The following is a 72,089-nucleotide window of genomic DNA, read 5'->3' on the forward strand; positions in this document are numbered from 1 at the left end:
CATAACGATAAGTAACGCGGAAAGGTAAACAAGTATGGATGGATCGAATGGGCTGGTCGATCGAACGGCAGGTTCGATCGGATGGCCTGTTCGATCGGCTGGTATACCCGATCGGACAGTCCTGTTCGATCGGCCGGTTGGCTCGATCGGCTGAACCATTCAAGTGGATTGTTTCTTCCTCTAGTGTGTTTGTGTTAGGGGATTTGAACTTTTGAAGTTTTTGTTGCGGTATTTGAGAACAGTGAAGTGTTCCTACCTTTTCAAGTCGTTCGATCGAACGGTTCGTTCGATTGGCTAGCTCACTTGATCGACTAGCTCACTCGATCGGCTAGGAGCTTCAAAGTTAGTCCCCAACTGATTGTCACTCGATCGAACAGTCTGTTCGATCGGCTGGCATTCTCTACTACGAACAAGTAGTGAAAATGGCTAAGTGTTGAAGCATAGTATCTCATGATCCGAACAGTAATGTTTACCAATCGAGCGACCCATTTGGTTGAACATTACTTCGTCAACACTATACTTCGAAGGTTTGGAAGTGTGGGGCCATGTGCTAGCCGATCGGCTGGCGTATCCGATCGGCTGGGCTGTTTGACAGCCTAGCCGTTCAGCCAGCATTTCTGACCTGGTCGGCCTTTCGCCTAACACCTGGTTGTCTGTTTATTTGTTATTCTTTCAAGGTATCTTGACTACGTGTTGAACTATGATAACCTTCGTTCCCACCTGTTCCCTTGGCTCGAACAGGAACCACCCAAGTCCGGCCGGTTGACGGTTTGGAATGCCGGTTTAGAGTTTAACCGTTATCGGTGAACCTTGTTTATAGACCCGAATCTCGAACCCTCCCAACCATTTGAATGATTGGTTAGCCGGTTCAAGCTCCGTTTCTACCGGTTTTGAAGGCATTGAGTGTAAAAGAGTTGAAAGAAAGTTGGAAATCCTTCTTTCAATCCTATACATTATGAAATGTTTAGATCTATGATGGATCTTAACTTGTTTATGTGGAAATCGGTTAGATCTAAGCTAATCATAGTGGAATGAGGCCAAAACATGATGTTCTTCAAGAACACCATGATGACATCACCCAAGAACACTTAGGTCTTGATGATTTCACGGTTAGAATCCAAGTTTTGAAAGATAGAAAGGTGTAGAATCAAGTAATGATTAAGAACGTACAAGAATTAGAGTGAAAACTTACCGGGATTGAGAGAAATCTGAGAAAAAGATGAAGAAGATGGCTGGTTCGGTCAGAGCTTTCCAAATGTGGAAAGTATGACAATGACAGCCCTATTTATAGGCTTCCAAAAGAGGAAAGTGGCAGCCGATCGGCTGGGAACTCCGATCGAGTGGGCTGCTTGATCGGCTGGCAAAGGGCTAGCCGATCGGCTGGCCTATTCGATCAGGATGCTTCCTGTTCGATCCGCCACGCACTTCGGGTATTTTGCGACGATTTTCGACATTTCGATTTTGATGGACGATGATACGGATACGATAGAGTTCCTAGTCAAATTACTTTTAATCCCAACCACTATATCTAACATACAATCTTCTATAAGTCACATTTCGATGTAGGTTTCGATCGAGTTTGATTGCTTTTCGAGTTTCGATTCGATTTTCGATTGATTTGCTTGAATACCACACCAAACATAAAGTAGCACGCACAAGTAACACGTAAGGCACACACACACGTTTAATAATACCAAATTCGCATAATTCGAGCCTCGAGTTCGATTGATTGTTAGATCGGTTTGATTTCTGATTAGATTAACTTTATCGCGTTGTTACTTCCTATCATTTACAGTCGTAGATCGGTTCGCATTATAACACATTCGATTACTTCGATTCTTGCTGATTACAACACTTACTCCACATAATACAACTAAGACACGAAATCGACTATCTACAGTCAAAGAAAGTCAAAGTTGACTTGGACTTTGACTTTGACTTTGACATTCGAAAACACGGGTTGTTACACTCACACACTCTATGATGGATGATGGTGGTGGATGATGGTGTTGTGGTGGTGGTGGAGTGTGGGTGAAGTGTGAGAGAGGTGGTTTGCCATGGGATGATTTGCAAGTGAGCCAAGCACCCCTATTTATAGCATGCACAGAAGCCCGGACACGGCCTCGTGTCCATTCGGCACGACCCCGTGTCCACCCATCTTCTCTTTCTTCATTAATTGCAGTTTGTCTACATTAGTTGGCCACGCCCCCGTGTCCGCTGGGCACGACCCCGTGTGCAGAAGCATATCTGTACTATCAAGATTTCCTCATATTCTGCGAATCTTAGAGTTGACCACGGCCCCGTGTCTGCTGGGCACGCCCCCGTGGTGGGTGATAAAAGCTTCTACAGCTTTGTCTTTTCTGCAGACACTTGGGCACGCCCCGTGCTCATTTAGCACGGGGCGTGTTCAGCCTTCTGTTTTCTTGTTCTTGTTTGGGAGGATGCTGTCGAGGGGTCGGGCATGCCATGTTTATTCCTTTTCTCGTATTTATGTTAGATTTAGCTGCCTTTTTGCTTCTTTTGTTCATTTGAGCTCATTTAATCCTGAAAATACAAAAGGAGGATAAAAGCACACTTTTCCAACATTAGTACTAAAAAAGGGTTAGTTTTATGCCACAATTGATGTAATTTATATGTTGCATTTTGCACACATCAAATACCCCCACACTTGAATCTTTGCTTGTCCTCAAGCAAAACTCTTTATAATGTGGCTTTACACTCCCAAATGGAATGGGTAGAAAAGAAGGTTTTTGGGCTTGTCATAGAGTATTGGGATTCCAAGATTTTTATTAGGTTTTATTTTTACTTTATTTACAATCATATTCGTCATGATTTATTTAAAACATTACATAAGATAAATTACTTATTAGGGCATAACATGCCTTTTTAAAATTCCATTTATATACAAGTTAACATACCTCACGGGGGATCACTCAACACTCGGCCGAAAATGTGTTTTAGTGAATCACTCGAGAGCGGCATGGAACTTACTCCTACCATAAGCTTGCCAAGCAATCAATCCTCCTCCTTTTTAACTATATACCTTTGTAAATATCAAGAGGACTTTTGGGGTGAAGGTTTAGGCTTGGGTTAAAGGTAGGTGGTTGGGTTAGTGGTTAGTAGAAAAGGGTGAAAAGCGTAAAAAGCATCGGTTTTGTAAGACTTTTTATTTTTGTAACTTTTTATTTTGATGAAGCAATTCTTCATACAAATTTCTTTTTGATAAACTTGTTTATTTATTTCTTTTGGCTTCATCATCATCATTAAATTTTTTTTTTGTTAAGGAAGTCACAAGGAAAACCGAGCTTTATTACTAAAATAAAGGGTTTAAAATGAAAAAAAGGTTTTGGTGGGTAAAAGGGTGTTTGTTTTTTGTTAAGAAATGAAAAGGTTTAGGCTCAAAGGGGTTAACTATGGGGATTTTGGGTAGGTGGTAAAAAAAAGAAAAATAATGGTGTAGAAATAAAAAGGGTTAGTCCTAATGTCTCCATCATTTACTTACTCGGGTTTAAGTTGATAAGGACCGGGAACGTATCGTCGTGGCAAGTTCTAGAGTTGTAAGAAACCAAGCGGCTATTCACACAAGAAACGAAAAATGAGCATTTAGTTTAAAGATGTGTATTTGTATGCTCAATAAAGGCTCAAAACTCACTTTTGTGGGAATGGGTTTTTATGTGATCAGGTATATATAATGAAATTTTAACTAGATTTGTCATGTCGTTTCATAATTTTCTTATGTTGGTTCTTTTTATCACGACGCTATCGGTTGTAAATTTGTAAAAACATAACCTTTGTAAAACTTGTAATTCCCAACTTAAATCAAGACAAGTAAAAAAATGAAAATTTTTTGAAAAAAAATGAAAATTTTTTGAAAAAAAAATGAAAATTTTTTGAAAAAAAAAATTGGGGTGATTAGCGGTTCCAATAGAGTTTTGTGTAAGGCTTGTGATTAGGACTTGCAAAAATCCAATGTTTAGCATCCCCCCCCCCCCACACTTAAATTACACATTGTCCTCAATGTGTCCCAAAAATAAGTTTTAGGTTGATTGAATGTATAAAAGTGTGTTTAAAAACAATAATTTATGTTACTGGACGTCTGGGCATGACCCCGTGTCCAGAGTGCCAGTAACGAAAATGTTGGTGCATAATGTCTAAAGCCTGCGTCTTAGTCTGGCTAGTTTAATGTATAGGGTCTAGATGGGTTGTTTATGTATTGTACAGGGGTGAAATATGTAATTTTGTGATGTTAATGGATGAGGTCCGCTTATATGGACACATGACATAAAAGTTGATCTACATGTTAAAGGTCCGCTCATATGGACATGTCCATATAAGCGAACCTGTCACTCCTATAAATACCCCAAGTCTGTTTTCACATTTAGAACTTTGATGTCATCGGGAGCCGAACTGTTAATCGTGTGTTTTCTGAAGAATTAATGTGAAAGCAAGTTAAAAGTGAATTCTATCTGTTTCTACTCATTTCTTCTACAGTTTTGCTTTGTTTCATGCCAAATATGTATTTCCGCTACGTATTCGGTAGGTACTAGCTCATATTGACTCATTTGACTGTCATACTCGGTCCTACAATTGGTATCAGAGCCAGTTGTGAGCTAGTTTCCATGAATCAAAGCTTTTTACCTACACAATTTGAGTTTCTGACATTTCCGACAGGCAGAATGGACTGAAAACTTGTCACATAGTGTAAAACTACTAAATATCAAACCCTTGAGAAGTTCAGGCTTAAAATCGGCTTAAAAGTGACCCAAATTTGCTCGTGAATAGGTTCCGCTTTTCTGTCATTTTTGGAGGTTCGCTTTTTAGGTCCGCTTATTAGGTCATGGTTGTTGTAGATCAGCTCTAGAGGTCCGCTCATAGGGACATAATTGTAGTAGGTTCGCTCTAGAGATCCGCTTCTAGTTTCACATTTGTTGGAGTTCCGCTCAAGAGGTCCGCTCGTAGTTACAGTTATTTGAGGTCCGCTTTTGGGGTTCGCTCATTGTGACTTTATAGTGGTTCGTTTGTGGTGACATAGTCTGGTTCGCTCTTGTGGTTCGCTTATACAGACAACACTTAGGTCCGCTTATTTGACCTTAGGCAGTTCCCCTTATACGTACACTTAGTGTATAGGTCCGCTTATTTGACCTGTTAGTGTGTGAAATTCATATTTTGAGCATTCAAGTCCGTTTTGTACGTGATCAAGTGTTAGAAGTTCAATTTGTGTTAAAAGTTTTTGATAAAAACAGCCTGTTTTGTGAAAAAGTTAAACATTTTCAAAACTTGTCATTAAAAATGGAACACCAAGATTTTTTCAACATGTTTGCGGGAAGTGGTGCGGCTATCCAAAGTCCAGCTAGTATCGTACAGAATGTCAACATGGAAAATGAATTGGGAACAATGCAAAAGCCACCCAAACTGATGAGCTTAGATGAATATGCTGGATGGTCCGGAAGGTTTAAAAATTGGGTTCAGGCCAACCATTTCGAGTGTTGGATGAAGATCGAAAAGAAATACGTACCTCCAGTTGATGGGCTCGGGATGGTTAAACATATTGGAAGTCTTACAGATACTGAACAAACAGAGTTTAAAGCTGAAAAGAAAATGGTGAGCATCTTGCAGCAAGCCATTAAAGAAGACATCCTCGTATTGCTACAAGTTCTCAGTCAATCTGGCAAGCGCTACAACTGAAGTTTAAAGGAAGTGTTTCTATGATCAAGAGCAAAAGGCGCTTATCAAGAAAGAATTCGATATTTTTACTGGGATCAAAGGAGAGTCAATAAAACAGTTAATCGAAAGATATTGCCACCTTGTAGTTGAAATGAAAAGATTAGAAATTAAAAAACAGATGAAGAATGGATTGATAAACTCTGTGATGCACTTCCATATGATGAGTGGGGAACGTATCTTATGATGTTAAAAAACAGTTCTGATTTTGTGAATCTCAATATGAGTTCATTTATTGAAAAGATCGAAGCCCACGAGCTTGAGTTGTTGAAGATAAAGAAGATGAATTCTGCTAGCATGCAACAAGACGTATCTTTATACTACAAAGGCAGCCCTTCAGTTGCGAATCTTCAAAGTCCAAAGATACAAACAGGATTCAGTGCTGATAACACTTCAAATGCTACATCAAGTTCTCATCAATCAAGCAGTTCTACACCTTTCGCGATTTTTGAGCCGAATGTCAAAGTTCAGGAACAGTCTTCGCCTCTAAGCTCTACCGGATCTAATCATCAAGCGTATGTTTCTGGAGTACAGTGTAATATCGCAGTGAACATCAAAAACGGAAATGAGATAACGGAAACTACTGCGAAGCAACACATTGCACTACTCGCTTCCGTTCTCGAGGCATATGAAGGTCTAGTTGCGGGGAGAATTGGAAATCCGGACATGACAAAGGAGGACTATGACCAAATAGACCCCGAGGAGCTTGAACTGATTGACATTAAATGGTGTATGGCAAGCTTAGTTCGTCGTGCTCAAAGGTTTATGGAAATCACAGGAAGAAACAGTTTATCAGGTCCAGATCAGAAGTTGGGATTTGATAAGTCGAAAGTAACGTGTTTCAAGTGTAAAGAACACGGTCACTTTAAACGAGAGTGTCCAAACCGTGAAATCAACAATCACCAAAACCCATTCACCAATGATTAATATCGACAGGCAATCTACCATCGACCGAACCAACAGCAAACTGTTCAAAGGCCACAGATAGAAAACAAACCTGAAAAGGCATTGATTGTGAACCAAGATGATGAACAGGTAGCTGCAGGTTTTAGTTGGGATAAATATATCCCTGGTAGAGATGATCAGGCTATGATGGGAGAGGTGGTTGAGATTTCTGAGGTAGTGTCTGAACCGGAGATTGTTGATGAAGTTGTTTCTGAAGTTGTTGAAGAGATTCCTACGGAAAATGTTATAGATGTTGAGGAAATAGCCGCTGAAGTATACTATTATCAATCACAACAGGAGGAGTTAGTTTATACTATGAAATCAATTATGCCTCCTAATGTGTTTGATTCTTTTGCAGGTTATTTCGAGGAACCAAGAACCGGATCTTGTCCTAGATTTGAGGAGAAGAAAGAAGCCGTCGAAGAAGTAATTGACGTGTCTAAAGAGATGACCGGAGAAGTTCTGAAAGACATTGCGGACAAAGCTCTAATGGGAAAGCTTAAAGAGGTAGATTCAGAACCCAAGGAGTCACAGTCTGTCGATAATGTGTCGGTTAACAGAGAGGAATCTGGAGTTCAGGAGGTCAAATCTGTCAAACAGTCTATGTCTGAGTCAAAGCATGTCGGTAAAACTGATTGTGATGAAAAGGTTGATGAAAAAGTTGTTCCAATCTCCGAAACGCCATGTCAACGTTGTTTACAACCATGCGTGGAGTGTCTTGAAAAAGACACTAAGTATCGGGAATTGAAACATCATTCAGATATGATTAAGTTTGATCTTGAACAATTGAAAGAAGCTTATGATACCTTAGCCAGATCAATTAAGATGATTCAAAAAGAAAGTGTCGAAAATGATAAAGCTACTAAATTGGCTAAAGCTACACTGTTTGATAAACAAAAGGAAGTCAATTATCATCTTGACACAATTGCGTCACTAAGAAAAGAACTTGAGTTGGCTAAGATAGAGAATGACAGGATTGACAAAAAGTTAATGAGCCATGTGGCTTCGTCTTATGTTTTGGAATAAATCGTCCCTCAACAGCCACATGCTACACCTGTTTTCAAGAGCGTTCCACCCCCAATGTGGAATCACTACACTCAGAAATATCCAGATGGGGTGGAAGCCGCTTTAAATCTTAAGCTGAAAACGATTGAGAGTGATTTACCTGACAGCATTGATATCACTTTCACTGCATCTGACACTGATAACGAAACTCAAGTTATCAAAAATGTTATCGATCAGGTGTTGGATGAGGAAAGTGAGAAATCTGAAAAGGCTCATTCTGAGAAGGCTGTCAGTGATTCTGAAGACGAAGGAAAGTTCTTAGATCGATATGTACCGAAATCGGAAAAGAGTACGAATGATGATCCGATCATGGTGGTATACACTATGGTTGGAACTGACAAACTTTATTCCGACTTCGAGTACCCGCTTCAGAATGTCAAGATCGAAAATGTCGAGAAAGTGTTTAAACTGGTTGAATTGAACATTAACGAAATTAATAACAATGAATTCTTTTCGAAACTGAAAAAAATCGTTTGTTACTTCACGTCCCACAAGTTCGGAAAAGAAAGATGGGGTTGGTAAAGGTCAAAACAAGAAAAATCATCTTAAAAACAAAGGAATTGGGTTTGAAAAGAAAACGGCTAAACAAGTGTTTAAGCCAAAAGAAAAGATAAATGATGTTTTTGTTGCTGGTCCTAGCACTGATGTTGAAAAGGAATATATTTTTAGTCAAAAAGCTGTGGATGATTTCAATGCAGCACAGAAGCTTAAAGAAGAAACGGTCAATACTACTTTTGTCGAGTATGATAAAAGGGTGTGCTATCGCTGCAATGAGATTGGACACATGGCAAAACAGTGTCAAAAAGTGTTTAAGAAACATGTTGTTGAAAAACCAGTTCAAAAACAAATGGTTGAGAAACCAAAGGTTGAAAAACCAAATGTTCAAAAACAAAATATTCAAAAACAAATGGTTCAAAAATCTTGTAGGATCAGTTTTGACCTCTCGAGTGAGTGAATCAGAGCTAGTGCGTGCTGGAAATGTGGCGGAAACACATTTCTGACATGATACAAAGCAAACGGTAAAAGAATGGAGTAGAAACAGATGAATAACACTTTAAACACTTTTCTTCACTTGTATATCACTTGCTGTACGGACAGCACTTCGACATGAATTCACAGACAAAGTTACAAATGAAGATCAACACAGGGGTATTTATAGGCATCCTGGTTCGCTCATGTGACATGTCACAAAAGCGAACCTGACTTCTAATTGGGTTCGCTTTTGTGTCACATGTACACATAAGCGAACCTGCAACATTAAAACCATAACTTTACAAATTAACCCCCTGAACTATACAAAAACAACCTATCTGGACCCTATACATGAAACTAGTACAACAAAGACGCAGGCTTTAGACATTGTGTACCAACAAACTCCCCCTTGGATGAAGCCGCAGTCTTTGTCTTGAATGTAGGTCTTCAGATAGCTTTGTATTTCTCTTCACGCCCTTTAGGCTTCTTGCTCAGCGTAACTCTGATCTTTTCATTCTTTTTCTTCCTCGCATTTTCTTCTTCACGTTGTTGTTTCATAAACATTCCCCTCTTTTCTTCCATCCTTTGATTCTCATGTTCACGCTCACGCTTCGCTTTCTTCTTCATCTTTTCATCTAATGACCACCATGAAGATTTCCACTTGCTTTCGGAGTTGATACTTTTCTGAAAGCACAGCGAAACTACATGTTGAAATTGTAGTGCTTGCTCTATGTCTGCTGCTTTATAACGGATCTTGTGAATAAACAAGCATTCTATGTCTTTTGCCGAGCAGTTCACCAACCACATAGGATCATAGACGTGAATATTTCTAAGTTCACCACCAGCTCTGTAAGTTATTATAGCTTCAGTTGTTATGCAGCTGTAAACCCAATCAATAAACCCTTTATAGATCTCCTGCTCCATTTCAGGCATAGGAATTGTCTTCATAGTTCTTGGAGGCTTTACATTCAGAATTGTTTCAATAACACCAGTCACTGGATCTACCCTTTGAACACGTCTAGGACGATGAGGCTTCCACTTGTTAAAACCTTTTAGAGCCTCGTACTTAATGTAACCCCACATCGCCTTGTCATTTCGCCTCACAGGGTAATCCAAACTTCTCACTTTAGATAATTCTTCGACGTCCCACCACGGTAATGACATAATGTCACATAGACGTTCAAAGTATTGGACGCCGTACTCCCTACGAATAGCATACGCGTTCACTTGTGGCAGAAAACCCCAACTGATAATGTCGCCAAGAGAAACAGTTCTATCACGTTGGAAATACTTCAAAGGCCTCTTGAACTTTCTCTCATGGCTGTCTTTGAACCACTTCGAACGATCTTCTTTTTCAACATTCGATTGACTTTCTTTCTCAGCATCTTTCTTCAGATTTTCAAACACATTTTCATTTACAGCTTCAGTCACCTTTTGTCGCAACTCTTCTCTATTTTCTGCTGCGAAGAACTCCATTAGAGTTGGAAGCTTTGATGTATCTTCAGGAACATCTTCACTATCAGAACAATCTTCAACTTCAACCCGATCGTAGATATCAGCATCTTCAACATAGTCATACTTATAATCTTGCTGTTTATTAATATCAAACGATTCCAAATCCTCTTCAAAATCGAAGGGAATTTCAGGGTTTACATCTTTAAGCATTTCCTTATACACATCTAGACGCACGAACAATGGCTCATGATGCTCAACAATCTGCGTCTTACTCGACTCCCCCTTTCCTTCAGCTTCACCACTTTCTTCATTCACAGTGTCGTTCATCAAATCTTCAACGACTTTTTCATTGGAAGCTTCGGAAACTCTAACACCTGAACCTCCTGCAGCGTCATCATCATCATTACCTTTAGAACTATGACTGCTCGCAGAATATACAAACTCATCCTCATCATCATCTTCATCATCCTCTTCATCTTCGCCACCAATTAATTCATGCATTGGAGTTTCTTCTTCGAATAAGCCAGAAACTGCAGATATAGGCTCAGGATTATCTATCACCATCGAAGGTACAAGAGCCATTTCAGGCATAGCTGAACTTCCTTCAACCCCTTTACCCTTTTCTTTCATCTGCTTTTCTAATTCTGCTTGACGTTCAGCACGAAGATCTTCTACTTTTAACTCTTCAAACCTTTGATCGACTGACATTCCAAGCAAACTTTTAACCACTCTATTCAGCATATAGACTTCATGGTCACTTACCGCTTTAGCTGCTGCAAGTTCTTTGTTTTTAAGCCGGTAATATTCATTCTGACCATCACGACGATTCTTCTCTTCTTCCAGCTCAGACACGCGAACTTTTAGAATATCGATTTCAATCTGATCACCCTCAACTTTCTTTGTCAATTCTTTATTTTCACTCTCTTGCTTCTGCACACGAACTGCAAGAAGTTTTTCTCGATCAGCTACCTTCTTGTTCTCAGCTGCCAACCTTTTGTTTTCTGCAACAACTTCTTCAACTTTTCTTTCAACATTTCTAACTTGAGAAGCGTTTGCAAAGTCGAAATCTCCAACATCTAGCAGGTTATCTTGCGGTGTCGGAAGACCTTTACTAGAAGAACCAGGTTGTACATGGGTGAGTGGAGGTGTGCCGAAGATATCTTGTGAAGTGAAAAATGGTTGTTGTGGTGGTGGTGTTGATTGAGGAGTAGGTAATGGTTGTCTTGGAGGTGTGGGAAGTCTGGGTGGTGATGATTGTTATGGAGGAGTAGGTTGTCTTGGTGATAAGTGGTGAATCGGTGATTGTGGTGGTATTGGTTCAAGCGGAGGTGTAGGAATCTTCTGAAAAATCTTTTGAGGTCTCTTCGACACTCTATGCTTCGGTGTTGCTCTTTTTCGACTTGCAGCTTTCTTACGACCTTTCGGAGTAGATTGTGACTCCGAAACATGCTCCGGAGATGGAACATAAGGAGCATCCTCCTTTTCTTGCCTCTTCCTCTTCCTGATCAATCTTTCTTTTTCTGCCTCTTCTTTCATTCTCCTTTCACGTTCAATCTCATCAACCACTTCATCTTCTGAAGAACTCGAAGAACTAGTAGTGTCTTTATCAACGTCGTCACCTTCAACATCATCTACTACCTTCTCTTTCTCCTTTTGAATATCAGAAGTTACTGTCTGCACCACATTATCAACAAACTCTGTATCTGTCGTAAACAAATCTGTTTCAATTACTATATTTTCAGCACCAGTCATCTCTTGTTCCTGTTCCACATTCACATCAGGAACATCTTCATCAGGTTCATCTATTAACATTGTTTGCACTTTCTTCTTTTGTTTCTTTTTCGGCTTAGACGAAGAACCTTCACCTTCTACTGTAGGAGTCGCAAGTCTACGTCTGCGTCCTGACTCCTTCACATACCATTCGTTCTTTATGTCTTTGAATTTTTCCAAAATCTTCAGCTCATCAGCGTATAATGCCTCTTTCATTTCTTCCTGATTCCTCCAGTTCTGATGATTTTCTGGATCAGGATCCACATAATTCACATCTCTGATATATCCAAAGTTTTCAATCACAAGATCTGGCTTTGGGTGATTCGGATGGTACTTGACTAATTGCTTCAGAGTGTTGTTTGACATGTGAGCTTCAACAAGAAGATCATCTTGAATATCTCTATCTATTCCAGGATATGCGTGATCGATTAACATTTGTACAAATCGCGGATACTTCCAAGCTCTAACCTCTGTTGTAATGTTCTCCGCCATATAGTGAAACACTATATGCGAGAAGTTGTACTTCTTGTTCAACACTAACGCCGTCAGCATATTCATTTGATAATCTCTCATCTGATCATAACTACCCTTCGTGTGACTCAGCGAAATCAGAATACAATGTATAAGGAACTTGAAGGATTTCTGAAATTTCGAATTTAGGTAGTTTCCGGTGTTCAAAGCAACTCTGTATCCCAATCTTAGCATACAACCCTTCACCATCCTCTCAGGAAATCTCGTAGGATAGTTTGCTTCATCTGGAAAGTTCATTACTTCACGTACTAACGCTTCTGTCACCAAGATAGTTTCTTGCTTTCCATTCACTTCTACCACTGAAGATATCACTTTGCTTCCTTCATCATACGTAGCATTCTTCCAGAAACGACTAATATGTGATCTGTAAATTGGCCTTTAGTCCGTCATCGCCTTCTTTACTGGAATTCGGTCCATAAACTCTAATATGTTGCTGAACTCCGACAGTAACGGATTCTTTTCAACATCTAGATCACAGCAGCTGTTGTGAACTGGATCAAATAAGACATTTGCTGATGCCTGCACAATAACAACATTAACACTGACTTAGAAAAATTTCACATTTTGAACAATGTCAATGATCCAAATAAGCGGACCAAAGATGATTCATATGAGCGAACCAACATATGTACTAATAAGCGGACTATGAACACTACAACCATATAAGCAGACCTGAACATGAACTGATAAGCGAAACACATAGTTTATGTACACAAAAGCGGATCTATAAGGTATCTAAAAACGGACCACATACATGACTAAAAAGCGGACCTACAAATAAAAACACACAAAAGCGAACCGTACTTAGTACCAATAAGCGAAACCCTAAAAATTTGCTCTAAAAGCGGACCTGATTTGTTCTTATAAGCGAGCCTGAAAGGGTTCATAAGAGCGGACCTGATGTGTTCCTAAAGGCGGACCTACATATGTATACATGAGCGGACCTTAGTGTGTAACTAAGAGCGGACCTATGGAATCTGTCTGCAAAAGCGAGCCTAGAAGGTCTGTATAAGCGGATCTACTATTAAACTTGTATAAAACAGTCAAAACCTAAAATTGATCTCAAAAACAAATTCTACACAACAATCCGAGACTAGGAGTGTCTTTTGATTTCTACAACTATGCCTAAATCACCCTATATCTACCACTGAACATACACATCATCGACAAAACATATCAAACAAACAAATTACAGCAATTAAAGCACAATACTACCCTATATCTCATCAGACGAAACTGGTACAATGTTCAAATTAAACAGATATGATAGTTGAATGCTATAACCCCAAATTTGTTCAACACAGATCGCCGACAGACACAATTTACCATGAAATAGACATAATTGAACTAGTACTTACCTTGCCCATGATGTAATTAGTAGAGATCTATCAAGAATAGATGTAAAACGAGCAAAAACAGTGTGTAATCGTGATGAACAATGAGAATCGCTCCAGATGCCTCAGAGAAAATGACGTAAAAGCGGACTGGGATCAAGTGTGTTATGACAGAAAAAGCGGACCCCTGTTCTATTTAAATGGGGTCAGGTCCGCTTATACAACAGGTTCTCAAAAGCGGACCACATGTTACTTGTGACATAAAAGCGAACTTGTTTTGTCCTTAAAAGCGAACCTACTTTGAATTTTTTCAAAAATTAATTTGTTATTCAATTTTTCAATTTTCCGATTAAGCACGGTGACACCCAGCTGAGCAAGTCCAAGTCAATGACCCTGGTCAACTGTTTGACCCAACAAGTCCAACTTAATGGCCTTGGATGATCAGATTTATGAAGTACCCTGTCGTTTCATTTAAAAAAGTTCAATTTAATGAACTTTCGAACATTTCAACCATTCACACGTTTTAACTTTCAAACACAATACCAATCTTAGTTTGCAATCATCAGCTTACCCAACCCTCATCAATCTCTGACATGATCTGCACAAAGACTTTGATCTTTCAATTCCCAATATCGGTTGTCTAAAATAAAATGAGAAATGAAAATATTTTTGGGATTTTTATCTGGACAAACTGAAACTATGTACACACAATATTTTTGTGAGCGTGTTAGGGGATCATATCAGCTGCCGACAGAACACAAGTACCGTTAAGCTGATATTACATATTAAGCTTTAAACAGTTCACATAGATTGCCGATATATTGATCCACTTAAATTCTCACAAAACTTTCAATCTGTTCAGGATACGTGATTAGTGTCTTAAGACTTAAACGTTTACATGTGTCCCACCTCAGTATATACTCCCGTATCCAGATCCCAGTATTCAGTCTTACAGGTGAATATACCACAGCTGATATCTGTAAAGGGGTAAATGCGAAACCGTGAGAGCTCAGGTCAGAACTTCCGTTCAGCAGAGAGATGACGGTTCGACTTTAAGGTGGGTCCCCTTTAGAGGATCTTTTATTTTCAATAGCAGCGACTATCAATTTTATTGTTTCATCAGCTTGCTGAGGGTGAAGCTTATGTTTCAAAGCTTTTTGCGGAAAGTATTATCCAGGGACTAGGTCAGTATTTCCATACAGCAGAAGTCCCGGGATAATACCCCAGATATCACCGAGCATAAAGACCTAGTATCTCAGAATACGGGACCTTTCAAACAGGATTTCAGGGGTTACCTATATATCCTGGAGGTGTTCCCCACGTAAACGCAAGTTAAATTTTATGTTTATATCCCAAACTGATCTACTAATTCTGTAAGAACCTACCAGCACATCTTTAACGAGACTGCTTAATTGCATTTTTACATTACAATTCTTTAGCGTACTGCGTCCGTCTAGCTGATGTACTATCATTTCCCCTATACTACACAACTCTTTTTGACCTTTTTTAATGTTTTTGGATTTTTATGATTTTATCATGTTTTTGTATTTTTCTGCGAATATCTCCCCCTAAAACTAAAACATATTTTTGTGTTTTTGTTTTTATCGAAAAGCAGGAAATACAACTGTACAAAAGAAAGTGACAACACGACACGGTTCATGTCAGATCGCCGCCCAATTCGGCTTCACATTCGATTACCCTCCCAGATTGCAGATTTTTCATCCCATTTAACCTTAAAAGATAGTAAAATCTCTTTTTATCAAAAGGTTTTGTATAAAAATCAGCTTTCTGATCATCGGTGCCCACATGTTCAATCCGTATTAATTTCTTCTCGTGACAATCTCTTATAAAATGATGACGGATTTCAATGTGTTTTGTTTTCGAATGGTGAACCGGATTTTTAGTAACATTTATGGCCGCTTCATTGTCCACAAATATCGGAGTATCCAAGAATTACAAACCGAAGTCGCGCATTTGCTGTTGGATCCAGAGGATCTGCGAGCAACAGCTAGAGGCTGAGACGTACTCAGCCTCACACGTGGAGAGCGCAACTGCAGTTTGCTTCTTGTACTGCCAGGTAACGAGCCGAGTTCCAAAGAACTGGCACCCAGCAGTGGTGGACTTTGCGTTCTGCTTATAGCTACCAAAATCTGAATCAGCGAAACCGGATAAGGTAAAATCACCCGAGCGAGGGTACCACAAGCCGATGCTTGGGCAACCCTTCAAATACCGTAAGATGCGTTTGACGATCGTCAGGTGCGACTACTTCGGGTTCGACTGATATCGTGCACATAGACATGTCGGATACATGATGTCGGGACGGGAGGCTGTAAGATACATCAACGAGCCAATGATTGATCGGTATAACGTTTCATCCATCTTCACGCCTTGTTCGTCAGGACAAATACCATGGTTCTGTGCGAGGGGGGTGGATGCAGGACTGCAATCTGACATATCGAACTTGTCGAGCACGTCCTTTACATACTTTGACTGGTGAATGAAGATTCCGTCGGGCATTTGTTCTACCTGCAGCCCGAGGAAGAACTTCATCTCCCCCATCGAACTCATTTCGAACTTCTTCTTCATTACTCTCTCAAACTCTTTACACAAACCGTCGTTGGTGGAACTGAAAATGATGTCATCAACGTAGATCTGCACGATCAGCAAGTGGCCTGCTTTTTCTTTTGTGAACAAGGTGCTGTCTACTGTTCCTCTTGTGAACCCGTTGTCCAGCAAGTAGGTCGAGAGTGTCTCATACCAGGCTCTCGGGGCCTGGTGTAAACCGTATAATGCTTTATCCAGTAGGTACACCTTGTCTCTGTTCAGTGGATCTGCAAACCCCGGTGGTTGCCCCACGTAAACTTCTTCTCGAATCTTGCCATACAGGAATGTTGATTTAACGTCGAGTTGATAGACCTTGAAATCTTTCCAAGATGCAAAGGCTAGAAGATGCGAATTGCTTCAAGCCTTGCAACCGGCGCGTAAACCTCATCATAGTCTATTCCCTCCTGCTGGCTGAAGCCTTGGACCACTAGACGTGCTTTGTTCCTCACCACGACTCCTCTATCGTCACGTTTACATTTAAACACCCATTTCGTCTTTATCAACTTCTGATTCTTTGGCAGATCAACAAGTCTCCAGACGCCCAATTTCTCGAACTGTTGTAGTTCCTCCTGCATAGCGTTCACCCAACTGTCTTCGGTCAATGCTTCTTTATAGGTCATGGGCTCTATCTGCGAAATAAAACATTTGAGTGAGACTTCTTTCTGCATATCAGCAATATCTGAATAAAAACATGTAAAAGCACGGTCTATCTGATGTCTCGTCTTGACACCACTCTGTAGATCGCCAATAATTTGTTCCGAAGGGTGGTAAGACAGCGTCCGTGGCATAACCGTATCAGGCACCACTACTTCCGATTCCAGATTCGAAATGTCGAGATTAACGGTTTGATCAACAGCCTCCTCTGATGTCTCATTTGGTTCTTCGTCAAAGGTAGGAGCGGGTTCCTCCTCTGAGTCGTCAGAAACGTCAAATGACGGAGCTGATTCATCTGGCGGTTCATGAATAGTTCCACTTGGTCCTGCTTCATCATTGTGAGTACCCACGGTGGGTATAGGAACGTCTAGCGGTCTAGATACTGGCTCTTGTGACTGACTTTGCTGATACAGGTACATAAGAGCAAGTTCCTCATCACTCGGCTCGGACGGTAAATGAAACGATTCCCAGAGCTTGTCGTAGTCGAACAGGAATCTTTGTCTGGGAAGTTGTTGCGATGGCGTGTGCTTCTGACAATCCACATGATGGACCTGAATCACCTTCCCCAGACACGGTACAAACACCCTTTTAAGCGGGCTGGCGTAACCTACAAAGTACCCTTCATTCGCTTTTGCTCTGAATTTACCATCAATATCTATGAAAGTACACGGAGAGCCAAATGGTTCTAGGAACTTAAGATTTGGCTTGTAACGGTGCAGCAGCTCAAAACACGTCTTTTTATATTTCTTCAAGGTGAGAACTCGGTTTAAAGTATAGCATGCCGCTGAAACTGCTTCACTCCAGAAGTAAATCGGAAGCTTGGAATCGGCCAACATTGTACGTGCAGTCTCGATCAGGGTCCTGTTCTTTCTTTCAGCTACGTCGTTCTGTTGTGGTGTATATGGTGCACTGAATTCATGAAGTATCCCCTTCTCGTTGCAGAACTTGTACATTTTGTTATTCTTGAACTCTGTTTCGTTGTCGCTCCGAATTCTCCTGATTGGCAGCTTGTACACCGTTTCCATCTTTTTAAACAAAATCATCAACGTCTCGAAAGTTTCATCTTTTCTCTCCAAACATGCAACCCACGAAAACCTTGAATAATCATCTGTCACCACCAAACAATAAGAATCCCCGCTGATGCTTTTGACGTTGACAGGCCCGAAGAGATCCATATGCAATCTCTCGAGAGGTAACCTGATTGTGTTGAGCATCTTCAGCGGATGTGACTTTCGAACCTGTTTACCCTTTTTACAAGCAATGCAATCATCAGGCAAATGAAAATCCTTAACATTTACACCCTCAACTAAATCATCGTGCACTAGAAAATTCATTTTACGTACATGAATATGTCCCATTTTTCTGTGCCACATTACCGATTCTTTTTCAGTTGCTTTTGATTTAGTGACAAAACATTGTTTTTGAGGAGTTGTTGGCGTTGCAGCGCTCATATCTAGAATGTAAAGATCGTTAACCCTCGGAGCACGCAACAGCACCAACTCATCAGGGACTTTAAACCCTGGCTTTAAAACCAAACACTCTGATTTTGTAAAATGAACGCTAAAATCCTTATCACATATTTGTGATATACTCAACAAGTTGTTTGTCAACTCTACAATGTAGTTCACTTTGTCAAAAGATATCACGCCATTGGTAAGCTTTCCCTGGCTGACAATTCTGCCACCTTGGTTTCTAGCAAACCCCACGTAGCTTCCATTTATAGCCTTGACATCATACAAGAGAGCTAATGACCCAGTCATGTGGCGTGATGCTCCACTGTCCATTATCCACCTCGAAAGAACAGACTTGGGCAGCCCCTGCAATCAACACACAAACACATTACTCAAACAATGATGCCCACGATTTCTTCACTTCTGACACAGACCCGAACACTACATTGCACTTCTCATTTGTTTTAGGAAAGTTAAATGTGACATTTGAAACCTCTTTTTCTTTCACATCTTGTTGTACTTTGTTGTTAATTGTGGGAAATTCTAACAAAAACTTATCAATCTCAGTCTCAAACTCAACAACATCATCTTTAACAAGATTTGACTCATTTTTCAAAACACTTTCCATTTTCTTGATTTCAACTGGCGGTTTCGATTTCACGATCCACGATTGATTTTCAAAAACTTTTGCTTTGGGGTAAAACTTTGAAGTATAGTGAGATTTAGAAGATTCGCCAATTTCGAAAATCGACTTCGGCTTATCCTCCGACTTCAAGGTTTCACCTCTTTTAAGAATACGGATCGGGGAAATCATTTCTTGTTTACCCTTTTCAACAACCGATGATTTTGGTCGAGATTTTTGAACCATTTGTTTTGAAATACTCTTGTTTTGAACCTTAGGTTTTTCAACCTTTGGTTTCTCAACCACTTGTTTTTGAACAGATTTTTCAACAGTCGGTTTCTTAAAAACTTTCTGACATTGTTTAGCCATATGTCCGATTTCATTGCAGCGATAGCACACACGTTTGTCATACTCGACAAAAGTGTTACTAACAGTTTCCACTTTCAGCTTCTGCGCTGCATTGAAATCGTCAACAGCTTTTTGACTAAAGATATATTCTTTTTCGTTCTCAGTGCTAGGACCAGCGACAAACACATCATCAATCCTATCTTTTGACTTGACTACCTGCTTGGCCATTTTCTTCTCAAAACCAATACCTTTTTTCTTTAACTGATTTTTCTTGTTTTGGCTTTTACCCACCCCATCTATCTTTTCCGGACTAGTGGGACATGAAGAACCAACTGATTTCTTCAGTTTCGAAAAGAAATCTTTTTTCTTGATTTCGTTAACACTCAATTCAACCAACTTAAAAACTTTCTCAACATTCTCAAACTTGACGTTCTGAAGCGGAAATTCAATGTCCGAATAAAGTTTGTCAGTTCCAATCATAGTGTAAACCACCATAATTGGATCATCATTCACACTTTTATCTGTTTTCGACAAATAACCATCTAAGAAATTCCCATCCTCCTCAGAATCACTGACAGACTCCACCGAGTTAGCTTTCTCAGATTTTTCACTTTCATCATCCAACACCTGATCAATAACAGTTTTGATAACCTGGGATTCGTTATCAGTGTCAGATGCAGTGAAAGTGATGTCAATATTATCAGGTAACTCTTTTTCAATTGTTTTCAGTTTGATGTTTAACGTAGCTTCCACCCCATCTGGATACTTCTGAGTATAGTGATTCCACATTGGGGGTGGAACGTTGTTGGAGGCTGGTGAAGCATGTGGCTGTTGAGGTACAATTTGTTCTAACACATAAGATGAAGCCACATAGCTCATCAACTTTTGATCAATTCTGTCATTCTCAATTTTAACCAACTCAAGTTCTTTTCTTAAAGATGCGATCGTGTCAAGATGAAAATTAACTTCTCTTTGTTTATCAAACAATGTGGATTGAGCCAACTTTGTTGCTTTATCATTTTCAATACTCTCTTTTTGAATCATTTTGATTGACCTAGATAATGTGTCATATGCCTCTTTTACCTGTTCTAGATCAAACTTCACCAAATCAGTATGTTGTTTCAATTCCTGATACTTAGTGTCTTTTTCAAGACACTCCATGCAAGGTTGTGAACAACTTTGACATGGTGTTTCGGGAATTGAAACATTTTCAACAACAATCTTATCCTCACACACAACTTTACCGACTTGAGTTGACTCTGACTCAGACGATTTGACAACTTTGACCTCTAGGACTCCAATTTCCTCTCCTAGAACTGACATCTTATCAACTGACTCCTGGAAATCTGTGTCTACCTCTTTCAACTTGCTCATCAACGCTTTGTCTGCAATTTCCTTTAGAGCCTCTCCATTCATCTCTTTGGAAACGTCGATCACCTCCTCGACTGCTCTTATCTCTTCTTCAAATCTCGGACACGTTCCAGTTCTCGGCTCTTCAAAGTAATCTGCAAAAGAATCAAAAATGTTAGGAGGCAGAATAGATTTCATTGTATAAACAAATTCCTCCTCCCGTGATTGAAAGTTGAGAACTTCAGTCACTGATTCATCAGCTTCTGCAGCACTTTCCGTAGAAACTTTTTCCACTACTTCATGAATCACCTCATCAACAACCTCAGTAACTTCTTCAACAACAACTTCAGGAACTTCATCAACAACTTCAGTAACTACTTCATCAACCATCTCAGAAACAGACTCAACAACACTCTCAGGAACTACTTCACCGACAACCTCAGTAACCACCTCATCGATAACCTTCGACTCTGCAATTGTCTCGGTAATCTCAACTAACTCAGCCATCATTGCCTGATCATCCTTTCCTGGAATAAACTTATCCCAACTAAACCCAGAAGCGACTTTTTCATCATCTTGGTTTACAATAAACGCCTTTTCTGGTTTATTCTCGATCTGAGGCCTCTGAACAACTGTCTGTTGATTTGGTCTGTGATAGATCGCCTGTCTGTAGTAGTCGTTTGTGAACGGGTTTTGATGATTGTTCACTTCACGGTTGGGACATTCACGTTTGAAGTGACCACGTTCTTTACACTTAAAACAAGTAACCTTCGACTTATCAAACCCTAATTTTTGATCAGGACCTGATAGACTGTTCCGTCCAGTAATCTCCATAAACCGTTGAGCTCTGCATACCAGACTCTCCATGCACCATTTTATATCTATTAGTTCAAGTTCTTCAGGATCAATCTGATCGTAATCCTCTTTTGTCATATCAGGATTGCCGATCCTTCCTGCTACCAAACCCTCATAAGCTTCCAGAACTGATGCTAGTAATGCGATGTGTTGATTGGCTGCATTCTCGGTTATCTCATTGCCATTCTTGATGTTGACAGCTATGTTACATTGCACACCAGAGACAAACGCCTGTTGATTTGAACCTGTAGAACTTTGAGGAGAATTCTGTTCTGAAACTTTAACATTTGGCTCAAAATTGACAAATGGAGTAGAATTGCTTGACTGATAAGCATTGGATGCAACGTTGGAGGTGGTGTCAGCACTAAACCCTGTCTGAATCTTCGGACTTTGAACATTTGTTGCTGCCGAACTATTTTTATAATAGAATGACACATCTTGCGGCATATTTGCTGAGTTCATCTTTTTTATCTTTACCAGCTCCAGCTCATGAGCTTCTATTTTCTCGATAAACATACTCAAACTGTAGTTCACAAAATCTGAACTATTCTTCAACATCATCAGATAAGTTCCCCACTCGTCATAGGGAAGCGCGTCACAGAGTTTGTCGATCCATTCTTCATCTGTTTTATCAATTTTTAACCTTCTCATTTCAACAACCAGATGACAATATCTTTCTATTAACTGCTTCGTCGACTCTCCTTTAATCCCAGTGAAGATATCAAACTCTTTCTTAAGCAGCGCCTTCTTACTCTTTATCATGGAAGCACTTCCTTTGAATTTTTTTCTAAGGCTTGCCAGATAGATTGCGCACTCTCATCATGCTGCAGCAACACCAGGATGTCTTCTTTGATTGCTTGCTGCAGTATACTCATCATTTTCTTCTCTGCCTTGAAATCTGCCTGTTCCGTTTCTGTAAGACTCCCAATTTTTTTAATACCCATGATCCCATCAATTGGAGGTACATATTTTGATTCGATCTTCAATCAGCATTCAAGATGATTAGCCTGTACCCAGTTCTTGAATCTACCGGACCAACCCGAATACTCGTCTAAACTCATCAACTTTGGCGGCTTCTGCATGGTTCCCAGTTCGTTTTCTAAGTTCACGTTTTGCATGATGCTCGCCGGACTCTGAGTAACTCCACCACTACCAGCAAACATGTTATAAAAATCTTGACTTTCCATTTTAACCACAACAATTCAGAAAAGCGGATCTGCTAACAGTCCTATGAGCGGACCAGATAATATCCCAAAGAGCGAACCAGATGACACTATGAGCGAACCAGATGAAATCCCAATGAGCGAACCAGATTGATGACCACAAGAGCGAACCACAGATAACACTAAAAGCGAACCAGAAAGTAGTCTCTAGAGCGAACCAGATTGATGACCACAAGAGCGAACCACAGATAACACTAAAAGCGAACCAGAAAGTAGTCTCTAGAGCGAACCAGATCAAACACCCTATAAGCAAATCGAGACTACCCAAAGAGCGGACCTGAAAACAACCTCTTCAAGTGAACCAGATGAGCGAACCTTCAACACATAGGTGCCTACGAGCGGACCTCAAGAGCGAACCAGCCAAAAACAAGACATTTCGAGTGAACCACAGGAGCGAACCTATCAAAGATGACCCTTGGAGCGGACCATAAGAGCGAACCTCATAACTGACATAAAAGCGGATCTGTTTCTCGAGCAGTTTTTGGTCACTTTTAGGTCGAATTTGAGTCTAATCTTCTCAAGGGTTTATTATTCTTGATTTTACACCTTATGTCAAATTTTCAGTCCATTTCAACCGTCCAAACAGTCCAAATCTACAAAAGTACGGGTAAAAAGCTTTGTATCGGGCAAACTAACTCACAACCGGCTCTGATACCAATTGTAGGATCAGTTTTGACCTCTCGAGTGAGTCAATCAGAGCTAGTGCGTGCCGGAAATGTGGCGGAAACACATTTCTGACATGATACAAAGCAAACGGTAAAAGAATGGAGTAGAAACAGATGAATAACACTTTAAACACTTTTCTTCACTTGTATATCACTTGCCGTACGGACAGCACTTCGACATGAATTCATAGACAAAGTTACAAATGAAGATCAACACAGGGGTATTTATAGGCATCCTGGTTCGCTCATGTGACATGTCACAAAAGCGAACCTGACTTCTAAGTGGGTTCGCTGTTGTGTCACATGTACACATAAGCGAACCTGCAACATTAAAACCATAACTTTACAAATTAACCCCCTGAACTATACAAAAACAACCTATCTGGACCCTATACATGAAACTAGTACAACAAAGATGCAGGCTTTAGACATTGTGTACCAACAAATCTCGACCTAAATCACCAGTTGTTTCAAAAGGTAAAAAGGAAATGGTTTCTCCGATCTGTACTTTGAAAAGAGGTGAATCGATGAAGTCGGAGGATAAGCCGAAATCGACTTTCGAGATTCGCAAATCCTCTAAGACTAGAAAGACTTCAAAGTTTTACCCTATGACGAAAATTTTTGAAAATCAGTCTTGGATCGCGAAATCGAAACCGTCGGTTGAGGTCAAAAAGATGGAGAACGCTTTGAAAATTGATTCAAATCTTTTTAAAGATGATGTGGTTGATTTTGAAAATGAAGTAGATAAGTTTCTTGATGAGTTTCCTCCAATAACTAACAAAGTTAAAACAATTGTGAAAGAAGAGGTTTCAAATGTCACATTTGATTTTCCAAAAACAAATGAAAAGTGTGATGTTATGTTCGGGAGTGTGTCGGAAGTAAAGAAATCATGGGCTTCGTTGTTTGAATAAATTTTTTTTGTTGTTTGCAGGGGCTGCCCAAGTCAATTCTATCAAGATGGATTATGGATAGTGGAGCTTCACGACATATGACTGGGACTTTAGCTCTTCTTTATGATGTTAAGTCAATCAATGGAAGCTATGTTGGGTTTGCAGGGAATCAAGGAGGAAGAATAGTCAGCCAAGGAACGCTTACAAACGGAGCGATCTCATTTGACAAAGTAAACTATATCGTCGAGCTGGAAAACAACTTAGTGAGTATATCACAGATTTGTGATAAAGATTTTAGTGTACATTTTACTAAATCTGAATGTTTAGTGTTGAAACCAGGGTTTAAAATCCCTGATGAGTTGGTGTTGTTGCGTGCTCCGCGGGTAAATGATCTTTATATTTTGGACATGAGTGTCGCAACGCCAACAACTCATCAAAAACAGTGTTTTGTCACCAAGTCTAAAGCTACTGAAAAGGAGTCCATAATGTGGCACCGGAAAATGGGTCACATTCACGTGCGAAAAATGAATTTTTTAGTACATAACGATTTGGTTGAGGGTGTTAATGTAAAAAACTTTCACTTAAATGATGATTGTATTGCATTTAAAAAGGGAAAGCAGACTCGAAAGTCACATCCATCGAAGATGCTCAACTCTATCAGGTTACCTCTTGAGAGATTGCACATGGATCTCTTCGGGCCTGTCAACGTCAAGAGCATTAGCGGAGATTTATATTGTCTGGTGGTGACAGACGACTTTACGAGGTTTTCGTGGGTTGTGTGCTTAGAACGAAAAGATCAGACATTCGAGTCATTGATGATGCTTTTTAAGAAGATGGAAACGGTGTACAAACTGCCAATCCGGAGGATTCGGAGCGACAACGGAACGGAATTCAAGAACAACAAGATGTACGAGTTCTGCAACGATAAGGGAATTCTTCATGAATTCAGTGCACCGTATACACCACAGCAAAACGGCGTAGCTGAACGAAAGAATGGGACCCTGATTGAAACAGCACGTACGATGTTAGCCGATTCCAAGCTACCAATCTACTTCTGGAATGAAGCAGTTTCAGCAGCCTGTTACACTTTGAATAGGGTTCTCACTGTTAAGAAATACAAGAAGACTTGCTTTCAGCTGCTGCACCGTTACAAGCCAAATCTTGAGTTTTTAGAACCATTTGGTTCGCCTTGCACGTTTATAGATGAAAATGGTAAATTTGGAGCAAAAGCTAATGAGGGTTTCTTTGTAGGTTACGCAAGCCCGCTGAAGAGGGTGTTCGTACCATGTCTGGGGAAGGTGATTCAAGTCCAACACGTGGATTGTCAGAAGCACACTCCATCGCCACAACTTCCCGGACAAAGATTCCTATTCGATTACGACAAACTCTGGGAGTCGTTTCAACTACCTGTCGAGCCGAGTGATGAGGAACTCGCTTTAATGTACCAGTATCAGCAATATACTTCACAAGAGCCTGTGTCTAGTCCACTAGAAGTTTCTCAACCCACCGTGGGTACTCACGACAATGAAGCAGGACCAAGTGGAACTACTCACGAACCACCAGAGGAACCAGCTCCATCATTTGACGTTTCTGACGACTCAGAGGAGGAAACCGCTCCTACCTTTGACGAGGAGCCAAATGATAGTTCGGAGGATGCTGTGGATCAAATTGTTGATCTCGACATTTCGAATTTGGAATCGGAAGTAGTTGTGCCTGACACGGTTATGCCACGGACGTTGTCTTACCACCCTTCAAAACAGATCATTGGTGACCTACAAAGTGGTGTCAAGACCCGACATCAAATAGATCAAGCTCTTACTTGTTTTTACTCTTCTATTGCTGATATGCAGAAAGAAGTCTCACTTAAATGTTTTATTTCGCAGATAGAGCCCAGAACCTACAAAGAGGCATTGACCGAAGATAGCTGGGTGAATGCAATGCAGGAGGAGCTGCAACAGTTCGAAAAGCTGGGTGTCTGGAGACTTGTCGATCTGCCTAAGAATCAGAAGTTAATTAAGACGAAATGGGTTTTTAAGTGTAAGCGTGATGACAGAGGTGTCGTGGTGAGAAACAAGGCACGACTTGTAGTTCAAGGCTTCTGTCAACAGGAAGGAATAGATTACGATGAAGTTTACGCACCGGTTGCAAGACTTGAAGCAATTCGAATTTTTCTAGCCTTTGCGTCTTGGAAAGATTTTAAAGTTTATCAACTTGACGTCAAATATGCCTTCTTGTATGGCACAATCAGAGAAGAAGTGTATGTGGGGCAACCGCCGGGGTTCACAGACCCACAGCACAGAAACAAGGTGTATCTACTGGACAAAGCGCTATACGGACTTCACCAGGCCCCGAGAGCCTGGTACGAGACGCTTTCGACATACTTGCTGGACAACGAGTTCACAAGAGGCACAGTAGATAGCACTTTGTTCACCAAGGAAGAAGCAGGCCACTTGTTGATTGTGCAGATATATGTTGACGATATCATTTTTGGATCCACCAACGACGACCTGTGCAAAGAATTTGAAAAGGTTATGAAGAAGAAGTTCGAGATGAGTTCAATGGGGGAGATGAAGTTCTTCCTCGGGCTGTAGGTCGAACAAATGCCCGACGGAATCTTCATTCACCAGACGAAATATGTAAAGGACGTGCTCGATAAGTTCGACATGACAGATTGCAGTCCTGCATCCACCCCCCTCGTGCAGAATCATGGAATTTGTCCCGACGAGCAAGGTGTAAAGATGGACGAGACATTGTACCGATCAATCATCGGATCGTTGATGTATCTCACAGCTTCCCGTCGAATCCAAAGCAGTCACACCTGAGTATAGTGAAACGTATTTTACAGTATTTGAAGGGTTGTCCAAGCATCGGCTTGTGGTACCCTCGATCGGGTGACTTTACTTTGTCTGGTTTCGCTGATTCTGATTTTGGTAGCTGTAAACAGAATGCTAAGTCCACCACTGCTGGGTGCCACTTGTCACCTGGCAGTGCAAGAAACAAACTGCAGTAGCGCTCTCCACATGTGAGGCTGAGTATGTCTCAGCTTCTAGCTGTTGCTCGCAGATCCTTTGGATCCAACAGTAGATGCGCGACTTCGGTTTGCAATTCTTGGATACACCAATTTTCGTGGACAATGAAGCAGCTATTAATGTTACTAAAAATCCGGTTCACCATTCGAAAACTAAACACATTGAAATCCGTCATCACTTTATCCGTGATTGTCACGAGAAAAAGTTAATTCGGATTGAACACGTTAACACCAATGATCAGAAAGCGGATTTTTACACCAAACCATTCGACAAAAAGAGATTTTATTATCTTTTGAAATTAAACGGGATGAAGAATCTGCAATCTGGGAGGGTAATCGAATGTGAAGCCGAGTTGGGCGGCGATCTAACATGAACCTGTGTCGTGTTGTCAAATTTCCTTTGTACAGTTTATTTTCTGCTTTTCGATAAAAACAAAAACACAAAAAAATATGTTTTAGTTTTAGGGGGAGATATTCGCAGAAAAATACAAAAACATGATAAAATCAAAAAAAAATACAAAAACAATAGAAAACCATAAAATCCAAAAACATTAGAAAATTTCAAAAAGAGTTGTGTAGAATAGGGGAAATGATAGTACATCAGCTAGACGGACACAGTACGCTAAAGATTTGTAGTGTTTAAAATGCTTTTAAGCAGTCTCGCTATAGATGTGCTGATAGGTTTTTACAAAATTAGTAGATCAGTTTGGGATATAAACATAAATTTCACTTGCGTTTACGTGGGGAACACCTCCAGGATATATAGGTAACCCCTGAAATCCTGTTTGAAAGGTCCCGTATTCTGAGATACTAGGTCTTTATGCTCAGTGATATCTGGGGTATAATCCTGGGACTTCTGCTGTATGGAAATACTGACCTAGTCCCCGGATAATACTTTCTGCAAAAGCTTTGAAATATAAGCTCGCCCTCAGCATGCTAATGAAACAATAAAATTGATAGTCGCTGCTATTGAAAACAAAAGATCCTCTAAAGGGGACACACCTTAAAGTCGAAGCCGTCATCTCTCTGCGTATACGGAAGTATCGACCTGAGCTCTCACGGCCCTCGCAATTACCCCTAAACAGATATCAGCTGTGGTATACTCACCTGTAAGACTGAATACTGGGGTCTGGATACGGGAGTATATACTAAGGTGGGACACATGTAAATGTTTAAGTCCTAAAACACTAATTTAGTATCCCGAATAGATTGAAAATTTTGTGAGAATTTAAGAGGATCAATATATCAGCAATCTACGCGAATTGTTTAAAAGCTTAGTATGAAATAAACAGCTTAACGGTGCTCGTGTCTGGTCGGCAGCTGATATGATCCCCTAACACACTCGCAAAAATATTGTGTGTACATAGTTTCAGTTTATCCAGTTAAAATCCAAAAAGATTTTCTTTTCTCATCTTATTTTTCAACAACCGGCGTTGGGAATTGGAAGATCAAAGCCTAAGTGCAGAACATGTCAGTGTTTTGATGAAGGATGGGTAAGCTGGAGATTGCTATACAGTGATTGGTATATTGTTTGAAAGTTAAAATGTGTTTGAAAAGATTGAAATGTTCAAAAGTTCATTCATTTGAACTGCTTTCAGAAAGAAACGTCAGCAAACTTCATAAATCTGATCATCCAAGGCCATTAACTTGGACTTGGTAGGTGTCCCCGGATAATACTTTCTGCAAAAGCTTTGAAATATAAGCTCGCCCTCAGCATGCTAATGAAACAATAAAATTGATAGTCGCTGCTATTGAAAACAAAAGATCCTCTAAAGGGGACACACCTTAAAGTCGAAGCCGTCATCTCTCTGCGTATACGGAAGTATCGACCTGAGCTCTCACGGCCCTCGCAATTACCCCTAAACAGATATCAGCTGTGGTATACTCACCTGTAAGACTGAATACTGGGGTCTGGATACGGGAGTATATACTGAGGTGGGACACATGTAAATGTTTAAGTCCTAAAACACTAATTTAGTATCCCGAATAGATTGAAAATTTTGTGAGAATTTAAGAGGATCAATATATCAGCAATCTACGCGAATTGTTTAAAAGCTTATTATGAAATAAACAGCTTAACGGTGCTCGTGTCTGGTCGGCAGCTGATATGATCCCCTAACACACTCGCAAAAATATTGTGTGTATATAGTTTCAGTTTATCCAGTTAAAATCCAAAAAGATTTTCTTTTCTCATCTTATTTTTCAACAACCGGCGTTGGGAATTGGAAGATCAAAGCCTAAGTGCAGAACATGTCAGTGTTTTGATGAAGGATGGGTAAGCTGGAGATTGCTATACAGTGATTGGTATATTGTTTGAAAGTTAAAATGTGTTTGAAAAGATTGAAATGTTCAAAAGTTCATTCATTTGAACTGCTTTCAGAAAGAAACGTCAGCAAACTTCATAAATCTGATCATCCAAGGCCATTAACTTGGACTTGGTAGGTCAAACAGTTGACCAAGGTCATTGACTTGGACTTGGTCAACTGGGTGTAACAGTGTTTAATCAGAAAATTGCAAAAAAATTGAAATTTTTGAAAAAGATCATCACAGGTTCGCTTATTTATCAACATTTCATAAGAGTTTCGCTTTTATGTCAGTTTACATAAGTGGTTCGCTTATTTGTTCATAAGGGTCCGCTTATATGACATTTGTCATAAAAGCGGATCTACTCCACATATATAAACCGGGGGTCCGCTTTTAATGTCACTTTACCACTTTCGCTTATTTGACCATTTTCACCGGTGATTTGAAGCGTAACCACAAATCAACCAAATTCAGGCGTTGTGCTGTCCTATTTTCACCAGATTTTGTTAATATCTTGGTATATTAATCATGGGCAAGGTAAGTCTTCGTTTAATTTGTTCAATCTCATGTTTAATTTGAATTGTCGGTAATGTCTGTTTGAACGAAACATGGTTATAGGGCTTTAATTGTTAAATATGTACAGTAAAACAAGCCTGTGTGGTCGTCCGAATGTGTAGATTATGATGGTATGCTTTGATTGTATCAAATCTGCTGATTGTTGTTGTGTGTCGATGATTCAAGTGTAACAGACTTAGATCTAGGGTTTTAGAAATGTCAAAAATGAAATTAAAATATACCCCAGGCCTCGGAATCATCAGTTTAACTTAATTTCATGTTCAATTTTGAGATTTGAGTAGTTTTGAAGGTATAACAGAAGTATCGCTTAAACGGTCATGTTAGGTGGTTCGCTTATGTGTACACAGTATGGTCTGCTCATTTGATCATGTTTTAGGTCCGCTTGTTTGAACCATAAGAGATCCGCTTTTGTGAACATTGGTAGTTCAGTTTTTGTGAACATGGGCAGGTTCGCTTGTATGAACATCTGTAGGTCCGCTTGTATGAACATGTGTAGGTCCGCTTGTACGAACATAATTAGGTCCGCTTTTGTTAACATGTACAGGTCCGCTTTTGTGTTCTTGTGAAATTATTGAAAATTTGTCAAAGTATCTGATTGAGTGTATATGTTTGATCTGCAGGCTTCTAATGTTATATTCGATCCTACTCACAACAGCTGTTGTGATTTGGATATTGAGAAAAACCCAGAACTGGAAAATTTCAGAAGCATTTTGGAGTTTATGGGTCGTATTCCCATCCAGAAGGCATTGGCTGACCAAAGGCCTTTATACAAATCTCACATCGATCGTTTCTGGAGCAATGCAAGTTATGACGATTAAAGCAAAGTGATTTCATCAGTTGTTGAAGTTCATGGCAAGTTAGAAAAGATTTTAGTCACAGAAGCACTGATTCGGTAAGTCATTAACTTTCCTGACGAGACAGATTATCCAACGAGATTTCCAGAGAGAATGGTGAAGGGGTGTATGTTGAGAATGGGATATACTGGAGCTTTAAATGCCGGAAACTATTTAAAGTCAAAGTTTCAGAAACCTTACAAGTTTTTGATTCACTATGTACTGATTTCATTAAGCCATGCTAAAGGAGGATTTGATGCAATGCGCGATTACCAAATGAATATGATTACGGCATTGGTGTTGAACAAAAAGTATAATTTCTCACATATAGTATTCCACTATATGGCTGAGAATAGCAAGTCAGATCTCAAGACCTGGATGTATCCAAGGTTTGTACAGATGTTGATTGACCATGCATATCCAGAGATTGATCGAGATATTAAAGATGATTTGTTGGTGCAAGCTCACATGACCAATAATACACTGAAGCAGCTTGTGAAATATCATCCGAATCACCCAGAGCCAACACTTGTTGTCGAGCCTTTCGGTTTTATTAAAGATGTTAAATATGTTGATCCAGATCCAATTAATCATCAGAACTTGTGAAATGAAGTGGAAATGAAAGAAGCAAGATATGCTGACGAGCTGAAAATTCTTAAAGATTTCAAAACTACTAAGAATGAGTGGTATGTGAAAGAAACCGGAAGAAGACGTAGAATGGCAACTCCTATTGTTCGAGAAGGTGAAGGATCTTCTTCGCAACCTAAGAAGAAACAAAAGAAAGCTGCTCAAACATTGTTAATAGATGAACCTGAAGAAGATAATCCTGTGGTTTCTGTTGAGAAAGAACAAGTTGTAACTGTTGAAGACGATCCATTTAATGTTGATCAATTGTTTGATACAGATGTTTTGGAAACAGGGCCAGAAATTGTTGCTGATGTTAATAAAGTGATAAATGTTGAAAGTCAGAAAGAAATAGAGAAGATTGTTGAAGATGTTGAGGGAGATGATGTGAACAAAGATACTACAAGTTCATCAAGTTCTTCAGATGATGGTATTGACAAGATTGAAAGTCGAAAAAGAATTCAAGAGGAGATAGAAAAAGAGAAGCTGTTAAGAAAGAGAAAGAGACAGGAAAAGGACGATGATGATGTTTATGTGCCTTCTCCAGAACATGTCTCAGGATCACAATCTCCTCCTGGTGGGAGAAAGAAAGCTGGAGCTCGTAAGAAAGTTGTCTCTCCAAAGTTACGCAAAGTCTCTCCAAAGATCAAGATTCCAAAGATTGTGTTAAAGAAGAAACAAACAAAAGAAAGCAAAAAGCCACCTACACCACCACATGAACCAATACCACCACAATCACATATACAATCACCACCCCGACAACCTACTCCACCACAACAATCCTCACCACCTAAACAACCAACACCTCCAAGACAACCATCACATATTCATCAAACACCACCACCACAACAACCTTTTGTTACCTCACAAGAAATATTTCAAACACCTCCACTCACCCAAATGCAACCTGGTTTGTCTAGCATAGGTCTTTATACTCCACATGATAATCTTTTAGATGTTGGAGATTTTGATTTTGCCAACACTTCACAAGTCAGAAATGTTGAAAAGAAAGTTGAAGAAGTTGTTGCTGAAAACAAGAGGCTAGCAGCTGAAAACAAGAAAGTGTCTGACCGTGAAAAGAATCTAGAGATGAGAGTAAAGAAGCTGGAGTTGGAAAACAAAGAGTTGGTGAAAAGGGTTGACTCTGATCAATCAGAAATAGACATTTTGAAGGTTAGAATTGCTGAACTTGAAGAAGAGAAGACAAGACGTGATAAACAAAATGAATACTTCAAGTTAAAAAACAAAGAGTTTGAAGCAGCTAAGGCATTAAGAGATCACGAGTTCTATATGCTGAACAAAGTTGTCGAAAGCATGCTTGGATCATCGGTAGAACAAAAGTTTGAAGAGCTGCAGGTTGAAGAGCTCAGAGCTGAACATCAAGCCAAAATAGACGAGCAAATGAAAGACAAAGGCAAAGGAGTTGAAGGAAGTTCAGCTGTGACTGAAAGATTGATTGTTCCTTCAATGGTTGTTGATAATCCTGAACCTATCACTGCAATATCTGGTTTGTTTGAGGATGAAACACATCTTGAAGAATTGATGGGTAACAGTGATGATGAAGAGGAGGATGAAGAGGAAGATGAAAAAGATGAAAAAGTGTTTTCTGCAAGCAGTCATGGTTCTGATGATGATGATGACGATGCTGCAGGTGGTACAGGTTTGAAAGTTACCGAAGCTTCCACTGAGAAAACAGTTGATGATCTGATGAATGATTCGGTAGATGAAGAATCAGGGGAAGCAAGTGGAAAGGGGGAGTCTAGTAAAACTCAGATCGTTGAACATACTAAAAAGTTAATCTTGGGATTAGATGTTTACAAAGAAATGATGCATACTGTGGATCCTGAGTTCAAATTCGACTTTGAAGAAGAGTTGAATACTTTTGATATCAATCAACAGCCTGAATACACGTATAAGTATGTTGAAGAGGCTGATAAGTACGACAGAGTTGAAATTGAAGACTGGACGGATGATGAAGATGTGGTTGAAGATACTTCTAAGTATCCTACACTTATGGAGTTCTTTGCTGAGGAGAAAAGAGATGAATTGAGGCAAAAAGTAGCTGAGGCGGTGAAAGATAACAACTTCGAGAGCACTCAAAAGGAAATGGAAAAGGAAGATAGATCGAAGTGGTTCAGAAAGAGTCACGAGAGAAAGTTTAAAAGACCTTTGAAGCATTATCAGCATGATCGAAGCGTATCTCTTGGTGACATCATCAGTTGGGGTTTCTTACCTCAAGTGAATGCGTATGCAATTAGAAGAGAGTGCGGAGTTCAGTACTTTGAATGTTTATATGACATCATGTCATTACCATGGTGGGATTTAGATGAACTGCCGAAGGTTAGATGTTTGGATTACCCAGTTCGAAAGAATGTTGTCGCTATGTGGGGTTACATCAAGTTTGCGTCATTGAAAGAATTTCGTAAATGGAAGCCGCATCATCCTAAGAGAGTGCAGAGGGTTGATCCTGAAACGGGAGTTGAAGAGACTATTTTGAATGTCAAACCGCCAAGAACGATGAAAACAATACCAATGCCTCAGATGGAACAAGACTTTTATAAAGGCTTCATTGGTTGGGTTTATAGTTGTATTTCTACCGAAGCCATTATTACTTACAGAGCAGGAGGGGAGATTCGAGAGATACATGTTTATGATCCCATGTGGCTTGTAAATTGCTCTGCAAAGGATATAGAATGCCTTTTCATCAACAAGATTCACTATCAACCAGCAGATAGAGAACAAGCGCAGCAGTTTCAACGTGTTGTTTCTCTTTGCTTTCAGAAAAGTATCAATTCTGAGAGTAAATGGAAATCATCTTGGTGGTCGCTTGATGAAAAGATGAAAAGGAAAGCTAAACGTGAACGTCAGAAGCTTGAAGAAAAGAAAGGCACATTTTTGAAGATTCAAGCTGAAGAAGAAAAGGCGAGAAAGAAAGAGAGTGAAAGAATAAGGATTGCGCTGAGCAGGAAGCCGAAGCCAAGGGAAGAGACGTTTAGAGCTGTCTGAAGACCCACGGACAAGACGAAGACTGCGGTTGTATCCAAGGGGGAGTTTGTTGGTGCATAATGTCTAAAGCCTGCGTCTTAGTCTTGTTAGTTTAACGTATAGGGTCTAGATGGGTTGTTTATGTATTGTACAGGGGTGAAATATGTAATTTTGTGATGTTAATGGATGAGGTCAGCTTATATGGACACATGACATAAAAGCGGATCTACATGTTAGAGGTCCGCTCATATGGACATGTCCATATAAGCGAACCTGTCACTCCTATAAATACCCCAAGTCTGTTTTCACATTTAGAACTTTGATGTCATCGGGAGCCGAACTGCTGACCGTGTGTTTTCTGAAGAATTAATGTGAAAGCAAGTTAAAAGTGAATTCTATCTGTTTCTACTCATTTCTTCTACAGTTTTGCTTTGTTTCATGCCAAATATGTATTTCCGCTACATATTCGGTAGGTACTAGCTCGGATTGACTATTTGACTGTCATACTCAGTCCTACAGAAAACTTACAGAAGGTGGACACGCGAGCGTGTCGGCTGGGCACGACCCTGTGTCTGGCAAAAATCTGCAGAATTAAACAAACAGCAGGTCTGGGGTAGTGGGCACGGGGGCGTGTCGGCTGGACACGACCCCATGTAGACAATCTGCAAAGGTGTAAAACAGGTTTCTGGCTTCGGTTTTGTTGTCCCGGCTTTGATGGCACTAATGTTTAGTGCTCTAAGCCTCGTATGTACCTGTTATATCAATAAACACTAGACCAAACCATAACAAGCATCCTAATTACCATTGTTCAAACATCCATGTCACAAGTTAATAAAAAGAAAAGAAAAATGCAGAAATAAAAGAGTTAAAGAAAGTAAATTGTTCAACACATGGCACGCAGGCCGGAAACTGTTCATGAGATAAGAGGGGTTAACCTGAGAGTCCTCCAACCAGTTGGTCCTACCTCCACTCCTCCCGCCTAGTCCATATCCTCGTCTTCATCGTCATCGCCTCCTCCGTGCCCCGCATTGTACTCCCGGATGTTCCCGATGTCATCCTGTATGTCGGATATGTTTCTCTCTATTGCTCCGACCCGGTTGTACGTATTGCTGGCCATATTGTAGTTGTTCCTGGTGCACATGAGGTTTTCCTGCAACAAATCATGTAAACTTTGAAAATTAGGAAAACCGCCTCCTTGAGAGGAGGACTGGCCCGGATCACCCTGGGGCGGGTACTGGTACTGAGGAGGAGGTTGGAAATGTGGAGCGTGTAAGACGAGTGCCTCTTGCGGGTTCCATGCATACCCTTGGACTCTTTGGAAGCTAACCGTCCCGTTATCTGCTTCATAAATAAGGTTCATCGAGCGGCAGATGGCCATGTCCACCCTTCCCGACCATGGGCTCTTTTGGAAAGACCTGGGCATGTTCACGAAATGCTTGAAGAGACGGTATATCCACCCCCAAAAGAAGATAGGAGTCGGGGGAGTAGCGAGCTGGCTCCAATGCATGTTTCGGAGCAGGAGGTACGGAATGTCAAGGTTGGTGTGGGTATGAATGCAATGAAGGACCACTAGATCTCATAACCCAACAACGCCGCTACTATCGTGCCTTTGACTAAGAGAGTAAGTGACGACCCTATGGATGTATCGGTAAAGAGGGTCTCTCAACTTAGTGCTCTTAGTGCTGCTCGGATTGTAGTGGCCTTCTCCTATTTGTGCCCAAGCGGCTTGGCGGTCACCTTCCTTGATCTCACGTAGACCGCCGGTGTTTTCTTCATTACCCGCATCTTCCTTCGCATACAACCCAACTATTAACCCAAACTGTGCCATTGAGATTGAATACACAGTCCCCCCACATCGGAATTCTACCCCATCATTATCAAATGGGTCGGCTCTTGATTTGAACGTGAATGTGCTATAGAATTCTAGATTATATTTGTGAAGTGAGCGAAGTTGAGTGCACAGGGCGGCTCTTAGTGGGCCGGTGCCTAGGTTGTTGAATCGGTCAAGCTGGTTCGCTACTCCTAAAAGATCCATGCATACTGTTCGAGGGTATTCCTCAAGCCTGGTTCGAAGCACGTCGTATCTTGCCTTAGCATCCAACTCGTTTGCATTGAACCGCGTGAGTTTCTTGGACATCTGAAAGGAAACACCAAACAATCAGCATGAAATAGTGAAATTTTTGGAGAAAAACTGAAAACAGTCGGCTGAACACGCCCCCGTGTTCAGCGGACACGCCCCATGTTGGACTGGTTTTGGCTGGACACGCCCCCGTGTTCAGCGGACACGACCCCGTGTCCAGACATCTGTTACTCAAAAATCTCATTTTTCGACCCGGTCCCAAAAACTTGAAAATTTTTTGTTCAGTAGGGGCGGTTTTCCCCAAAAATGAAACCCCAAGTGCCGTTTTTCCCAAAACAAACCGTTTACCCCTTCAATTTCATCTTTTTCGGTTCAAAACAAGGGTTTGGGATTTTTGTGAGAAATCGGGCACATCTATGAACAATACAAGTGGATTTACTTTCTATAACATGAATCTAAACTAATGCTAACAGATTTATGCAAAAATTTGAGGTTCGATCCGGTTGAAGTTGAAGAACCCTATATTTTTCCCCAAATCTTGATGTTAAACTACATGCAAATGCCTAATCTAACTACTAATGATGATAGAATCATACCTTGGTGTTGTTAGGAGTAGAGGGGACGTCGAAATCTAGAAGAAAAATCGCCTGAACCAGAGAGTGTTCGGGGAAACGGGGCGTTTGGAATGAAGAAACTGTTTAATAAAAGGGGTTTTGTCCCGACAGTTGCGCGGACAAGGCCCCGTGTCAGGCGATTTTTGATAATTTTTTAAGTGCCCGTGTGAGTGCCCTGTTTTCCCAAAACTTGGTTGGAAGACTTACCGATTTAGATGTCAACCCGCTTGTTCATAACTTACCAGGTATGATGTTGATGCTTTTACTCTTCGACCGTTTGAAGCGAGATTTCTTCCTCTTCATCCTCAATGAATCCTTGATAGAGCTTCAGCCGTTGGCCATTGACTTTGAATGGAATTCCATTCCGAGATTTAATTTCGACTGCACCGTGGGGGAAATATGGGTAATGGAAAAAGGCCTGACTACCTAGACTTTAATTTACCAGGAAACAATCGAAGTCGTGAATTAAACAAAAGAACTTAATCTCCTATCCGAAATTCATTAGGTTTAATATGTTTATCATGCAAATTTTTCATTCTTTCCTTATAAATTTCGGAGTTAGAATATGCATAATTCCTTAGCTCGTCTAATTCATTTAATTGACACAATCGATTCTTATCGGCAAATTCTACATCTAGGTTTACATTTTTAATTGCCCAATAGGCTTTGTGTGCTATTTCTACTGGCAAATGACAACTTTTTTCGTAGACTAGCTTATATGGGGTTGTACCTATTGTTGTTTTATAAGCAGTTCGAAACGCCCATAAAGCATCATCTAATTTATCGGCCCATTCCTTTTTATTTAACCCTACGGTTTTTTCGAGTATTCTTTTTAAACCTCTATTTGTCACTTCGGTTTGTCCATTTGTTTGAGAGTGGTATGCTGTTGGATCCGGTGATAGACCCCATACCTTGTTAAAAAAATTTCGAATTGATGGTTACAAAAATGGGTACCTCTATCACTTATCAATGTTTTTGGTGTGCCAAAACGAGAGAACAATTTTTTCAGAAATCTTACCACGACTCTTCTATCATTTGTTGGAAGTGCCTCGGCCTCGGCCCATTTAGACAAGTAATCCACCGCCACAAGTATATATTTGTTTCCTTTTGATGGTGGGAAGGGTCCCATAAAGTCGAGTCCCCACACATCAAAAATTTCACAAACACTACAAAAAAAAGTCCATTTAGTGGCACACACTTCTAATGGCATTTAGCTTTTGTGCCACTAATTTAGGTTTTAGTGGCACTTTATGTATGCCACATTTTCTTAACACACATTTTTAGTAGCATTTAGTTCTTATGCCACTAATTTAGATTTTTAGTGGCACTTTCCACATGCCACTAAAATTTTTGATAACTTTTAGTGGTACTTTACATATGCCACTATTTTCTAGGTGCTTCAAAATTCTAAAATCTTATCTTTTCCATCCTTAAAACACATTAATAAAACTAGAATTGATTTTCCCTGCGTTGCGTGGTCGGGATTTTATAGTGCTTTGAGCGTACTGAATTTCTATGGCCCTATATTATCATTAATTAATCGTAGCTCACAATCAGTGACCTAATCAAACATCATTGCTCGTAATCGACCAACGATGTGCCTAAAGGACCATCAATGAGCCTCACTGAATTTAAATAACGATAATTTCAGTTTTATAATAAATATATATTTCCCGTTTAATTATTTGTAAAAGAATTAATAATTATTAATTAGTCTATATAATTAATTTGAAAATAATTCACATCCCCCTCTCCCAAATTAGTTCCCGCTCACTCGCTCCCTCCCTCCCTCCCTCCCAATATTTGGATTTCCCAGTTCCCACACCAGAGATTAACTTCCCTCTCCTTCTCCCTGACCTAATCGGACGACGTCACCCAATGACTTGCGGCGGTTCTTGGCAGCATCGATGAAGGGGATTCTAGAGCAGAAAATACATCTCTGCTTCACTTTTGCTACTTCGTAAGTGGTTATTATTGTATTAATTGTTCCTTGTTTTCATTTTGATCAATATAATCGAACTTAGAGGACTTTGTAGATGATATACAGAAAAATCTTGGTTACTAACAACATGCCCACCAAGTGTTCGATGATTTGCTTACCACCTGGGACGTGATTTATTCGTTTCTAACCCTAAACCACTGATGGTCTATGAATTTTTATTTTGATTTGCAAATTGCAACTCAAAATTTGTATGTTTTCTTTATCAGATAGTTTCGTTTATTCCTAATTGTAACTGTGTTAAGGTTCCTTTTCAATGCTTTCGATTTGTCTATCTAGAACTCTAGGCGCTGATTTTTGTTCTTTTAGGTTTGTGGAAGGTTGTGGGTTTCTTTTCTTTTTGAAAATAGCCACCTTGTTAAAGCACTATGTTTTTGCAGTACTGGGTGTGCAATAAAGTTGGCAATACATGTTCTGGACCTTTAGGGTTGGAAGAAGCACAAGTTGGAGATATGATTTCAAGTGTGGAGCCTTAAAGTAACCGAACGGACCCGAAATCCAATGTTATACAAAAACCAACTTGACTCTTGTACCTTACTTAGAGTACAGGTATCGCGATCGGTTCTAGTCTAATTTGGGTTTCCTGGTTTACTCCTAAAAAACCGACCTGACTTTTCCATGGGAATAGGGTCTTCCAAATAGCTCCAGGATGTACAAAATGAGAACATATTTCACTTGGTTCTGATTGATTTTTGGTTCCATTTCAGTTTTTACGTATCAAGTTATACTGGTTTCATTAGAATTCCTTTTTAGGTCTAATAATAACCTTTATTGAATTAATATCTTGATTGTTATTTTTCTTTTTTGTAATATTATGATCTCTTGTTGCCATTCTTTTGATTAACTGCTTATACAACCTCAACATAATTACATAATTCTTTGTTATGCAGGCTAGATAAAACTAAGTTTTATGTCACTGGAGTCGGGATATTCACCGGGCTTACGGTTGGATTTTACCCTATATCAGTCGTAAAGACTCATATGCAGGTTACAACGAAAGATTTTGTGGAGAAGAGTGCGTATGCGGTTATTAGAGGGTTATTGAAAGCACAGGTATCCCTGGGTTGTAACGAGGGTTTGGGACGGTCATCTCAGGAGCAATTCCAGCACGAGTTATATTTATGACGGCGTTGGAGGCTACGAAAGTGGCGGCTTTTAATATTGTTGAGCCGTTTAAGCTTTCGGAGCCTACGAAAGCTGCTATTGCTAATGGGATTGCTGGAATGGCTACCTCGCTTTGCTCTCAAGGTGTCTTTGTTCCGATCGATGTGGTATGGCTTCTTTGTTCTGTTGTTTGTTCCAATATAATGTCAGATTTATATGTATGTTTGGATGTTTGAAATATTGAAGGTCAACAGATTAGTCAACAGTTGATGGTTCAGGGATATTCCGGCCATGCTAGCTATAATGGTGGCCTGGATGTTGCCCGTAAAGTTCTGAAACAAGATGGTATCAGAGGGCTTTACAGAGGATTTGGTATGACTTTTATGACGTATTCCCCTTCTAGTGCTGTTTGGCGGGCCAGCTATGGTTCCAGTCAACGCGATATATGGAGGTGAATAGCTTTTGTTCTTTTTTTTAAGTTTGTAATTTCTAGCATTATATAAACGCGCATGTTTTATGTAGTATGTTAGGTCATGGAAATGACGGCGATGGATCTATTCCTAGCCAGGGGACAATAGTTATGGTTCAAGGTGCTCGAGGAATATCTGCTGCATCTGCAACATCCTTAATTACAACTCCACTTGACACTATAAAGACCTGACTACAGGTTCATCTTATATTTTCATTAAATATTTGCCATTGAAACTATTACTATATGATTCCATATTTCCATGACAGTGACATAATATAAAATTTGTGTTAAAAAAAGGGAATTTGGTTCTCCCTAAATCCCATGGATTACTTTCCATTTAGGATGTCTCTAGTGAAGATTGTAACCTAATTAATAGGTATGAATGATTATTATCCAATGTAGAATGTTTATACTTTACTGTTAGTTTAACATATAAATCACTACAAAAAAGCACATCAACAAGTAACTCTTTTTCTTTCTAAGGTTACACTAACCACTGATCTCAAAACTCACAAACTTGATTTTGTTTTCGTGTCTATATTTTAATGGAGTTGCAAGTTTGCCTTCTCGTGAACTACCCGAAACACTATTCTAACAGTCCAGAAGACACTCTTGCTCTACTTTATGCAGCTCAGGTAATTCAAAGGCTATTATCGTCTTTCTGCCATATTTGTTTTGGTCAATGTTTTGTTCTTGACTTAATAATATTTTGACACTCTTGCTCTCACAAACTTATACATTTTTTTCTTGTTGAATTTGTGCAGAGTGCATAGCTCACCTAGAGCAAGCATTGAATTTATTCATGGAAATTGGAAGACTCAGCATGTCTGCCAGATATTGCAAGGTACATCATATGTTTGCAGGCGCGCTATCATGTTACTATAAATCAACTTTTCTCATGATTTAAACCCTCTTAATTTCAAAATATAAGTCAGTTCATATGATTTATTGATTCTTCCTTTTCTTTAGGTTTAGCCAGCATAGTTTATACATTATATATATTAAATATCAACTTTCTTATGCATTAGAGCTTGAATAATGTGCTTTGTTTATTCTTTTTTAATTTTTCCATTTTTTTTCTTTTTAACCCTTATGCTTTTCATCTATTACAACTTTTCCGTTTAACGTTTCGGTCTAAATTTGCGAGTTAACATGCTGGTTCCACGTTTTTACATGGTTCAACCTTTTTATGTCTATTTTCCCAGTTTAAAGGTCCCGTCGCAACACGCGGGTTCTAAGTCGACTTAGTTATTATTTATCATGTTTTACGTTTCGGTCTAATTTTTGCGTGTTAACACGTCGCAACACGCGGGTTTTTTTATGTCTGCTTTCCGTTCTGTTTAACAATCTCGCCGCAAAGTGTGGTCCGATACCCCCTTCAACACACATATTCGATAAAACGTTTCAACATTACTTTTTTCACGGTTTTACACCTCGCCGCAACACGGTGGCTTAATGCTAGTGTTGTATTTAAATATCAAGAAATTTAAAAATCTGAATGTAAAGGTAACTAGTAAATTGTCATCACTCTTTGCAGGAAATTGCTGAATTATACGAACAGGAGCAAAATTTGGAGCATGCCATAGCTTACTATGATAAAGCAGCCGATCTTTTCCAAGGTGAAGAAGTGACACCTTCTGCAAACCAGTGCAAACAGAAAATTGCACAATTTTCAGCTCAACTAGAACAGTAAGTCGTACCTTTTATCTGTATGGATCCTCTTATATTTTTAATTGAATTACTTAGATAAAAATAAGCAAATCGCAAGAGTTGAAGTTTGATGTTTTAGTTAAGGGGCTAAACATGTCATTATTAAGGTTGAGGGGCTAAAGTTGTTTATTATTTAAGTTGAGGAGTTAAAGTTGTTTAGTTAAGGGGTTAAACATGTCATCACTAAAGTTGAGGGACATGGCCGACCCTGGGGGGTGGGCGGGGAGGACCACCGGCCAGGGCCCGATATTTCGAGGGGCACGTTTCTTTATGAAAAAACCCGATATGTATATGTAAAATATTTTTTTAATGGAGTACACCCATACAAACACCAACATAGGCCCCCTTAGAAAACTATCCTTATGGTTTAGATTAGTTATTAACCCCTTTGGCATTAGGTCTAGACCTTTAGTGAGCCCAATACCCAATTTCGTTAAGGCCGCACATTTTTCGAGCTTGAACAGGGTACCCAAATTCTCAGGGCCGGACCTGTTGAGGGGCTGATTTTTTTTATTATTAAAGTAGATGGGCTAAAGTTGTTTGATGTTGACAAAATAGCATATTTATAGTTAATAGTATATATAATATAACCTCACAATTTGTCTCCAGGTATAAGAAAGCTATAGAGATTTGCGATGAGATAGCACGACAGTCGCTCAATAATAACTTGCTAAAATACGGTGTTAGAGGGCATCTACTGAATGTTGGCATTTGCCAACTCTGTAAAGGCGATGTTGCAATCACAAATGCAAGTGAGCGTTACCAGGTCAACTTTGACTTTTTTCCAAACGTCTTAATTGTTCATTACAAAATTTTGATCTGTTGACTGAAAATGTCAATTGTTTATGCAGGAATTGGACCCCACGTTTTCAGGAACACGCAAATACAAATTGCTCGCGGTATGTTACTGAAAACTTGTTTGTTGTTCTGGGACAAACTTGTAACAGGTTTAAGGTTTTTTTTCTGTTTTATGGCAGGATATAGCTGCTGCTATGGACGAAGATGATGTTGCAAAGTTCACTGATGCTGTCAAGGAGTTTGACAGCATGACTAAACTGGTAATAATAACTTTATTGTGGTCATATATCACACAAGATAGGTATTAATGCTGCAAATGAACTGACCGTTCAGTGAACAATTTGTGAACCGTTTGGCAGGAAGTTCATTTGAGTTCGTTAGTGAATGTTCTTGGAACGTTTCGGTCAATGCTTGTGAATGGGGATTTGATTGAAGAAGGTGATCCATGTGTTCCGGTTCAGTGGGAATGGGCGACTTGCAGCGGAAGTAATCCTCCAATAATCACCAAACTGTGAGTTCAATTGTTATTGTATATGTTAAGTTATAGATATATCATATACACTAATATGATTAAACAGCGTATTGTCAGGATCAAATTTAGAAGGTGAAATTCCGTGAGCGATCAGAGACTTGGAAGAGTTGACCGAGTTGTAAGTCTCAACAAACAAGAATTCGAGATTACAGTCTTTTTACCATTTTAAGTTTTTAACCCTGAACTAGTGGTTTGATTTTATCAGGTGGTTAAATGGGAACTCCTTAAACGGGTTGATCCTCGATATGAGTAACCTTGAAAAATTGACAATTATGTAAGTTGCAATTTTACTTCTATTTGCATCCTAAAAATATAATAGTGTTTGTTGACTAGATGTGTTGTTGGTCAAATTGCAGACATCTAAAGGACAATATGCTGACTGGTTACTTTGGTAGTTTTCCAAACTTATAAGAACCGTATGTGGTGATTTTTCAAATCTTAAATTTTAATATGTTTCGATGATATTATGATCTATGAATTATGTGTTCATTTTAATCATTCTTCATGCAGATATATACAGAACAACTCTCTAGCTAGAGAGATTCCTCTAGAACCACCACTGACCAGAAAAATAATCTGTAAGTACGCTTCTTACTCCATATTTTTAGAAATGTTTTAGTTCATCAATTGACTTGTCTAAGACAGAAGATAACTCAATTCAACTCATTATAAACTGAAGGGTGAACATTCTCATCATGAACTCTCTTGTTGTTAGGTGATGGCAATTCCGACAACGAAGACCTTAAAGTGATGTCAAAAGAAGTAAGTTTGCCTTTTATTAACTGCTCTTACATCTTTGATAGCTATGGTTATCAGATCTAATCAATTTAACATGAATTGTGAAATTTCAGGTTGAGTATAGTCAGTTGGCTGATGTAACGACAATAAGTAGTAAGTGCTGGGAACTATGAAGTGGAAGTATTACTAAGAAAACGTTAACACGATGATTATTTAACTCGCATGAAGATTGTGAAAGAGATTCATGAACACAATGAAGTTTTTATTTGTACAGTTGTTAGTTTATTTGGGTTATATGTTTGATCATTAGACTTAGATCGACACTTATTAGACATCTGGAATATTTGGAAGATTGATTGAACTTTTAATTGAAGTGATTATTTTATGATTTCTACATTTTACAATTTTGTTTTTATTTTTTAATGTAAATAAATGATAATTGTAATTAATTAAAATTAATATGATAAACGTCAATGACATTTAAGTTGACGTGATTTTTGTGGCAAAAAATATGTGCCACTAAAAGCTCAAAAGTTTCTACTGGCAGATAAAAAAGTGCCACTAAAAACCTAAAAACTTTGTGCGACACATTGAAAAAGTGCCACTAAAAGGCTTTAGCGTCAGTGCTTCTTGTGGCACTTTTGTTGTGTGCCGCACATTTTTACAAGGTTCTTTAGTGGCACTTTCTTGTTTTTCTGTGGCATTTTTTGCATGCCACTAGATGGCATTTTTTTTGTAGTGAAACAAGGATGCCATTTTGTGGCATTTCGTTTTTGGAAGAAATATTACTTGATCGTTGGCAAGCATCACATGTCTTTACAAGACTTTGTGTGTCTTTGTAAATGGTCGGCCAATAAAATCCTGAATCAAATACCTTTCGTGCGGTACTAGCGGCACCATGATGTCCTCTGTATGGACTTTCATGACAATGGCGGAGAATTCTTCTTGCTTCACTACCATGTACGCATCGGCGGATGAGTTGATCGGCACACATTTTGAAAAGATAAGGATCCTCCCAAAAATAATGCTTCACATTGGTAAAGAATTTTTTTCTTTGATGATGTGGCCAACCTTTCATGACTATACCGCTAGCTAAGTAGTTAGCATAGTCGGCGTACCATGGTTCTTCTCGGTATTCCACCATTTCCAGGGACTCCGTTGGAAATTTTTCATTGACTTGCTCATCCCTAGTTGCCTGCAAAGCTGGGTATTCTAAGCGCGAAAGATGATCTGCTGCGGTGTTTTCTGCTCCTCTTTTGTCTTTGATTTCATTATCAAATTCTTGGAGGAGTAGAATCCACCGAATCAAACGCGGTTTAGCATCCTGTTTCTTGAAGAGATATTGAATGGCTGCATGATCTGTATAGACTACTGTTTTAGAAAGAACAAGATAAGAACAAAATTTATCAAAAGCAAATACCACGGCTAGTAACTCTTTTTCTGTTGTTGTGTAATTTTCTTGTGCATCGTTAAGTGTTTTACTAGCATAATAGATTGGGTGAGAATGCTTTTCTTTTCTTTGTCCCAAGACAGCTCCAACTACAAAGTCACTTGCATCATACATGATTTCGAAAGGTAATTTCCAATCAGGCACTATCATGATAGGTGCATTGACTAGCATTTCTTTTAGTGTTAGAAATGCTTGATTGCAATCCTTGTCAATGATGAAAGGGGCATCTTTTTCAAGTAATTTTGTTAGAGGCCTTAAGATTTTTGAAAAGTCTTTGGCAAATCGCCTATAAAATCTGGCATGCCCTAGGAAACTTCTGATGGTTCTTACGGAGGATGGGGGTGGTAATCGAGAAATGGTGTCTATTTTGCCTCGATCAACCTCCATTCCTTCGTTTGAGATTTTGTGACCGAGTACTATTCCCTCTGTTACCATGAAATGGCATTTTTCCCAATTAAGGGCGAGGTTAGTTTCCTCACATCGGGATAGCATTCGTTCAAGATTATCGAGGCATTGGTCATATGAATCTCCAAAGATAGAAAAGTCGTCCATGAAGACTTCCATTGTCTTTTCTATCATGTCATGGAAGATGGCCACCATGCAACGTTGGAAAGTTGCGGGGGCATTACATAGACCAAACGACATGCGTCGATAAGCAAAAGTTCCATAGGGACATGTAAATGTTGTCTTTTCTTGGTCTTCGGGTGCTATCGGGATTTGAAAGTAACCTGAAAAACCATCCAAGAAACAATAAAATTTATGATCGGATAATCTTTCTAACATTTGATCAATGATGGGCAAAGGAAAGTGATATTTCCTTGTTGCTTCATTTAATTGCCTATAATCTATGCACACTCTCCATCCTGTGACGGTTCTTGTTGGTATTAATTCATTTTTCTCGTTAGTTATTACCGTCATACCTCCTTTCTTTGGAACTACTTGGACGGGACTTACCCAAGGACTATCGGAGATTGGGTAAATGAGTCCGGTGTCAAGTAATTTGATGACCTCGTTTTTAACCACTTCTTGGACATTTGGATTTACTCTACGTTGTGGTTGTATTACTAATTTGTAGTCATCATTCATTAAAGTTTTGTGCCTGCACATGGAAGGACTTATTCCTTTAATATCTACAAGCTTCCAAGCGATCGCATTTTTGTGTTTTTTCAAATGTGTAATTAAATTTTCTTTTTCTAAACTACTTAACTTAGACGAAATAATTACAAGTGATTTACCATCTTTGTCTAGAAAAGCATATTCCAAACCTTTTGGAAGTTCTTTGAGCTCAAGAGGTGGGTCTTTTGGAGACTCCTTATTTGGTTGCTCACTTTTATCAAGAACCATAAAAGTTTGTTCTATGGCGACCTCTTCTTCAACAAAGTGGTCAATCTCTTGACTTGTATCGGGTGGTTCATCTCCATCTTCAAATAGGGGGTCATTATTGCCGAAAGGATATTTCATTGAACGCTCAAGATCGATGCTCTTTTTAAATGCCCGTAATTGAATAGATTGATTATTGTACCTCCGGTTTTTCAAGGCTTCGTTTGTTTTTACAAAAGGTCGTCCCAACACTAGAGGAGCGTCATCAAGGATGACAAAGTTGGTTGGGATTACCATTTGATTTGTTTGGACCAAGACGTCCTCAACTACACCGATTGATTTTATTATTTTCCGATTAGATAGAAAAATGGGTATTTGAAGTGGAGAAAAATCAATAATACTTAATTTTTCGAAAATGTAGTTTGGCATTATATTAACACAAAGATCTTTATCAATTGTAATATTACTAATAAAGGAGTTTTGAAAAAAACATGGAACCGGTGTAATGTTGATTTCAAATGGGTCTTTTTTTATTAGCGAAGTTTGATCATTTGTCAAGTTAATGCTTACCGTTTCGTCAATTTTAGTGTTAGTGTTTAACTCTTTTAAAAACTTAGCATGAGTGGGAATTAAACAGTGATTTTTGAAAGAAGGTGACAAGAGATTAATTTCTTGAAAATTAGACTCTTCTTGAATTTTAACGTTGTCGGACTCACCTTTTTAATTGTTTAACTCATGTGTCTGTTTTTCATTTATTTATTCTTGCATTTTCACATTTTCAACTATTTCTACGTTATTACAAGTTAACTCTTCCCTTGCGCGGGACTTCTCTTCCCTTGCGCGAGATTCTTTTATGTAACGCTCAATAGTTTTAAGGTGTTCTAGTATCTTTTCGGTTACTTCGGTGATAGAATAAGGATCGGGATCCTCAAAGCTTGAATCCGGATGTTCGATCCTTGGTTCCTCATAGTACTTATATGAAGTAGATGGTTCGCACCATTGTTCTTCATTGTAAGCATATGATGGATAAGGGTCGTAATTTTGTTCTTCATAATACTCATATGATGTGGGTTGTTCACGCCATGGTTCCTCATAATAAGTATATGAAGGTGGTGGCTCATATCTTGGTTCCTCAAAGTATGAGTATGGAGTCTCATACCTTGGTTCATCAAAATATGAGTATGAGGGGGAGGGTTCATACCTTTGGTCTTCATAGGATGTGTATGAAGTCGATGGCTCGTACCTGGGCTCCTCATAATAGGTGTATGAAGTGGATGGTTGAAATAAGTCACAATATTGTACCGAGTGCGGGTCACCACAAATGGTGCAATAGTCTTCCCTATAATCATCCTCCTCATAGGTGTAGTTGTAGCCTCCTGAGTATTGATCCATAAGAATCACTCAGCAGACCACAACAGAGTCTCGGGACCAGAAAACGAAAATAAAAACGGAAACAGAAGCTGGACACGGCCCGTGTTCAGTATCTGTATCTGGGCGTTTGAATTAAAGTTACTAGTTTTGTGCAGCACGGGGGCATGTTCGATGAGCACGACCCCGTGTTCAGACTCTGTATCTGGGTGTTTTGAAAAAAAATATGCAGCATGGCCCTGTGTTCAGTGAGCACGGCCCATGTTCAACCTACTGTAAATGCAAAACTAACTAAAATGCAGAAAAATGTGCGCGCTTTTTGAAAAGGTTTTGAAAAACTGATTAGGCTGTCGATTTTAAGCTTTCTTAAAATCCTTGTGTCCCTGGCAACGGCGCCAAAAACTTGATGTGCAGTTAGGTGTTCTATATTTTTATGTATATTTTTAGCCCTTTTAACCACTTTAGTCAAGTTTTAAATTTATAAAACACGATAGTTACTAACACCAAACACACATATGGGCAAGTGCACCCATCGTGAGCGTAGTATAGTGTTGGTAAGATACCGAGGTCGTCCAAAGACACAAGAGCTTTTAATACTGGTTTATCCTCAACGTCTAATCAAATCAAAAATTTAGAAAAAGGTTTTAAACTAGAAAATAAAAACTAAAATGCTGAAAATAAAATAAAAATAAAAAACAGATAGACAAGATGAATCACTTGGATCCGACTCGCCTTTAGTGTAACCTTTGATTATTTCCGCACTTTTGCACTTTTTAAGAGAGTATCTTAGTTATTGTAGTAGGCCCCTCTTGTGAAGGTGACGTTACCCTCAACCCAGTAGTTTGAGTCAGCAAGGATACAATCCTAAAGGATCGGATTATTGAAAGATAATTAATTAAGTTATTAATGCGTAATGTGGTAGGCCCCTCTTTTGAAGGTGACGTTACCCTCGGCTAAGTAGTCTGAGTCAGCAGGGATACAGTCCAAAGTAGCCGGGTTAAAGTTTTAATAGTAGCTTACATATGAGGGGATCAAAGAGTTTGGACCCCCGCCATTCAATACCAGTGGGCATTGAAGGAGGTCCTACTAAATTTGACCCAACCATTCCCTTAACCCCCGACCAGGTAGCCAACATATCTTCATATAGACCGTGGAGATATGAATGGTGTAAATCTTTTATTTTATCTAGACAGTAAAATAACGCCAAGACACCATGGACAAATGATAAGGAAGAATCACCTTCAACATAAGAAACTAGTTATTAAAGTCATTAATACATAACCAAATAAAAAGTGCGAAAAGATTAAAAATAAAAAGTATTACACTAAATGTTTGTCTTCACCAAGTGATGTAAGAGACTTAGGCAAACATGGCCTTTGATTGTCAAGAACTCTTGCGATCAATCTTGGATCCCGAGACTACTCACACACTCTATGATGGATGATGGATGATGGTGGTGGATGATGGTGTTGTGGTGGTGGTGGTGGAGTGTGGGTGAAGTGTGAGAGAGGTGGTTTGCCAAGGGATGATTTGCAAGTGAGCCAAGCACCCCTATTTATAGCATGCACAGAAGCCCGGACACGGCCCCGTGTCCATTGGGCATGGCCCCTTGTCCACCCATCTTCTCTTTCTTCATTAATTGCAGTTTGTCTGCATCAGTTGACCATGCCCCCGTGTCCGCTGGACATGACCCCGTGTGCAGAAGCGTATCTGTACTATCAAGATTTCCTCAGATTCTGCGAATCTTAGAGTTAACCACGGCCCCGTGTCCGCTGGGCACACCCCCGTGGTGAGTGATAGAAGCTTCTACAGCTTTGTCTTTTCTGCAGACACTTGGGCACGCCCCCGTGCTCATTAAGCACGGGGCGTGTTCAGCCTTCAGTTTTCTTGTTCTTGTTTGGGAGGATGCTGTCGAGGTGTTGGGCATGCCACATTTATTCCTTTTCTTGTATTTATGTTAGATTTAGCTGCCTTTTGCTTCTTTTGTTCATTTGAGCTCATTTAATCCTGAAAATACAAAAGGAAGACAAAAGCACACTTTTTCCAACATTAGTACTAAAAAAGGGTTAGTTTTATGCCACAATTGATGTAATTTATATGTTTCCTTTTGCACACATCAGTTAGAAGAAATCTATAGCCACTTATGTGGCCAAATGCTTGATGTGCGCGCAAGTTAAGGCAGAACACCAGAAGCCGTCAGGTTTGCTGCAACAGCCTGAACTTCCCACCTGGAAGTGGAAAATGGTAACTATGGATTTTATCACCAAGTTACCAAAGACAAAGCAAGGAAATGGTACTATTTGGGTTGTAGTTGACAGGTTGACTAAGTCAGCTCACTTCCTACCTATTAAGGAAACACACAGCTCAGATAAGTTAGCTCAGCTGTACATGGACGAGATTGTATCTCTTCACGGAGTGCCATCATCTATCATCTCTGATAGGGATACGAGATACATGTCGCATTTTTGGAAAAGCTTTCAGCAATCCCTAGGCACTCGATTAACCTTCAGTGTTGCATATCATCCTCAGACGGATGGTCAAAGTGAGCGTACAATTCAGACGCTGGAGGATATGCTAAGGGCTTGTGTTATTGATCCAGGTGGAAGTTGGGATGATCATCTTCCATTGATTGAATTTTCGTACAACAATAGCTATCATTCGAGTATTCAAGCTGCACCTTTCGAAGCTTTGTACGGAAGAAGGTGTAGGACGCCCGTTTGTTGGGCAGAAGTTGGAGATGTCCAACTAATAGGACCTGATATAGTCCTGGAGACGACAGATAAGATTCTGCAGATACATGATCGTCTCAAAGCTGCCAGGGATAGACAGAAAAGCTACACAGATAAAAGGCGTAAACCTCTGAAATTCGAGGTAGGTGATAAAGTACTACTTAAAGTATCACCCTGGAAAGGGGTGATGCATTTTGGAAAGAAAGGCAAGTTAAGTCCAAGGTACATAGGACCATTCAAGATCATCGTATGTGTCGGATCAGTTGCTTATAAGTTAAACCTACCTGAAGAACTTAGTGGAATTCATAATGTGTTTCACATTTGCAATTTGAAGAAATGCCTAGCTGATGAATCGCTAGCAATGTCACATAAGGACGTGCATATAGATGAGAGCTTAAAATTTGTTGAAAGACCTTTGTCGATTGAGGATCGACAGGTTAAGAAGCTTCGAAGGAAGCATGTATCAATAGTAAAAGTTAAATGGGATGCCCGTAGAGGTCCTGAATACACGTGGGAGGTTGAGTCCACAATGAAACAGAAGTACCCTCATTTATTCCAGTAAATCTCGAGGTCGAGATTTCTTTTAAGGGGGTGAGGATGTAACACCTCATAAAAATCACGACCAATGTTATAAAGACACGTGTCATGGAAGGGTAAACGTGTTATAAACCCGGATCAAGTTGAAAGATATATGATGTGATCAAAAAGAGTCAACATGTTAATTAAATACCTCTGAGTGACCTTTTATTTAATTCTAAACCTTTGTAAAACATTAAAATGTTTTCATAAATATCTGATAAGAATCATACAAGTATCCGGTTAAATTTTTGTAATGATAAATTCTACATTCAATAAATGGGATCCTATGTTCATTTACGACAGATTCTACTTCACATGATCTTTTCACAAGATTCCAAGACCTCCATTTACATGGCAACACTTCCAAGAGCATGCAGATCTAATTACATGGTCCCCTCTACTGGAAAAAGACATAGGAATCGAAGTTATAAAGATTGCATGGTCAAAATATAAAAATTTACAAGTTTTTGTCTTCTGGTCAACGGATGCGGACCGTATGAGCCTAGTCTTACGGTCTGCAAGGACTATAACTGGGTAATTCAGTTCAGGGTGGGTTGCAGACCGCATCAGATTGGACTTACGGTCCGTAAGAGGTGGATGCAGACCGTATGAGTTTTTGCTTTCGGTCTGCAAGACTGTCGCTGGCAGTAAAAATGGACAGATGCCTGTTCCAGCCAGTTCCACCGCCTTATATGCATGGTTTTCGAATTCAGGGGCTGCACCAGTGGTATTTCATGCATAAGGGACACCTGGGATGATCAAGGAACACTTGTAGACTTGTGTGTAATGATCCTATGCAATTAAAATCACTATATAAGAACTTGTTGTTGCTAGTTCATTTGCACACTTCACAAATTTCATTCCAACTCTCTCCCTGGAACTTCTTGTAGCTCAAGAAAGCTTTCTTAGGCTCCTAATTCGTGCTAAGGATCATTGTGAGTGTTCTTAGTCTTCCTAGTTCATGTTTTATTAGTCTAATGACCAAAAGTCAAAGCCATCGTAATTAAGCTTTGACTTAGTGATTAATCACTAATGGTCCAGTCATTTTTCGAATTGAAAGTGACTATGAGTTGGTAATTACGTGGGTAATAAACCCTTAAAAGGGCACCCACTGATTATCACCCTAACTTGGTCAATTGTCGGGTCAAACTTAATTATAAAAGTCAACAGAAAGCTATTTTGCAAATAAATACATAATTAGCAATGTAGAAGCTATGAAACCTGTTTTGACACTTATATAACTTGGTAATTAATGTAAGAACATGCCTAAGCATGTTCAATCCGACAAATTTTGAGTTTAGGCTCGGTTCGGAACCGAAAGTCGCAAAAGTAGACTTTTGCTTTGACTTTCAGTTCTGACCCGATTTAGTTTAGTTTAGACATGCCATAGAGTTCCATTAGGACCAGGTTATAGGTTAGTATAACCCTCTGAGATTATACAACTTGGTTCCTAATTTATCCGATTCATTTACATGTTTCCGTTATATGCCTAAAAGTTGACCATTATGCCCTTTTGACCTTAAAACGAGATTTTTAAAAAGGTGAGAGGATAAAAACCTTTATTACTAATTTATAAACATGTCCTAAAAATTTGACATCAGTTTGAGGTCTAAATTAGGAGTTATGCTCAATAGCGTAAATTGAAAGCTTTTTATTGAATTAAACGGCATATTTGGCATAAAGCCTATTTAAACTCTAATTTTTACACCAAACCTTTTACCCACTGATGTAATATAATATTTTGGGATTTTTAAAGATTTTTATTTATTTTTAAGTTGAGCATAAGATAGGGTTCTTGCTTTAATTCGGTAATTGTCGATTATACCCTTTTTGATAATAAAATGAGTTTTACATAACATTTGGATACCAAACTTTTTGCTACTAATTTTATATGATAAATAAAATATTTTGAACTTTATAAATTGGTCAAAAACTCAGATTTCCTATTATAAACCTAAAATCACTTAAAACCGACTTTTTACGTGTTTTAAACGCATATAATGGGTTAAAACTATTTTTAACATATACAACTTAATACCTACTGATTTTTTAAGTAAATTTTATACTTTAACAGTAAGAAAAAGTTTTGAACTCAGATTTCCAAATTTGACCTCTAAAGCTTATGTGAAATTACCAAAATGCCCCTTCGGTGCATAGTTTGGTTATAAATGATAAATTTCACATATATGCAATACCCTACTGATATAACTTATTAAATTAAATATTTTTACTAATCATTTCAGACCTGAACCTCATATTAATATTTAATCTCTTTTATAACCTTTAAAATGACCAAAATACCCCTACGGGGCTTAAATTGAGTTTAAATTCGTTTTGGGCATAATAGAAGGTATCTTACTGATATCACAACATATTTAAGGCATATTAACTTAGGAAACCTGTTTATGACTCATATGTTTACCCGTTATGCATTTTTCGCGTTCGGTGCGGTTTATGTAACTAGTTTGCATAAATTAACCGAAATAGGTCAAACCTCATCATTTTTATCTCAAAATCTAGAATGTGTTTAGTTTACCCATATTATACAAGCCCCCATACTTGTCGGGTCTAAACCACATTCTATTCCGGTCTTCGCTTAATCATGCGTTTTGAACCGTATACCTTTCTTTAAAACTAACTGGTCTCAGTTTAAACTTAAGTAAGACCCGTTAGGAATTTAATAGGTTATTAAAACCTTCGTTCCAGATTTAGGAGCCCAGTAAAAGATACTTTGCACTTGCTGATTTGTACGGCTGGGATAAATTTGAATAATTTGCTCAGGTAAATACTTTTAACTTATTTTCCATTATACGGGCTTGGGGTACGGTATATAAAATACCGCTTGGTCGGGTATTGAATTTTTAATCGTATGAAGGTTAAATCATTGAGATAACCCGTTTATTCTGTTATGTTTGTTTTAAGCCTTTGGGGGTTAATGACCATGTCCTGGATATCCTCGGCTCATTCTTTGTAATGGCCACGACTTAAGCACGGGGTGTAGGCATACACCTGCCGGTGCGTATGTAAAATAATATACATGCCTGTTCGAGAATAACTCGTCGCGGGATATATTATGTGGTGTGTCTATTAATCTTTAACCCGGTAGTCAGCCCGGGCTACTGAACGTATAATAAACATGTAATTCTTTAACAAGTTTATTTTAAATGATTATCCCAAGTTATAAAAGATATTTTGTGCCTTGTGCATTCAAATAAATTTTCTTAAACATTTTCAAAATGAGTCGGTTAATTGTATTTACCAGTGAAAACTGACGTATTTTCCCTAAAAGGTTAAGTGCAGGTACTAATTGAAATAGGCTAGCTTCTCCTAGCACCAATAAAGAGTCTTGCAAGCGTAGATGTTTAAGAATCTGTTGAACAATGTTGCTTTTATCGTTGATCCGCCTGTGGATCCCTTTTACAACCATTTGTAATAATTAATATTACTTTTCACCGGTTTGTAATGTTATTATCTTTAGCTTTCGCTGTGTATTAAACTGTGATAAATTATCTATGATAATATCAACTACGTCACGATACTCCCCACCGGGCCCACCGGTAATACGTGGAAATATCGGGGTGTGACACATTGTGAGTGAAACGGTGGCGTGGGCTAAAAAAAAATCTAAAACGAAGCTACTAGTTTTCAAAGTCAACTTCAAAAAGGCGTATGATACAATTAATTGGAAATTCCTCTTTCGGGCGATGGAGAAAATGTCTTTCCCGAAGAAATGGATTGCTTGGATTAAGGGATGCCTTGTCTCGGGTATGGGTTCGGTTCTTGTGAACGGACCACCTACTAAAGAATTCAAATTTAAGAGAGGATTAAGACAAGGAGACCCGCTTTCCCCTTTTCTTTTTGTTATTGCTATGGAAGTAATGAGTATGTTCATGAGAAGGGCGAGTAATTTGAGTTTATACCATGGCTGCCAACTTCCGAATGGTGGTCTGACTATTTCCCATCTTTGCTACACGGATGATGTCCTATTTATCGGAGTATGGTCGGAACATAATGTTATTACCTTGAATCGCCTCTTGAGGTGGCTTAATCTTGTTTCGGGCCTTAAAGTCAACCGTCGTAAATGCAAATTATTCGGTATAGGAGTCAATGAGTCTGAGGTGGCTCGCCTAGAACGAGTGGTCAATTGTGAAGTTGGCTCTCTCCCATTCATGCATTTGGGCATCCCTATTGGAGTTAATATGAAAAGGGCTAAGTATTGGAAATCGGTTCTAGATAGATTCATATCTAAATTATCAAAATGGAAAGCAAGATACCTCTCATTCGCGGGCCATATGACTTTAGCCAAGTCGGTTCTCGGGAGTCTTCCGTCTTATTTTCTCTCATTGTTTGCCGCTCCAAAATGTGTTATTAACAAACTTGAGAAGATTAGGATGGAGTTTATATGGGGTAAATCGAACACGGGGCATAAACTAAGATGGATACGTTGGGAGCTCTTGTTGAAATCAAAGAAAGCCGGTGGAATGGGTATAGGAGGAATTCAAGGTTTCAATCATGCTATGTTATCTAAGTGGTGGTGGAGGTTCAAAGAAAACCCAAACCAATTGTGGCTGAAGTTGTGGCAGCTATCCACAGTGGCAACGGAGCAAATAATTCTCCTCCTTTTATCCCTCTGAAGAAGACAATCCTGGGGATTTGGAAGGATGTTGGTTCGGTGGAGCCGGCTTTGGCGAAAATCGGTATAAACACAAAAGAGAACCTAGTGGCGGAGGGGGTTTCTTGGAGGTGGCCGAACGATCCGAATGGGTCTTTTTCAGTCAAACAGGTCCGGTTGGACATCGAAAAGGCCGGTGCAGAGGATGTAAATGACAGTTTTGTTTTCGGTTGGAATAACTGGGCTCCTCCGAAAGCTAACTATCTGCTGTGGAGGGCTATAATCGGCAAGATTGCCTCTAAAGTAGGTCTGATTCACAGGGGCGTTCCTCTCGTCGATAGCCTATGTCCTCGGTGTGGGATTTTCGACGAGGACCCAGATCATATCTTTGTTAACTGCCTTTGGGCTTAGTGCATCTGGTGGAATATTTTGGATTGGGTCTGAATCAGGTTCCCTGCTGATATTATCAACCTTAAAAAAATCTAATTTCCTACATTAATAATTGTCCGGGAGGAAAAGTATGGAAACGGATTGTTTACGCGATAGCTATTGCGACCGTTTGGAGGCTTTGGAGTGCTAGAAACGAGAAGGTGTTTGAAGACCACTTTGTTCCTATTAACAAGACCGTGGATCAGACTAAAGAGGATGCGTTCCTTTGGATTTGCAACCGTTCAAATCTTAAGACGCCAAAATGGGAGAACTGGAAGGCCTTTGATATTATTGATCTGATGTAATCTGTTTTGTTCTTTTTTCGGGTTTCTTTGTTGTTTCTCAGCCTCTTGCTGGCTCTTTATATATATATATATATATATATATATATATATATATATATATATATATATATATATATATATATATATATATATATATATATATAGTGGATGGTTCAAATGAGAAGAATTTTTTTGTAAGAAGAAAAAAGAAGAAGTTTCAACCAATAAGAATGTTTCATTTTACTTCATTTAATATTTGTAGTTAATTTTAATATAAGGTTATATTGGTAAATTTACACAAATCATTAATTTGTATTCTTCCTCTTTAATAACTAGCTAAATTAAATTTGTAACTCCTTTTCAAAAAATATATTTTTTTTTCAAATTAAAAAAAACAACTTAATTTAAAGTGTTGAATAAATTACTAGTTGTGTAGGATAAATTACGAGTTGTGTAGGATATATTTCGAGGTGTGTAGGATAAATTTCGACTGTGTAGGATAAAATTATATAATGTTTACGGTATATGTAGGAAAATTTTGATATGTGTAGGTTTTGTAGGTTATATGTAGGATAATTAATGATTAGTTGACTAACTAATTAAAGAGAGAAAAATTAATGATATGAGTTATAAATGAAATAGCATTTTACTAATATCCTCATTCTTCTTTTTCTTCTCACATTAAATTTGTTCTCAAATGAACCTTCCCCTATATATATATATATATATATATATATATATATATATAGGATAATGCTCTACAAGAAACCTCATTTTTTTAGGAAACTTAGCAAACCCATTACAAGGCCTACAATTGGCCACGTCATTGATTGGAGATGACAAAATGGATGGTATTTTGGTCTTTTTACATTGCCCTTTCTCTCTCTTCCTGACATTGACATGTTAATACACATTTCTCTCTCACACATATCTCTCACACACACTTATTCACATTCATATTCAGATCTCTCTCTTCATCAAATCTCTCTCTCATCATTATCTTTTTTTCCCACCACACCACCATCACCACCGCACCACCACCATCATCACCACCATCAATATTGTACCTCCGGCACCACCGTAAACACCTCCAACCCTGTTGCTCAACCCCCACCACCGTTGCACCTTTACCACCGTCGGCCGACCCCCGCTGCACAACCCCCACCACTGCCCCTCCAAAATACCCTAGTGAGTCAAGAAGATGATGAAACAGCAGAATGTGATTCTGAAGATGATTTGAGTTCTGCATCTGATCTTCATGCAACTACTGTTAATTCTTGCTCTGAGAATAAAGGTCAAGAAAATGGAAGCAGTTATAATCCAAATTATCAAAATTACTTTGCTCATCCTCCTCCAAATCAAACTCAACCACTAATCAAGAAAAAAAGAAGTCTTCCAGGCAACCCAGGTTAAATCTCTGAAATATTTAATCTTGTTTATTGGCTTTTTCACAATTTTAAAAAAAAAGACGAAAAAATGGTGGGTTTTCAATTTTTCATTATTTTTCATTTTTTCAAATGAAAAATATGTTTTTTCAAAGAAAGTATATCATGAATGTTCTAGCAGTTGACCCCCAGGTTGAAAATGGTTAAATCTTTAATCTTTTTTCATGGGTTTTGCCGGTGGATATTTGTACTTTGTAACTCTTAAATCAAAAACATATTTATAAAAAAAAGTAATAATAAATTATGAAATTATGGAATGACAATTGATACAGTTTCTGTCTTTAATAAACTTAAAAATAAATTGTTAAAATTGTTCGGGGCTTTTTGATCTGAATAGTAACTGTTTTTTGTGATGTTATCTGAAAAAAAAATTCTGGCTATCAATGTGTTAGTATTTATGTCTGGTTAACGACTTAACGGTTATCTTATCTTTTTGTTATTAGGCTGGTGATGGATTCAAGGGAAATAAGATCCAATTCTCGGGACCGTTGGAAAGCTAAGGCAACAAAGGTAGCCGCTGAAAAGCTAAGGCAGACTTTCAAAGGAAGCTCCACCATTTTCTTAGTGCTATGTATTTTGGTTTACTAGTAATATGTAATGTGAGACTCTTCTTGTTTTCTCTAGTACACGATGTTAAAACGGTCTAGACTTAACACATTTTCTGTTGGAGGCGCCCGTATTTGTACCTTTACTGTTACAGTTACTATTGAAGTTTATGCATCCATTCTAGAAGTCTTAACACATGTTATAATAGAGGCTTAACACACGTTATATCAGGTTTACTCTGTTGTTATTAAGTTACTATTGGAGTTTATTCATCCACTGTGGAAGTCTTTACACACGTTATAATAGATGCTTAACACACGTTATACATTTCAGTCGCTTAACACATGTTACAGTATGTATATACACATCATGGTGTTTTGGAAACCAATAGCTTATACATGACACCATGTTAGGTTAAACCAAGATTATAACAGAGGGTTAACACATTTTATCCCAGGTATACGGTGTTACGATATTAACTTGTATGTTCCATATTAACTTGTACACGTTTTTACTATCAGTATATGCACATCATAGTGTTTTGCAAACCACTTTCATATACATGAATACAAGTCGGGTTACAACAAGATTATAATGGTGGAGGCGCCCGTATTTGTACCTCTACTGTTACAGTTACTATTGAAGTTTATGCATCCATTCTGGAAGTCTTAACACATGTTATAATAGAGGCTTAACACACGTTATATCATGTTTACTCTGTTGTTTTTAAGTTACTATTGTAGTTTATTCATCCATTATGGAAGTCTTAACACACGTTATAATAGATGCTTAACACACGTTATACATTTTCAGTCACTTTAACACATGTTACAGTATGTATATACACATCATGGTGTTTTGGAAACCACTAGCTTATACTAATGTATTCAGGTATAACAGAGGCTTAACACATTTTATTCAGGTATACGGTGTTACGATATTAACTTGTATGTTCCATGTTAACTTGTTCACGTGTTACGGTCAGTATATGCACATCATGGTGTTTTGCAAACCACTTTCATATACATGAATACAAGTCGGGTTATAATGGATGCTTACATGTTATCATATGTATACAAGTGGGGTTACAACAAGATTACGATATTAACTAAGCTCCCCATTAAACTCATCGCCCCCGTCGACTGTTTTCACCCTTGTCACATGTTAAGCAATTACATGTTCCGAACAGACAAATTGTAACACATGTTAGATCAGTATATACACATCATGGTGTTTTGTAAACCACTAGCTTATACTGTGACAACTCGAACTTTAGGCTTACTTTAATGTAACGTTACGTGTCTACGTGATACCTGACTAATGAATGTTATGTGAATTTTGTGATTATGTTATTATGTGTATTGTGTTTACTATATGCGTTTGTATGTTAATTGAGCCAAACCGCACAAGATGTTCTAAACACATAACACCACACTCGACCGCACAAGGCCATTGGGCCATATCAATGGTAATCGGACCTCAAGGGCAGCCCATTAAGGGCCGGCCCATTATTTCTTCTCTTGGTCGTGTAACACAATCTTGGGGGTTGTTGTTTTCTCATTTGTTACAAAATCATAACACACACAAACCCTAGACTATTTCTCTCTCTCTCTTCTTCGAACCCGACGGCAAGCAACCAGAGATCACCCTTTCGCTCTTTGTTCGATTATAACCGGTTAGTGATTACTGATTTATGTTGTTGGTTTATTTTGGCTGCCATGATGTTATGAGATAACTAGGGTTCTTTTGTTATGAATAATTGAATAATTCTTGACGTGATAACACTCATATGATTTGGGTTGCATGTTGTTAAATTGGAACTATAGATGTTAATCGGATTGCATGAAATAATCTAAGACGTAACAAATGTTAATCGGCCACCACGTCATATATTTGGATTGTTGTGCGTTGATGTTTGATTCTGTCTTGTTAATCGGCTATGATTTGAATAGGTTAGGTATCGACCCATTGCTAGTTGAAGGATTGGTATTGTTATCATATTAGTGTGCTACTGATTTGGACTATAATGAGTTAATCGGCTGCATGTTCATTCGAATGGTTAAAGATCTTGATATGAGATTAGGGTTCATGAGGTTTAATATGAAACTCCCTGTTTGATCGATTCTAAGGTAACCGAATACTTGAAATTGTGTTAATTGGTAATCACGGATAAACTTGGAAACTTTGAGTAAACGTAACTGATTACTTGTTTTACGAGAAGTTGTTGAATAGTCGCACAAGACCCCTAGTCGCACAAGGGGTCTACTCGCACAAGCTGGCCCAAACGCACAAGGGTCACGGGTCGCACAACATGTTTCAAATCGCACAAGTTGTTTGAATGTGGGCCGGGCAGCCCAGTCCGCCTAGACGCACAACTGGATCCGGGCCTCACAAGTTATTGTGTGGGCCGCTCACACTATTGGACCGCACAAGTTCACTAAGTGTTATAATTGGGCCGTTTATGTATTGGATCGCACAAGAATGTCTTTTGTTTTATTTAATTGGGCCGAGACATCTATGTTTGATTGTTATATGGTTGGACCGTTAATGTTTGGGCATATACATTCACATCGCACAAGATGGTTGGGCTCGCACAAGCCCAATGGCCCAACCATCCAAAACGCACAAGCATGATTTCATTTCACTCCTGACTGTTTACGTGCTATACGATGTTGCCATGATCTATACGTGATAGTAACGTGTTAACTTATGTGAATCATACGTGCATTATCTTAGTCAAATCCTGACTTGCATGATAACCCTGATAGGACGTGGTTGACCATTTACTAGCTTATCTATACTCTTTGTGTATCTGCCGAGCAAACCAAGGTGAGTTCACACAGCCAAGGCATGGGATTCCCGGGTTGGGAATTGGGTTGGATATGTTATTGTAAAAGGAGTTACTCGTACTTACGCATATACCAGACTATAGACCATCGTCCTCAGGTTAGTCAGGACACGTTACGTAAAGCCTACGTAACCCAGTATATTTGCCATATGTCTCCCGGGTCGGGAGGACACGTTACGTAAAGCCTACGTAACCCAATACCATTCACTGGCTTCCAGGTCGGAAGGCCACGCTGCGTAAAGCCTACGTAGCCCCCACGCGTACCACTGTCCTCGGGGAAGGGCACGTTACGTAAAGCCTACGTAACCCTGTACGTTTTCCTGTTCTCGGTAAAGAAGAACACATGGTCGGAAGTTAGTCTAGTAAGTACCGTTAATGAGAAGCCCTCATTAGCCAGGATAAACATGGGAAGCCCCCACCTTTAGTACACACACTAGTATGGGAAGCCCCCACTAGTTATACTTATGCACTACGTTATGAATTTACTTCCTGTGAACTCGCTCAACTAGTTTGTTGATTATTTGCTGCATGCCTTGCAGGGCCTTAGGTATACTTGGAGCTTGCACCAGAGGAGAGGCGGGTCGTTGTGGACAAGAACTCGTGAATGCTTATTAAACACTTTTACATTCACACATTGATACTTATGTTTTTGGGTTTTACATTTAATGCTTCCGCTACATATACAACGTTTGGTTTTGGAACATCAATCGTATCTTTGATTATTATTAAATACTATGTTTGATATGATTGGTGGCTTGATCCTGGTCAGTCACGCCTCCAAGCGGTGGTACTCCGCGTGTGGAATTTTGGGGGTGTGACAGATTGGTATCAGAGCCATTGGTTATAGAGAACTTGGTTTTAATATGGGAAAACGTTTTTATTAAAACCGGACTATAACCAGAACAGTGCTCTCAACGATCCACAACGACGCTTCGCTCCACGTGCAAGACTCGACATCCTAGGTAATAAGGTTTATGTTTATTGCCTGTTTGCTAGAACTGCTTAGAACTTTGCTCGCATTACGCTTAGATACACATGATACTATAGCATGAGAATCCCTACGTGCTTACGCTTTTCTGTCATCGCCCTATTCGCGAACCATTCTTACCTATGCTACTTGTTACAATGAAGATCATGTCTGGAAGAATCAACATGACACAAGCCCAGCTAGAGGCTCTCGTTCAAGCTCAAGTTGCTGCGGCAGTTGCAGCAGCTCAAGCAGGTAGTATATCCTGCAGTATAGGCACACACTAGGATCTTTAGATCCTACATTAACTCTCGTATTTAACTTCGTCCTATTCGTACACAATAGGTCAACACGCGCAGCAGCCTGTCTGCACATTCAAGAACTTCATGGACTGTCGTCCAAATTCTTTCAGCGGCACAGAGGGGGCAGTGGGACTCCTCCATTGGTTTGAAAAGTTAGAATCGGTATTCGAAATGTGCGAGTGTCCTGAGGCTCGCAAGGTCAAGTTTGCTACCGGCACTTTGGAAGGGATAGCATTGACTTGGTGGAACGCCCAAGTCCAGATCTTAGGGTTGGCAGCTGCTAACGCCACCCCATGGAACGATTTTAAGGAACTCATCAAGCGTGAGTATTGCACGCGTGAAGATATTCACAAGCTGGAAGACGAGCTGTATAATCTGAAGATGGTTGGGTCAGAGATCGAAGCGTATACTAAACGGTCGAATGAGCTGGCCGTTCTGTGTCCAACTATGGTGGACCCTCCATACAAGCGCATTGAGTTGTATCTCAAGGGATTGGCGCCAGAAATTCAGAGCCACGTGACGTCGGCTAACCTCGAAAACATCCAGGAAATCCAACGTCTCGCTCACCGTATCACCGATCAGGCAGTGGACCAGAATAAACTGCCCAAGCGTGTTAATGCTACTGCAAACGACACCACCTCAGTTACTCCTGTTACATCTGGTGACAGTAAAAGAAAATGGGATGGAGATTCTAGTAAAAGTTCAGCATCTGTTCAGCCACAAGCTCAGCAACAGAAGATCGATCACTACCAGAGTCCTAGTCAGCAATCCTCTGGTAGTCACAGACAGAGGAGATATCAGGGTAGTCAACCTAGGTGCCACAACTGCAACAGGCATCACCATGGCCCGTGTAACAAGGGTCGCTGTCAAAGGTGTCTTAAGATGGGGCACGAGGCTAAAGACTGTAGGAGCCCTCGTCCTGCAAATCAGAATCAGCAGCCTCAGCAACCAGCTCCACAGAACCAGAATCAGCAGCAGCAGCCACAGCGTGGAAACCGGGGATGTTTCCAGTGTGGGGCTGAAGGTCACTACAAACGCGATTGCCCTCAGTTGAACCAGAACCGCAATGTGACAACTCGGAATCTAGAACCTTTCGTTGTGTCGTGGTGTGACTTGCTTGTACGTTACGTGATTAGTTAACCAATTGAACTTAATGATAGCGTGAACTTTTATGTGCTTTGTATGTGTGCATTTGTATATAATTATGTGTGTACATGTTTTACGCGAACCGAGAACCCGACACGAAACAACAAGGACCCGACTCGAGACCATGTGGTCTCGAGTGAACCGTAACCATTAGGCCGGTTTGGGCCTTTGGCCGGTTGGGCCTTTGGGCCGTAAACCCCCACTCGAAACCATGAAGGGTGCACACACTTGGAACTTGGCTATATATAAACCACCCTTAGTTATTTTACCACCTTGTTGAACATTAGAACACACACTCTCCTACTTCTCTCTCCCCTAAAAACTAAGAACACAAACACACCTCCAAGACTCTCGGATCCAATCGGTTAACACTTCATCATTCTCGGATTTGGACTTGGATCGGCTCACACACACACCCGGTTGGAAGCTTTTCACACACCCTCGAAACCCATAACCGGTTAGTGTTCTTGATGCTTTGTTGAATGTTAGTATGTTCATGTTATGTCTAGGGTTTGAAGGTTAGATTGTTTATACATGAGAAATGATTTGCTACTTGTTAACAAGTGATGATATTGTATGTACAATGATGATAATCGGTTAACACATCTTCATGTAGAGTTGTGATATTTTGTGTTTAAAAGAAGTTTGAACCATTTATGTTGATATTCATGAAATCGGACTAGTTTATGATAATGGCAAAACTTAGTTAAAAATGTGTTGCTAGCAAGATGAATATTGATATCTAGTGTGGTGTTATAACTATTGTCCGAAAATGCATAGTATGGTTGAATGAAAATGTTATGATCTTGATGAATATGTGTTTGAATATGTGAAGAACACTTTGAATGATAGTTAAGAATATGAAAACCCTTGTGATTTTGATCCACTTTGACCAATAACCTGATTAGGAAACATGTTAGTGAAATGCTATTGGTAGTTTCCTGATTTGGGCCTGATTATAATGTACCATCAATCTGATTACAACTGCATCAGCACCTGAACGTGAATATGACAGCTTACCGACTCGCAATCACCCGTTGCGACTCGCAACCACAGCGTGATGACTCGAGACCACGCGGTTGCGACTCGCAACCATAACAGGACGAGCCGAGACCACAGGTTACGAGTCCCGTTGCGACTCGAGACCTTAGCATGATGAACCAAGACCACGGTTGCGACACCGGTTGCGACTCGCAACCACCTGAGATCAGCACACACACAGCATGACTCGAGACCATGCTTGCGAGTCCGGCTGCGACTCGAGACCACACTTTGGGCCTAAGTTAGTGGGCCGGACTTATGAACTTCTGTGCTAATGTTGACGTGTTATTTGGGCCTGTTACCACGAGCCCAACTATTTGGGCCTTACACTTAGACTGTGGATTGTGTTTGAATGTTAACTGTGAACTGTTACTGATTATACGAGATTGCCATACGTATTGAACATTTGTGCACTACTTGGTTCGAATCTGATTATAAGTGATATCCGTGTTAGGACGTAATTGACTACTTGCGACTTGACTGATCTTTCTGTGATTAACTGCCGAGCAAACCAAGGTGAGTTCACACCCTCTACAAAGCATGGGATTCCCTGGGTTGGGAACGGGGTTAAGGAACGTGGGTTCCTCGTCCTCCTTGGGCAGGACGTCAGTGGTTCAGGAATGTGATTCCTCGTCCGGATGGACGGATAAACGTACTAGACTAAAACTCTATCACGAAGTCCCTCCTTTTTGTATCGACTAATCGCCGGGCCAATGGCGAGCGGGTCATTAGTTAGATAGCGCTATTTAGGTCTGACAAGCCTCACACCGTGCCGCAGAGGACGGGCGTGAACTAATGGATCTGGGGCACGTCAATGATGATAGACATTGATGTTTTCAGGGCACATAAACATGACTACAGTCAGCAGTCGATATGGTAACGAGTCTAGTATGCACATGGGGTAGCCCCCACGGCTGGAGAGCCGGATGATGTACACATGGGGTAGCCCCCACGGCCGGAGTGCCGGAGTAACTGGGAACGAACATGTCACGTTTTTAAACTATGGGGTAACCCCCACGGCAGGATGCCAGTTAAAGTAAACTGTTTTCGAAACAACTAAAACGAACGCCCACCCGTGAACTCACTCAACTAGTTGTTGACTCGTTACTACATGCTTTGCAGGACCATAGGTACTCAACTGGAGCTTGCATGGAGGAGGATCGTTGTGGGACAGGGATTGCTACATGCTATGTTAAACTTGAAACTTTTGGAACTTATGTTATAACTTTAAAACTTATGCTTCCGCTTGCAACTTAAACTTGTTGTTTTGAAACACCAATCATGATGGTTAAACTTTTATAATTACTTATATGCTTGTTCAGTATGATTGGTGGCTGGATCCTGGTCAGTCACGCCTCCAAGCGGTAGTACTCCGCAGGTGGGATTTTGGGGGTGTGACAGATTGGTATCAGAGCCATTGGTTATAGTGAACTTGGTTTTAATAAAGGAGAAACGTTTTTGTTAAAACCAGACTATAACCGGTTTAGTGCTCAACGGTCCACAACGACACTTCGCTCCTCATGCAAGGCTCAACGTTCTAGGTAATATGATGTATGTATATTGCCTACTTGTTAGTTACGTAGTACGTTGCTCATGGTATGCTTGATTAGTATAACTACTGTTGCTTGAACACGTGCGTGCTTACTCTGTCCTACTATCGTGCTTTCGCGAACCTCTCTCACACGTATAGCTTTTTTTTATGAAGAAACATGTCTGGACGCGTTAACATGACACAAGCCCAGTTGACGGCTTTGATCAACGAACGAGTTGCCGCAGCGCTCGCAGCTGCACACGCAGGAGGTATATCCTGCAGTCCAAAATTGTTCTAGGATCATTTGGATCCTACTCTCGTGAACCAACCTTTGTGTTAAACTCTGTCTTTTCTTTCACCTACCTTAGGTCAGTATGCTCAGGCACCGGTGTGCACTTTTAAGACCTTTATGGACTGTCGACCCACTACTTTTAGCGGCACTGAAGGAGCAGTAGGTCTCCTACACTGGTTTGAGAAACTGGAGTCTGTGTTCGAAATGTGTGAATGCCCTGAAGCGCGCAGGGTGAAGTATGCTACTGGTACTCTCGAGGGTTTGGCTCTCACGTGGTGGAATGCTCAAGTGCAGATGTTAGGGTTGGTTGCTGCCAACGCCACCCCATGGGAAACTTTCAAGGAAATGATCAGGGAGGAATACTGCAGTCGTGACGACATTCACAAACTGGAAGATGAGTTCTACAATCTTAAGATGTCGGGGTCAGAGATTGAAGCATACACTAAGAGATCGCATGAGCTTGCCTTGTTGTGTCCTACTATGGTGGATCCTCCGTATAAACGAATTGAACTCTATCTCAAGGGCTTGGTGCCAGAGATCCAAAGTCATGTGACTTCAGCAAACTTGACTACTATCCAGCAGGTTGTACAGTTGGCTCACCGTCTCACTGACCAAGCGGTGGAGCAGAACAAATTACCGAAGCGTATAGGTGCCGCAACTACTTCTGGTACTTCTAGTGGGGATAAACGGAAATGGGATGGAACTTCAAGCAGGGGTTCAACTTCGGTGCAAACTCAGTCTCAGCAGAGAAAGACGGACGATCACAAGAGCCCCAGTCAGCAATCGTCCGGTGGTCAAAGTCATGGTGGATACAAAGGAAATCACCCCAAATGCAATCGTTGCAACCTACACCACAGTGGGCCATGCACCAGGGGTAACTGTCATCGATGTAACAAGCCGGGTCATGTTGCAAAGGATTGCAGAAGCGCATATCCCGTCAATCAGAATCGTCAGCAACCTCAGCAGAACCAGCGACAGCAGCAGGGTAACAACAAAGGGTGCTTTCAGTGTGGAGCTGAAGGCCACTTCAAGAAAGATTGTCCCCAACTGAACCAGAACAACAACAACAACAACAATCAGGGGAATGGTAACAATGGGAACAACAACAATGGTGCTAGGGGACGAGTGTTCGTGATTGGTCAAGGTGAAGCAAGGAATGATCCCAACGTGGTGACGGGTAAGTTCCTTCTCGACGACTTTTATGTTACAGTCTTATTTGATTCGGGTGCCGATACTAGCTATGTGTCACTAGAAGTTAGTAAGATGCTTAAGCGTATTCCTACACCCCTGAACGACAAGCACACTGTAGAGCTAGCTAATGGTAAGAGTTTGGAAGCCTCACACGTAGTCAAGGGTTGCCAGCTTATCCTCGATAACCAGACTTTCTCTATCGATCTTATTCCTATTGCCTTGGGTAGTTTCGACGTTGTCATTGGGATGGATTGGTTATCCCAACACCGAGCAGAGATTCTTTGCAATGAGAAGATCGTTCGTATTCCTGATTTAGGTAGTGAACCTCTCATGATTCGTGGCGACAAGAGAAGTGCTGTTGAGAACATCATCTCTCTTCTTAAGGCTCAGAAGTGCTTACGGAAGGGCCACACTGCGATTTTGGCTCTAGTTACTGACACCACAGAAAAAGAGAAGAAGTTAGAAGATTTTCCCGTTGTACGCGACTATCCTGAGGTATTCCCTGAGGAATTACCTGGTCTTCCGCCCCATCGCCAAGTCGAGTTTCAGATTGATCTAGCTCCTGGAGCCGCGCCTGTAGCCCGTGCACCTTATCGTTTAGCGCCATCAGAGTTGGAAGAACTCTCCACGCAACTGCAAGAACTCTTGGGTAAGGGTTTTATTCGTCCTAGCTCATCGCCTTGGGGAGCTCCAGTACTTTTTGTGAAGAAGAAGGATGGTACCTTCAGAATGTGTATCAACTATCGCGAACTCAACAAGGTGACTGTGAAGAATCGTTATCCTCTACCGCGCATTGACGACTTGTTCGACCAGTTGCAGGGGTCGAGCTACTATTCAAAGATCGATCTGAGATCGGGATATCACCAGTTGAGAGTTCGAGAAGAGGACGTCTCTAAGACGGCCTTTAGAACTCGTTATGGGCACTATGAGTTTCTGGTCATGCCGTTTGGGCTGACGAACGCACCGGCAGTTTTTATGGATTTGATGAATCGAGTGTGCAAGCCGTACCTGGATAAGTTTGTTATAGTCTTTATCGACGACATCCTGATCTATTCTAAGAGCAAGGAAGAGCACGAACAACATCTACAACTTATTTTGGAACTCCTTCGGAAGGAACAGCTTTACGCGAAATTCTCGAAATGCGACTTCTGGCTTCGAGAGGTCCATTTCCTAGGGCATGTGGTGAACAAGGATGGGATTCACGTTGATCCATCCAAAGTGGAATCTATTAAGAACTGGCCTGCGCCTCGCACACCAAAGGAGATTCGCCAATTTTTGGGATTGGCAGGTTACTACAGGAGATTCATTAAGGATTTTTCTAAGATCGCGCAGCCTCTCACGTTGTTAACACAGAAAGGCGTTGTTTATCATTGGGGAAATGCACAAGAGTTAGCTTTTCAGCATCTAAAGGATAGACTTTGTAGTGCACCTATCCTTTCACTGCCAGAGGGCACAGAAGATTTTGTGGTTTACTGTGACGCATCAATTCAAGGTCTTGGTTGTGTATTGATGCAACGAGATAAAGTCATAGCCTACGCCTCACGACAACTCAAAGTGCACGAGAAGAACTACACGACGCATGATTTAGAGCTGGGAGCTGTTGTTTTCGCACTTAAGTTATGGCGGCATTACCTTTACGGAACCAAGTGCGCCATCTACACTGACCACAGGAGTCTAGAGCACATATTCAAGCAGAAGGAACTGAATATGCGGCAGCGACGATGGGTCGAGCTGCTGAATGACTACGAGTGCTCTATCAGGTATCACCCAGGCAAGGCCAATGTTGTGGCAGACGCCCTCAGTCGGAAGGACACTACGCCTAAGCGCGTAAGAGCTCTACAACTCACGATCCATTCTAGTCTACCTTCGCAAATACGAGCTGCTCAGATAGAAGCACTGAAACCAGAAAACGTTAGAGCTGAAGCTCTACGCGGGTCAAGGCAACGCTTAGAACAGAAGGAAGACGGTGCTTATTATGTGACAGGACGCATTTGGGTCCCACACTATGGCGACTTACGAGAACTTGTGATGGATGAAGCGCACAAATCTCGCTACTCGGTACACCCTGGTTCGGACAAGATGTACCACGATATTAAGACTACGTATTGGTGGCCTAGCATGAAGGCCCACATAGCAACTTATGTCAGCAAGTGTTTGACTTGTGCGCGAGTCAAGACGGAATATCAGAAACCCTCAGGCCTACTCCAACAACCAGAGATACCACAATGGAAATGGGAGCAAATTTCCATGGATTTTGTTACTGGCCTACCTAGATCACAGCGCGGAAACGATACTATCTGGGTGATCGTGGATCGACTCACGAAATCCGCACACTTCTTGGCAATCAAGGAAACAGACAAATTCTCCACTCTGGCGGAGATATACCTCAAGGAAGTTGTTTCGAGGCACGGGGTGCCCACCTCTATCATCTCTGATCGAGATGCACGTTTTACTTCGGAACTGTGGCAGGCAATGCACAAGTCTTTTGGCTCACGTTTAGATATGAGCACAGCATATCACCCACAGACGGACGGGCAGTCCGAGCGAACTATTCAAACCTTAGAAGACATGCTCCGTGCATGTGTAATCGACTTTGGCAACAGCTGGGAAAGACATCTGCCACTTGTGGAATTTTCATACAATAACAGCTACCACACCAGCATTAAAGCTGCTCCGTTTGAGGCATTGTACGGACGTAAATGCCGGTCACCCCTCTGTTGGGCAGAGGTGGGGGATAGTCAAATCACTGGTCCAGAACATGTGGTAGACACTACTGAGCGGATCGCTCAAATACGACAACGCATGGCGGCCGCTCGTGACCGTCAGAAGGCCTACGCCGATAAGGGCAGGAAACCACTTGAGCTCCAGGTTGGGGAGCGGGTATTACTCAAAGTTTCACCCTGGAAGGGTGTGGTTCGCTTTGGTAAACGCGGCAAACTCAACCCACGGTACGTTGGACCTTTCGAAATTCTTGAGAAAATAGGCAAGGTGGCCTACAGACTGAAATTACCAGCAGAACTCGGTGCAGTTCACAACGTTTTCCATGTGTCGAATCTGAAGAAGTGTCTGTCAGATGAGACGCACGTAGTTCCTCTGAAGGAACTCACGATCGACGAACAGTTGAAATTCGTCGAAGAACCTGTCGAGATCACGGACC

At 40.0% G+C, this 72,089-nt stretch overlaps 1 protein-coding gene and 1 pseudogene across 1 annotated transcript; both read left to right on the forward strand.

Annotated features, from left to right (window-relative positions):
• Window positions 1-39,406: 39,406 nt before the first annotated feature.
• LOC110881440 lies at window positions 39,407-41,443 on the forward strand (annotated as a pseudogene).
• Window positions 41,444-41,619: 176 nt separating this feature from the next.
• On the forward strand, window positions 41,620-51,825 carry LOC110881558 (alpha-soluble NSF attachment protein-like; the record flags this gene model as incomplete). The annotated part of the gene is made up of 8 exons (XM_035978236.1): window positions 41,620-41,752; window positions 41,839-41,918; window positions 42,612-42,763; window positions 43,394-43,550; window positions 43,636-43,683; window positions 43,762-43,842; window positions 46,847-46,867; window positions 51,775-51,825. Coding segments are annotated over exons 1-8 (723 nt in total), but the record flags the coding sequence as incomplete, so codon positions are not given.
• Between the last annotated feature and the right edge of the window lie 20,264 nt (window positions 51,826-72,089).

Source organism: Helianthus annuus, chromosome 10 (assembly GCF_002127325.2).
Source record: "Helianthus annuus cultivar XRQ/B chromosome 10, HanXRQr2.0-SUNRISE, whole genome shotgun sequence".
In the NCBI taxonomy this organism is placed as follows: domain Eukaryota; kingdom Viridiplantae; phylum Streptophyta; class Magnoliopsida; order Asterales; family Asteraceae; genus Helianthus; species Helianthus annuus.